The sequence below is a fragment of the Ambystoma mexicanum genome, chromosome 3q (genome assembly GCF_040938575.1).
Source record: "Ambystoma mexicanum isolate Mex_15411 chromosome 3q, UKY_AmexF1_1, whole genome shotgun sequence".
Lineage (NCBI taxonomy): Eukaryota > Metazoa > Chordata > Amphibia > Caudata > Ambystomatidae > Ambystoma > Ambystoma mexicanum.
In genome coordinates, this window is record NC_090926.1 from 1,260,049,186 (window position 1) to 1,260,121,274 (window position 72,089).

The window sequence follows — 72,089 nt, forward strand, 5'->3', positions numbered from 1 at the left end:
CTTACTCATCATGCCAGATGTTAACGTACCTAACACCTTGCCACCTTTGACGTCCGTAGTACACTTGAACGGTAACTCTCCCCACCAATATTTACATCCTAGCCTTGAGCCCCTTGAGACAGCCACCACGATATCACACCCATGTGATACACCTAGCAGAAACCTTAGACTCCGTGCAAGATTACCTAAACTGCATGAACCCCTCTGTAGATCTCTGCCCTCTACCAACATTAAAACAAACCTCCATCAGGTCTGTAAACCTCGCCATACTAGACGACCCTCACAACCTAATCCCTATGTTTGCCTAACTCAGAACAACAAGTCTAAAACACCCAATATGTCCACTATTCTACCCCCTCAAGCCACAGAGGTCACTAAGACCCCAACTATTGTTGGAGCACTCCTTAACGTGAGATCGCTTGTCGCCAATGCCCTAGACATTGCCGACATAATTACAGAAGGCAACCTCGACTTTCTCGCTATCACAGAGACCTGGCTACACAATGCAGCAGGACCCTCGCTCATGCTAGCCATCCCGGATGGCTACACGATGGTTAGACATGACTGGGAAGGTGCTAGAGGTGGCGGCATCGCTATACTCGCTAAAACAAGCCTTTCACTCAGATTAGTACCCACCCAATCGATTCAATCTTGTGAGACCCTATCTGCCAAACTCCAACTAAATAATAATCAAACACTTATCATTCACCTTCTATATAGACCCCCTGGCTCTCTAGGCACCTTTGAAGAGGATCTCCATAATTTACTCACAAATAACCTTAAGCCTTGCTCTCAATCAATCCTTCTTGGGGACTTTAATTTAGGTCTCCATGACACCACAGATACCAAGGCTACATTGGTAGCCAACACTATTCACGCACTAGGCCTAACTCAAAGAGTTGACAAGCCTACGCACCTGAAGGGAAGAACGTTAGATTGGATAGCTGACTGCAACTGCACAGCCACTATTTCATCTATAATGCCCTTACCCTGGACAGACCATTCCCTGGTGTCCTTTAACCTAGTTACTTCCAGACCTAATCCCACAACCTTTCCACTAGCGCCACCATGCTTAACCAGAAATAAAAAATGTATCACTTTTGAGAAAGTGATCCCAGCTATATTACCGACCCTTAACGCCCTATCAACTAATCTAAACCCTAGCATCCTAGTGCAAGTATTTAATACTATCCTGCTCACTACCCTAGATAAATTGGCACCTCTCAAACTTAGACCAAGCAAACCGAAAGCTCATCTAAACAAATGGTTTACTCCACAGCTAAGAGACTTACGTATTCTGAAAAGAAAGAGTGAAACCACCTGGAGGCTCTACCCATCAGCCGATAACAAAGCTAAACTATCCACTCTCTCCTCACTTTACAAAAAAGAAGTTTGCCAGGCAAAACGTAACTCATATGATGACCGTATAGCTAAATCTAATTCCAGCATGAAAGAGCTTTTTTCCATTCTAAAGGAACTCGAGTCTCCCATCGCCACTCAGGACACCTGTACCAAGGACAAACCTTGGTGCACAGATATCCAGCAAGCCTTAGCAAATACAATTATCACACTCCAAAATAAAATCCAGCAAAAAAAAGAAGTACTTAAAATTCAGGATTTGCCTAAAATGCCTTATACCAATAACCCACTGGCGTACAGTAATACCTTCCACTTCTCCAAAATGACCACCTTGGAAGTAAAAAAAGTTATCCTGTCGCTTAAACCATCAAATTGTAAAGGTGACATCTGCCCAGCACAGCTAATAAAAGACGCTGCCAGAGGATTATCTTCCTTTATCACTAAATTGATTAACACCTCCTTTGCCTCAGGCACCATCCCTGCCAACATTAAACAGTCCTGGGTACTCCCCCTCCTTAAAAAGCAGACATTAGATCCCCTCATCCCTACTAATTACCGCCCTATTACTACGGTACCGTTTCCTCTTAAGATTCTGGACAAAGCCGCATACAACCAAATTCAAAAGCACCTAGAATTACATAACCTATTAGGAGAAAGACAATCGGGCTTCCATCCCCTACATGGAACAGAAACTGCCCTCATTGACTTGATATCTCAAATTGATGAGCTGAGAGATGAAGGGAGAACAGTACTCCTACTACTCCTGGACCTCTCAGCTGCCTTTGATTTGGTGGATCACAAAGTCCTCTGTAGTCACCTGGACTCCGCCGCCCATTTCTCCTCGGAAGCCATTGGATGAATCAAGTCATTCTTGAGTGAGGGAAGTCTTCTCCCCTTCAGCAGCGGCAGATCCCACCCCTATCTCATGTGGTGTTCCCCAGGGCTCCTGTGTCTCCCCAACTCTATACAATATCTTCACCAAGCCCCTGTTTGATGATCTGGACCATCTTGGTATCACCTACACTAATTATGCAGATGATACACAGATCCTGCTCCCGCTTTCTGGGGATCATGCAAAAGACACGGAAAAAGACACGGAATTGGTGAACAAGGTATACCTTATCATCCAGGCATGGATGGCCACTCACGGCCTTTGTCTAAACGATGATAGGACAGAGTTGATTATCCTTGGTACCCAAGCCAATATCAAAAAACTAGGACAGGAATTCTCCTCATTCACCATAGATGAGAATATCATCCAAGTATCCAAGGATGTAAAAACCCTGGGATTCTATCTTGAGTCTACCCTATCACTTGATAAACAACTAAAATCCCTTGCCTCCTCCACGGCCTACACGTGCAAACTGATAAGAGCCGGTAAACCATTCCTTTCCAATAAGAGTTGCCTAATCCTGGCCAGAGCCTTAATACTCTCCAGAATTGATTATTGTAATGCTCTATATTCTGGAGCCAATAAAAGAATAACCCAAAGACTACAAACATTACAAAATAATGCCCTGAGAGCAGCACTAGGCATTAATAAAAGATCCCACATCTCTTCCGCCAGACGCCATCACAACTGGTTGACCACGGAGAACAAAATAAAACTCAAGATGCTATCCCTGACCCACAAAGCCCTTAATAACTCTGCCCCTAGTTACCTGACTGACAAATTCCACAGGAGAACATCTCTTAGTCCAACCAGAGTTGTCAATTCTAATTGCTTGACAATACCGAACTTTAGACTCACTACTATAGGAGGAAATAGCTTCCCAGTAAAGGCTGCTAAAACTTGGGACTCACTACCACAAGAACTTAGAGCGGACCTGCCCTACCTTTGTTTCAGGAAAAAGTCATTCAACTCCTTACCTCGACTGACCTCACTTGACCGATGTTACCTACCTCCTACTGGTATTATTCACACTAGACCTTCACTCTATACAGCTGTAATTCCGATTGACCTACTCGAACTTGTATATTTTGTAATTATTTGTGTGACCTGATTGTATTTTCTAATATACATTCTGCTATTATGTAACTTTGTAAGTTTTGCATTTTCTTGCCAATGCGCCCTGCTACCTCTGGGTCTGGCGCGCACAAAAAGGGAATAAAACAAACAAACAAACAAACAAACAATAAATAAACAAACAAACAAACTCTTACATAGAACACGTTCATCATAGCCAGCAGTAATGACACTTCCCTCACACACAGGACAGGCACAGGACAGGCACAGCCCAGGCAGCAGCCAGCAATAATGTACATATCCCTCACACACAGGACAAGTATAGCTCAGACAGCAGTAGAGCAAGCTTCACTCTTACACAGAACATGTTCATCATAGCCAGCAGTGATTCACACTTCCCTCACACACAGGACAGGTACAGCCCAGGCAGCAGCAGAACAAGCTTCACTCTTACACAGAATAGGTTCATCATAGCCAGCAGTGATGCACACTTCCCTCACACACAGGACAGGTACAGCCCAGGCAGCAGCAGAGCAAGCTTCACTCTTACACAGAATAGGTTCATCATAGCCAGCAGTGATGCACACTTCCTTCACACACAGGACAAGCATAGCCCAGACAGCAGTAGAGCAAGCATCACTCTTACACAGAACAGGTTCATCATAGCCAGCAGTAATGACACTTCTCTCGCACACAGGACAGGCAGAGGACAGGTACAGCCCAGACAGCAGGAGAGCAAGCTTCACTCTTACACAGAACAGGTTCATCAGAGACAGCAGTAAGGACACTTCCCTCACACGCAGAACAAGTACAGCCCAGACAGCAGTAGAGCAAGCTTCACTCTTACACAGAACAGGTTCATCATAGCCAGCAGTAAGGAGACTTCCCTCACACGCAGAACAAGTATAGCACAGACAGCAGTAGAGCAAGCTTCACTCTTACGCAGAACGGGTTCATCATAGCCAGCAGTAATACACACATCCCCCACACACAACACAGTCCAGGCAGCAGCAGAGCAAGCTTCACTCTTACACAGAACAGGTTCATCATAGCCAGCCATAATGCACACTTCTCTCACACACAGGACAAGTACAGCCCAGGCAGCAGCAGAGCAAGCTTCACTCTTACACAGAACATGTACATCATAGCCAGCAGTGATGCACACTTCCCTCACACACAGGACAGGTACAGCCCAGGCAGCAGCAGAGCAAGCTTCACTCTTACACAGAACAGGTTCATCATAGCCAGAAGTAATGTACATATCCCTCACACACAGGACAAGTATAGCCAAGACAGCAGTAGAGCAAGCTTTACTCTTACACAGAACAGGTTCATCATAGCCAGCAGTGATGCACACTTCCCTCACACAAAGGACAGGTACAGCCCAGGCAGCAGTAGAGCAAGCAACACTCTTACACAGAACAGGTTCATCATAGCCAGCAGTAATGACACTTCCCTCGCACACAGGACAGGCACAGGACAGGTACAGCCCAGGCAGCAGCAGAGCAAGCTTCACTCTTACACAGAACAGGTTCATCATAGCCAGCAGTAAGGACACTTCCCTCACACGCAGAACAAGTACAGCCCAGACAGCAGTAGAGCAAGCGTCACTCTTACACAGAACGGGTTCATCATAGCCAGCCATAATGCACACTTCTCTCACACACAGGACAAGTACAGCCCAGGCAGCAGCAGAGCAAGCTTCACTCTTACACAGAACAGGTTCATCATAGCCAGAAGTAATGTACATATCCCTCACACACAGGACAAGTATAGCCAAGACAGCAGTAGAGCAAGCTTTACTCTTACACAGAACAGGTTCATCATAGCCAGCAGTGTTGCACACTTCCCTCACACAAAGGACAGGTACAGCCCAGGCAGCAGTAGAGCAAGCAACACTCTTACACAGAACAGGTTCATCATAGCCAGCAGTAATGACACTTCCCTCGCACACAGGACAGGCACAGGACAGGTACAGCCCAGGCAGCAGCAGAGCAAGCTTCACTCTTACACAGAACAGGTTCATCATAGCCAGCAGTAAGGACACTTCCCTCACACGCAGAACAAGTACAGCCCAGACAGCAGTAGAGCAAGCGTCACTCTTACACAGAACGGGTTCATCATAGCCAGCCATAATGCACACTTCTCTCACACACAGGACAAGTACAGCCCAGGCAGCAGCAGAGCAAGCTTCACTCTTACACAGAACAGGTTCATCATAGCCAGCAGTAAGGACACTTCCCTCGCACGCATAACAAGTATAGCCCAGACAGCAGTAGAGCAAGCTTCACTCTTATACAGAACGGGTTCATCATAGCTAGCCATAATGCACACTTCTCTCACACACAGGACAAGTGCAGCCCAGGCAGCAGCAGAGCAAGCTTCACTCTTACACAGAACAGGTTCATCATAGCCAGCAGTAATGACACTTCCCTCGCACACAGGACAGGCACAGCCCAGGCAGCAGCAGAGCAAGCTTCACTCTTACAGAGAACAGGTTCATCATAGCCAGCAGTAAGGACACTTCCCTCACACGCAGAACAAGTACAGCCCAGACAGCAGTAGAGCAAGCTTCACTCTTACAGAGAACAGGTTCATCATAGCCAGCGGTAATGACACTTCCCTCGCACACAGGACAGGCACAGGACAGGCACAGCCCAGGCAGCAGCAGAGCAAGCTTCACTCTTACACAGAACAGGTTCATCATAGCCAGCAGTAAGGACACTTCCCTCGCACACAGGACAGGCACAGGACAGGCACAGCCCAGGCAGCAGCAGAGCAAGCTTCACTCTTACAGAGAACAGGTTCATCATAGCCAGCAATGATGCACACTTCCCTCACACACAGGAAAGGTACAGCCCAGGCAGCAGGAGAGCAAGCTTCACTCTTACAGAGAACAGGTTCATCATAGCCAGCAGTAATGACACTTCCCTCGCACACAGGACAGGCACCGGACAGGCACAGCCCAGGCAGCAGCAGAGCAAGCTTCACTCTTACACAGAACAGGTTCATCATAGCCAGCAGTAAGGACACTTCCCTCACACGCAGAACAAGTACAGCCCAGACAGCAGTAGAGCAAGCGTCACTCTTACAGAGAACAGGTTCATCATAGCCAGCAATGATGCACACTTCCCTCACACACAGGAAAGGTACAGCCCAGGCAGCAGGAGAGCAAGCTTCACTCTTACAGAGAACAGGTTCATCATAGCCAGCAGTAAGGACACTTCCCTCACACACAGGAAAGGTACAGCCCAGGCAGCAGAAGAGCAAGCTTCCTTACTGGTGCTTACATCCTGAACGTTTCTCTTCCTGCTCCTCAGTGCTGAGAGGTATTATTATTGTGGCATGAAGCGCTATACTAACGGACCACACGCTCTGCTTGTTTTACATGTAGGGCTAGAGGTAACATATTGGGCCTCATTCCGAGTATGGAGGTAGTCACGGCGCTGGAGGGACCGGTAAATCCCCATTGAAAAATCCATTCCCCATTCCCATTTGAGCCCCCATTGGGCTCAATGGGAGTGGGGAAGTAGCTAATAACGGTACCGCAAATTGCTCTGGTCCCTTAGCGGCTCCCGCTAAGAGTGCCTGGTAAAACCAGGCACCCATAGCGGGACCCGCTAAGTGACCTCGGACTAGGGCGCAAGGGGATTACCGGCACCGATGTCCTGAACGGTGCCGGGTCTCCCTTTGCACCCGCCTCAGAATGAGGCCCACTGACTTGGCTATTTCTGTCCGCCCCACCCTTGCCTTTTCCCCATGGCCTACTCTTGGATTAGGCTCCCTTCTGAGTTGCCTTGGCAGCAGCCCCAGAATTACAGTTTGGGAATGTACCTGTAGTACTATAAATAGACATGATAAGCCTACACACCTAGCAGGGTTTCTGATGGGCACTTTCAGCCCTTCCCGCAGCCATCACTTCGCAATCCGTAGGTTACAGCGCTGCTAAACCACCTTGAAACCGCGCTGCATATGTTAGTGAACACCTACTCCATTGTGGCACCTCCATCGAGTCCATATGTGATGGCGAGCACACATCCATACTAATACAGTCATCTAGCCCAGGTTATCTGTCTTCAAACTCCTTTCCCGCTTCACCTCCCTCTTACTTCGCTCCATTCTTCCCAGCAGACCAAGGTCGGGTGACCCCGGGGGGAACATAGCCCCACTGCGCAGCAGCCCTCCGGCAGCAGCTTAGTACAAGATCACACTGTTCTCTCCTCTTTCATGAGTGCCAGGCTTGCAACATATCCTAGAATGTCTGAGCAGAGCCATCGCAGCCATGCCTTCCCTTTCATTCTCCAAGTGCATCCCCTTTCCAGAGTCTATTGTAGATCGTGCCACACCTGGCCCCCTGGCTTCTGGAAAATGATTTTTAAAAGTTCACACTCTGGCCATAAAGCCACGTCCATATCACTGGGCGGCTGAAGCCCTCCCCGGCCTATCACGCAGCCAAACACAATGGGCCCCATTCATGGAATTTTTTGCACGGTTTCAAGTGACTTTGCACTGCTGAAAAGTGACTTTGCACTGCTGGAAAGTGACTTTGCACTGCCGACACAAACCCTGAGTGCATTTTCTGCAGTGAAAAGTCCATGCTGTCATTTTGTATTGCAAAAATGACTATGCACTGACTTTGCACGGACTTTCCACTGCCAAAATACACTTTGCACAGTGTCATGAATCAGGGTTTGTGTCAGCAGTGCAAGGTCACTTTTCAGCAGTGCAGAAAATTCCCCGCCCAGGAAGAAGGGCTATGCTATGGTGTTATTGGTCATGTTTTCAATAAGCGCCCTGTATATGCCGTTTGCTCAAGATCACACGGATGGCCTGCAAGATCGCACGTGCTCTCCCTCCAGTGCCACCTGCTGCCTTTCCTCTCTCAGATGCAACAGATGGGTGTGTGCATGCACTGTTTGCCGCACGCGGCTGCAGTGTAATCAGTGTCTGCTTGCTCCCTGTGGCTGAAGCACAAGGGCTCAGAATATTCTGTTCGCCAAAGATCAATGGGTTGCTCTGCATTGAATGCCTCCATCAGCATGTCAGGTTTCCATTGCTTTCCTTTACTTGCCTTTTCATTCCTCCTCATAGAAAACAAAATGTATTTCTTGACCATGACCACCAGGGGGCACACTAATAAATCATTCCATCTTCTGTATGAATAAAGCTGAATGTATGCATCTATGTATGTTTGTCCGGCTAAACAAATCCACACCGTTGAACCAGCGTCTACTAACTTTTGCATGGATTCCTCTTCTGTCTGGGGCAAGGTCGTAGTCTATGTTTGGATGCAAAAATCTTAAATGCAAAAAGAATGTGGAAAAAAAAACATTTAAAATTTTTTTATCGTATCACCCCAAATATGGGAAATGCAAAGTTACAGTTTACTTAAGTTCATTCACAAGAAGAGCGCAGAATCAATCAATCTTTCTAGGATATTTTCTCAAATGTGCTGAAGCCATTGAGTGACTGAAACATGGCACACCCTAAACGAACATCACTTGGAAAATCTCCATCTGATGCAAAGCGGAAATCAATATCAAGAGCTTCTGAAACACAACAACAAACAGCAGCACGACTTGCTGACCAGATGACAAGAGCAACCTCCTCCAGGGCACATGAGATGCCAGAGCAAACTGAAGCAATAATTGCCCACAAGAGGACATAAGCAACATCCTCCAGGGCAGATGAGACCCCAGAGCAAACTGAAGCAGGAATTGCCCACAAGAGGACATAAGCAACATCCTCCAGGGCAGATGAGACCCCAGAGCAAGCTGAAGCAAGACTTGCTGACCAGAGGACAAGAGCAACATCCTCCAGGGCACATGAGACACCAGAGCAAACTGAAGCAAGACTTGCTGACCAGAGGACAAGAGCAACATCCTCCAGGGCACATCAGATGCCAGAGCAAACTGAAGCAAGACTTGCTGACAACAGCAACCTCCTCCATTGCACATGAGACACCAGAGCAAACTGAAGCAAGAATTGCCCACAAGAGGACATAAGCAACATCCTCCAGGGCAGATGAGACCCCAGAGCAAGCTGAAGCAAGACTTGCTGACCAGAGGACAAGAGCAACATCCTCCAGGGCACATCAGATGCCAGAGCAGACAGAAGCAAGACCTGCCGACCAGAGGACAAGAGCAACTTTCTCCAGGGCACATGAGACACCAGAGCAAACTGAAGCAAGACTTGCCGACCAGAGGACAAGAGCAACTTTCTCCAGGGCACACGAGACACCAGAGCAGACTGAAGCAAGACCTGCCGACCAGAGGACAAGAGCAACCTCCTCCAGGGCACATGAGATGCCAGAGCAAACTGAAGCAAGACTTGCTGACCAGATGACAAGAGCAACATCCTCCAGGGCACATCAGATGCCAGAGCAGACTGAAGCAAGACCTGCCGACCAGAGGACAAGAGCAACTTTCTCCAGGGCACATGAGACACCAGAGCAAACTGAAGCAAGACTTGCCGACCAGAGGACAAGAGCAACTTTCCCCAGGGCACACGAGACACCAGAGCAGACTGAAGCAAGACCTGCCGACCAGAGGACAAGAGCAACCTCCTCCAGGGCACATGAGATGCCAGAGCAAACTGAAGCAAGACTTGCTGACCAGATGACAAGAGCAACATCCTCCAGGGCACACGAGACACCAGAGCAGACTGAAGCAAGACCTGCTGACCAGATGACAAGAGCAACCTCCTCCAGGGCACATGAGATGCCAGAGCAAACTGAAGCAAGACTTGCTGACAACAGCAACCTCCTCCATTGCACATGAGACACCAGAGCAAACTGAAGCAAGAATTGCCCACAAGAGGACATAAGCAACATCCTCCAGGGCAGATGAGACCCCAGAGCAAGCTGAAGCAAGACTTGCTGACCAGAGGACAAGAGCAACATCCTCCAGGGCACATCAGATGCCAGAGCAGACAGAAGCAAGACCTGCCGACCAGAGGACAAGAGCAACTTTCTCCAGGGCACATGAGACACCAGAGCAAACTGAAGCAAGACTTGCCGACCAGAGGACAAGAGCAACTTTCTCCAGGGCACACGAGACACCAGAGCAGACTGAAGCAAGACCTGCCGACCAGAGGACAAGAGCAACCTCCTCCAGGGCAGATGAGATGCCAGAGCAAACTGAAGCAAGAATTGCCCACAAGAGGACATAAGCAACATCCTCCAGGGCAGATGAGACCCCAGAGCAAGCTGAAGCAAGACTTGCTGACCAGAGGACAAGAGCAACATCCTCCAGGGCACATGAGACACCAGAGCAAACTGAAGCAAGACTTGCTGACCAGAGGACAAGAGCAACATCCTCCAGGGCACATCAGATGCCAGAGCAAACTGAAGCAAGACTTGCTGACAACAGCAACCTCCTCCATTGCACATGAGACACCAGAGCAAACTGAAGCAAGAATTGCCCACAAGAGGACATAAGCAACATCCTCCAGGGCAGATGAGACCCCAGAGCAAGCTGAAGCAAGACTTGCTGACCAGAGGACAAGAGCAACATCCTCCAGGGCACATCAGATGCCAGAGCAGACAGAAGCAAGACTTGCTGACCAGAGGACAAGAGCAACATCCTCCAGGGCACATGAGATGCCAGAGCAAACTGAAGCAAGACTTGCTGACCAGATGACAAGAGTAGCATACTCCAGGGCACATGAGACACCACTCGATCAGGACACGGGCAACCCCGTGTTTGCCCAGAATCAAAAGGCTTCACTGCAATTAATAAATCACAAAGGCTGATTATTTCCCTTTACTCCCCATGAGTGCAATATCCCTGGATATACTGGTTACCCAAGATCACAATGTGCACCATGCTATAGTTAAACACAAGGTTCTCTTTTCACCATGCACTTTTTCACTGCCAATTTTATTAGCTCCTAATTTTGAAACGTATTTTGCTGCAAAATGCAGTGGTGACCCCCACCCATGCCCACCCAATATATCATTACGCGTCCCCACCCACTGTTGTGTTATATCAAGACCACCCTTAACCTGGGGAGTTCCTTCCCACCCACAATCAAGGAGCCCTGAATACTCATGTCTTTTTTTTTTGCATTGGCCTTACTGAAGACTCATGTAGGGTTACACAACTCCCCCTCCCCCTCCGCCCCTGTGCCCAGAGTGAGCCAAGAACCAGGCCGGGTATTGAAAATATATTTGTGTTTATTTTAATGATAGGTAATAGAAATCACACTAAAGTACACAAGCCATCTTCTTTGTGGTTCAAAATTAACTTCTTGTTACACCAATGGGTTACGAGAAACACAAATTATAATACTTTTCCTTCTACAAATTTCACTTAAAGAAATAAATAAACTGATCACTAAACAAAAAGAAAACAATTTCGTATACAATGCTCAGCAATTTCAATTTTCCTGCGCGCTTAAAAGGCTAGCAGTTGGGTTAGAGATGTTTACCAATGCATAGAACAATTATGATTTCACCCACACCTTTGCTCAAAATAGGCACAGGGTGATTTGGAAGTGGGTTTTTCAGACCCCCCCCCCCACTTTGGTCTGTGTTGAATTTAGGATTTCAAACTAGCTTCCACTTAAAGGTCTGTGTTAGGGAAGCTGGAAAGAAGAAAATTGGATGTTTTAGTTTAGGGATAAAGACAGCCCTTTTCCTAAAGAGGTCAGTGTCAACTGGACAAATAGGATCACCAATTAAATGACAGCCTATAGTTTCAGCGCACACTAGGAATGAGCTTTGTTAACTTTTAATTTGAACAGAAATCAACCTGTGGTGTTCCGCTAAGGGGAATTCATTAAATTAATATTTTTTGTTAATTAGGCTAAGGATCTACACAGTTTTGCCCCCCCTCTACCCACTATAAAGGGAAAGGATTTAAGGAGAGCAGAGTTCCCCCACCTGTTGGTTTCCCAGTGCTCAGTTTTACTTACAGAGAAAGCCTCTGTTTAAAGTTCAGGAAATCCATCTGAATTTCCGGTCCCTCTTGGAGGATAGGGCAGGGGTCTGACCCCACCAGCCATAGGACCCCACCAGCTTTTAGGCCTTCCCAGAAATAGACAGCTCCACCCAGATGCAATCTCAGCAATCATCTTTGGTGATTCCTTGCAGCTGTCAGGTGGTAAGTTTCAGCAGCTCTTTTTCCTGCTCTTTGTGCATCCACTTAATATAGCAGTGATGACACTGTCAAGTTTACAGTCTTGGGGTGTACCCTACAAGAGTTCTCGCAAGTAGGATTGGACAGTTACCCTTCTCTCTCTTCTCAAATCCATCCCCTCTCTAAGCATTGGCTTAGGAGTCTGGAAGAGACATATGGCAGCTTCTATTTGCAATCCCATTAGTTCTCATTTAACATTGTTAGCAAACTTCATAATTCTACTAGTAACTGCCATAGTATATATATTTTCTGATTCAGCTAATCATGGGGAATTTAATAAAACAACAGCCAGGTCTGCACCATGTTGCGCAGCCATGTGGCAATTTTCTGGAGTTTTTACCAAAAGCATAACAGTTAGGAACATGTAATTTATTATCGATATTCCTAATTTTACCCTCCACCCGTTCACCAGCTCTCAAATTTGGAACATTTTCAGATCAGGCAGAAACCCATTTTAGATGGCCGTTACAATTCCCTGAGTCGTAGGTGGATGAATTTGATATCACCAAAATTGCCTGGAAATTACCTAACAAATGACATGTCAATCAAGAAAGCACAACTTATGGTTGCTGAAAAAAATTAAAAGTTATAATAGTCCTTTTAAACAAAGGGAATCTTCATATGTGCAAATATGAGCTTCCCTTCCTCCAAGCCATTTGTCTCTCTCAGACATTGTTTTATTAGTCTCTTTGAAGTTGGTTGCCTGAAGTTGTAAATACCTGGGATGCACTAGCCAGAGCATTTTGCCTCCACAGAACTGCCCTTTCAAAGACACCAAGTCTAGAGAAAGTCTGTTTTTAACACCTCTTAGCACCCACACTTTATTGCAGTTGTAAACAGCTGGGGATTTAAAAGCCAGGCTTGCAGTGGGGACGTTGTTTGTGAAGTTTTCCCAGAGCCCCACCATTTGTCCTTGGCTGAAATGGACTCCCACATTGCATTTTGTAACATCAGCCTTGATTCCTTGACATAAGGTGTGTTTCCCAGTGCACTTGCGTTTTGGCTGAAAGTACAGGGCTGCTTCTTTCCGCCAATAATAAAATACATTTTTAATTATCAGCTGTTTGTTTTCCTGCTGAAAGGTGAGTCTGAATTGTCACAGTGCAAAACCTTTTGATGGGTGGCAGTTTCCGTGAAAACGCTGCAGCTATTTCTCAGAACGCAATGTGATGTGCTTTTCCAATCTGCACTTGGATTACATTTTCGTTTTAGCCTTCTCTGGATTTCCCTTGCAGAAAGACACTCACATAGTCTGCCTAAATAGGCCTACAGGAACTTTTCATGACAACCTAGCAGGCTATTCTTTTCAAATGTGTTGCCGGCATTTTGTATGCAAAGCATAATCTACCTTACTTTTTGTCAACACATGCAATGTGTGTTTTCCCTGACATCTTCATGTTAGCAGGGGAACATTTTTCTCATGTCTTGCTTTAACTTGCAAACACATGTAAAGCCATTTTGCTGTCCGTGTTTAAAAATGCTGTTTTTCATGTTAAAGGGACCTTTGAATTTCTTCTTCCTTTGTGAATTAAAATGCAGTTTTTTTGGGTAATGCCAGGTAGGCATTTTTCACATGGCCCTTCATTTCCATTTGTTGGTGACCTTTGATTACACCCCACAACACCCCCACCCAATATTTCCTTATGCAAACACCCCCCTACATTTAGCAGTAAACACTTCAGTAGAAACATATCACAGTGAAACATATGTCATACAAACACTGGGTAGCGAGATTGGTACACCAGCAGTTGGGAGAGCAGGTTGCAGAGAGAGAGGAAAAAGAGGAACTGCCAGGAAGAGATGGAGGAAGAGGGCAAAGAAGGAACTGCCAAGGGAAGATAAAGAAATCAAAGAAAGTTGGATGAAAGGCTTGCCATTGCATGATTTTAATGTAATACCAAATGGCAATTGTGTTTGAATCAATCAGCTGTCATATATGTATTTTTCTCGTCTCATTCAACCTCTTCTATAATAAATTGTTTATTTCTGTGAGGAGATTCATCTTACTCTTTCGTCTCAACCAACTCCGAACCCGGTCGGTAATTGGCCCCAGAACTGGTACAGCGAAAGAAGATAGATGGCATCAACTATGTAGATATAAAAATCTTGTGGAAGCCCGCAGGCACGTCTTGTCCCAGTGCAAAAGTCTGGGATTGGTATACAAGAGGTATTGGGGGAATTTACACACAATGTGCGGAGATAAGATCCAACTCGTTCTGGCATATATGTTTGTTGGTGGGAAATAACTGTTTAAGATGTGGCGCAATATAAAGCAGAAATTAGAGGCAGTAGTGAGTGTATCTGAGTGTATTCTTTCAATATGTGTCGGTGAAGTGTTATTGTAATATATCATGCATGGTAATTACATATCGAAATGTGAAAAGTTCATTTGAACTGTAGCGCAATTAAAAGAAATCAAACAAGTCTGTAGATGGTATTATGAACCGAGTTTGCTTTGCATGGCAGTTCATCTTAACCATGTACCATGTTCCATGTCAATGCTGTGTCATGAGGTTTCACAATCTAAATATCAAAAATAATTTCAAATTTGTTGAATTATGTTGGTATATCATGAAATGGTTGATGCCCCGTGCTAAGGACGCGTATGCTCGTCCTTTTTGCACAGACTTGCATAATGGCCTGGCAGTTAAGGGGTTAAAGGATTCGATGTCATATTACCTCATTTTAAAGACCGAACACAAAAAAGAAAAGAAATGTTCGACCATTTTTCTGTCGGTTTTAAAATGCTGAAATATGACTTATTCTCCCTCCCCCTTCTCCACCCTTACCCTCTGCCACTTGTTTTTTTTCTAAATCATGGGGGTATAACCCCCCAAACCTCCCATTTTCCCACCCACCAAACCCTTCCCAGCACAACACACACTGACTACACACACGCACACACATACACACAAACAATCCCACATTCACTTACCTGACATTCCCGCGCCTGTCAACCTCTGCCAGCACTCGTGTGCAGCAGGAGCGTGACAGTTCGATTTAGAAAGACCGCTCTGTGCGGTCACAGAGTGGTCTTTCTAAATCGATCTTTTTTTCTTTTTTTTTTAAAAAGGCCTTTTGACCTAATACCCCTTAAAGTTACACACATGCACTGTTATTGAGTTTTTGTGGCACAATTGAAGCATGACCTACTTGTAAGGTAAGGTGTTGTATCTTTTCCTTTGATGACTTTGTCCCTCTTCTATGTATGAAAATAAAAACAAAGAATAACAACGTTTTATCCCGTTTCAAATCCAGTCTTGCTGCGTTCTCTCAAATTCAGCTAGTAAACTGGCAAACGTGGGCAGCGCTTCATTGTAAACCTTCTGGGGGGCCGTTAATCAGGCCCCAGACGGCCACGTCTTCCCTTCAGGCTGTTATTGAATCTTGCAAGAACACTCATTTGTAAGCAAACATGTTTTTCTACAATGAAAACAGCTGCTCGCTATAGAGCACTGTTACTTTTCAGGTCGCAGCTCAAAGTTTACACAAACACAGCAATAATGTTCTCCTCTAAGATAATGCAGGAACCCTTTCACTATAACGTGTGCAGCTCACAGTTGCCACACACAAGGAAAACTCGGACTCAGTGGAAACATGATCGCAGTGCTGACACAGACAGGTAACTCTAACATGGATGGTGAGGCGTGAACTACTATTCCAAGATGGCTTCCGCAAAGACACAGATCCAGTTAAGCTGCAATGGCCTGGTCAAAAGATGAATTGTTCTGAATTGGGAGTATCCTCATTATACTATTTAAGCACACACTAGTGTGTCACAAAAATGAAAAAAAATCAGTATGTCACGCAGCTTGGCTACAAAAGGTGCCCTTCAAAGCAACATTTAAAAGCTCTCTTCCATTTCAAACAGTTGCACTGGCTTCGACAAGATGTCCGACGCCATAACACAGATTTCACCAGGATGCACTTTCCTGCATCACAGAGCAGCTGACTGGCACCATGGCCCCTCGACATACTGTCGCAAGAGGTCTGTCGGGGAGCTAAAGTTCTCTTTCTCCAGACCTAAAAAAAGGACATGTAGCCAAAAGGGCCGGGACACTTTCTACCACCAGCAGGACTCTCAGAGCGGCACCGGATGCGCACAGAAAGTTTGATGCTGTTCCAAAAAGTAATTTTTATGGCCAGAAAATGTACCAAGACATGCAGAGCAACACAGGTTCGATCCCCGTGTCCGCGCTGAGAAACCTCTGGATATTAAGTGCGTTATAAATAACTAATTACAATTAACCAATTACAATTACCAGTGCTTGGGCGGTTTGGAATTGTGAGCACCTAGACACACTGAATTAAGTGGACTAAAACAAGTACAATGTCTTAAAACAACCTTTTTTCAAATCACAAATGCATCCCATGAGCAGTGAGACATACAGTTTGGCTAAAAGGTGTTGGGGTCTCATTTTTAAGGATGTGGATTGTGTCATCAATGCAGGCTACAAATAAACATGCTGTGAAAATGATGTTTAATAGGTTTTTTGACAAAGTAATGGTGCCCATTGTTTTGGGCGTATTTTTATACCACTGTTTTTTTTAACCTTTTTAGAGGCCATGGATTCACATAGGCTCAAAGCTTACAGTTGCTAAAAATAATCTTTGAGCATTGTTTTTTTTTCCTTCAAATAAAGGGCTCTTTGTGGCGACATTCTACAACTCTCTCCCCTCCCAGCCTCCACAGTAAACCTGCTTTCCAGAAAATTGCCAACCCTATCACAAAGCCTTCAAAAGTGTGTGCACTTGGGCGTGCATCACAGAGCAGCTGATTGCCACCTGGGCCCCTCTGCATAATGCTACAAAAGCTCTGACAGGGACTTCAACCTCTCTCCAGCCAGACCCAAAAACGCCTTCCAGTCAAACGGAACCACAGATTATAATAATATGTAGCCCATTTCATGGGTCAGGATGCATTACTACCACGAGATATTTTTCAATCGTGGTTCTCATGCTGACCCTACTTCCGCTTGTGAATGGGCCCGCGACGCTGCGAGGGCACGCGACACTGTGACAAATGAAAGCTCTGCAGTGGCACCTTCACAGGTGCCAGTAGAGCCTGACATTCAGAACATGTAAGAGTTGGCAATGTCCCCGTCTCGCCCCAGAACGCCACTCCTCCTTATGTCCTTGGAGTCTCTCCGCCGGATGCCTTTACACTGGTGCTCTCTGCGGGGTACTGGGAGGGGGCATGACGGGGCCCGGAGTGGGGCAAGCGGTGCAGTGGGAAGGGGCAGGGAGAGGGGCAAGCAGTGCTGTGGGAAGGGGCAGAGGGGAAGGCAAGCCGCCCTGGGTAGGCTGCTGGTGAAAGAGTGCAGGACAGCAAAGAGCAGTGGGCGTTTAGGGAGGCAGGGGGAAAGCAGACAGAGTGGGCACCTGAGTGAGATCCCAATGGGCCAATCAGGGCCCTCAAAAATGGGAGTGTTCCCACAGTCCTTGAGAACCCAGCAACCATACCGTTGCATTCATACCAGGAGCTTGAAGCGTCCCTGTTTACCAATGGCTGATAAGGTTGAACAGTCTTGGGAGTCATTTTATTTGTGGGGGGGACTGTCCCCCCCAACTTTCGTGGGAACACCATCTTGTCCCCCTCAATTGAGCATTTTACAGTACACTTTCTGTGATAAATTAGGTAAAAAGCCACACAGTTTACAATCGCTTTTGTAGGATAGCACATGACAAACCCAAGAGCTACAAGTCACCAACTGCGCAGGAATAACTCTCATGATGGCTTTTGTCCACACAATATGCCAGTGTGCTGCCAGTATTAAAAAAACATGAATGCTGGTTGTGCCCAAACATGTCCATGCTTGCTCAGCCAATACATACCAGAAGCCCCATGTAAGAACATACTCATTTTTGCACTACCCATAATGGCAGTAATGATACTATGATGTCTATGCTGGCTTTGCCAATATATATCAGCATCTCCACATAAGAACATACTCCATACTTTGCCCATAATGCCAGTAAAAATGCTATGCCACTGTAAGAAAGCATTGCCAAGCTAGATGCACCAATGTATCCCCCATGCAATAGCACTCATCATGCTTGCTTTTTCCATAATGTCAGTAGAAATGCCATGCCATGCCCACTGTAAAAACACATGTCCATGCTGGCTGCACCAATTTAGACTAGTATTCCCACATAAGAACACTAATTAGGTAGGTTTTGCCCATAAAACCAGCAAAAATGCTTTGCCCACATTGTGAAAAAAGATTCACCCTGAAAGGACGCAGGATTCCATTCTGCTTCCAGGTCGCCTATGGCAACCAACATGGACACATAGGTTTCAGGGTGCCTTGAGATGTCTGTCACCTTCCAACCCACAGAACCAATCAGAGCTGCTATCAGTGTACAGCATTGGTACTATTCCTCTAAGATGGCCGCCATGTTATCGGATAGGTTTGACATTCAATATGGGCGCTGAAAGGCCAAAGAGTAGCTGTAACGAGCTTTCTAGACTGGTTCAAGAAACCAAGGCGAGGAGACGTGTTGTTACACCGCGCTCCTGTAGCTTTTCTACATAAACCTGATCATTAGCAATGCACGTTGTCTCGCAACTGGGTGATGGCCCGATTAAGACCCTGGATCCGGTAAAAGGTATTTTTAGGTATTTAGATTGTACTGGGATGGGTTAGCGTGCCGCTCCCTTGTGGTTGTTTGGTGTGTTCTGAAAACAGCGAAAACAAGTGTTTATTTTGTAACGGGTTGGAGTTCCTAAACCGAGTATTCCTGTGAGTGGGAATTAGTGATGTTACCTCTGTTGTGAAAAAGGGGGGCCCGCAGAGAGAAAAGTTCAATTCCTTGAACCCTAATTATCCTGTGCAGTAACAGAATCCCACAGGAACACTGGATGGTTCGAGCGAGACATTTCAGGATAAAAGGTATTCCTTTCCCATGATCCTCTAGCACTGCTACATGTTGTTAATTTTGCAAATTGTAGCACAAAGCACTAAGCCTTGTTCCCGTGTCATCCCTGCAGCTCCTGAGTCGGTGGGCCAGAGTTCAGCAAGAAAGGGGGCACAGCCATTATGACGCCTCTGCCCTGTGTCATCCCTTGCTCCTTGTTTATCAATTCCAGGAATCCAGGGTTTTACAGAGGGGCACGGGTGCCCATTATTCATGATTGCTAAGGATCTCCACATCAACTCAAGACTGGCTCGACCAGATGCGGACACTATTGCCCCCACTTTAAGAAAACATGTCCATATTACCTGCACTAATATAGCCCACATCCACCTGCACCCTCTTATAAGGACACTGATTATTTTGGCTTTATGCCATAATGCCTGTAAAAATCCTATTGCAGAGTAAGAAAACACGTTTCGTACTGACTGCCCCAACCCCACGCATGAACACTCATGTTAGTTTTACAAATAATGCCAGTAAAAATGCTATGCCATAGTAAGAAAAGAGGTCTGTACTGGCTGACCCAATGTACCCGCTCCAAATCAGAGGCTCACCCCGACAGGCCACACACACGCACATTGATACAACATAAACATTTCTCTCTTAGTCACATGATCATCCATAAATTACACGATGTACACTAGATGCGCTATCGTAAGCATGAGCGCCCATTCACACATGCACGTATACAAACCTTCACATACACGCACGCATACATACCAACACAGGCATACACCCACACAAAGGCTTCTTTTCATACCTGATCCAACCACGAACACCGCACACTGCACCAGACGCTAATAGTGCTTTCCCTTGCACACCTCACATACAGGAACCAGGAAGCAGGGAGAGGTGTCAATGAAACAGCTCCCCCTTCCTGGTATGTGATTCCCGGGGGAGCTGGTACACTGCCATCGCACTGCCCGAGGAGACACTAATGTACAGGGAGGTGCAGGAGCGCCCCCTGGAGATATGCGGCCCTAGTGTAGGGAAACTATAGTAGAGTAGCCCAGCCAGCATTCCCTAGGGGCCAAACAAGCCTGGGGAAGTAAAGCAGCCCCACCCTTGCATGGCCCATTGCGAATGCGTGTCTGTGGTACTCTACTATAGTTTGTCTACAGTAGAAGGCCTTCCCGGGAGCGCGTTCTTGGCTGACCGCTGCAGCTGAAGGAGTGTTCATTGATTTCACTGGACTGATGTGCTTTGCTTTGCTGGTTCAGAATAGGTTCTGTGTTGGTGCCCTGTTGCCCATTATGGACGAGCCACCACTGATTAAGTCATCAGATCTTTCACCGTGAGTGCTACAAGGCTCACAATCCAGAGACTGGAGCAACCAGCATCCTGGGCATACTTTGGACGTGGCACTATGCACTTCTGCGGATCCCGGGGCTGCCCACATCCAGGGCGTCATCATAGCAAAGGCAACAAGAGTGCAACTGACCTTGCAAATGTCCCCACATGGAAGAGTAGGAGGCTTCAGTAACCAAGACCTCAAAAACACAAGAACACGGGCGCTACTCTCGACCATGGGGAGGAGTCCTTTGCATAGTCGATAGGTACCGTACCCAGGACAATGTCCAGGGACAGCACGGTACAGAAAGCTAGAGGTTACAGCAGCATGAGGAAGGCTGTAGGTCTGGGGTCAAAGGCTTCCATCATCTTCTGCAAGGAAAGCTTTGACAGCAGCTTCATGATAGCAGTGGCAGGCTCCTGGGGATATCCCGCCTAAAGGGAGCTTGGCACCAGACCCTGCAAGTACTGGCAGCAAAAGAGCCATGATATCCCTGTGGGGAATCCACAGTACTAGCCCAGAACCAGAGCCTGAGGACCTCTGGCAGAGGGGGCTTCCTGAGGGAGCCTGGACCCGGAACCAGAGGACTATATCCTGAAGCAGGAGGACCTCTGGCAGAGGGGCCTTCCTGAGGGGGCCTGGACCCAGAAGCAGAGTATTATATCCTTAAGCCTGAAGACCTCTGTCAGAAGGGACTTCCTCAGGGAGCCTGGACCCAGAACCAGCAGATTATATCCTCAAGCCCGAGGAACTCTGGCAGAGGGGACTTCCTGAGGGAGCCTGGACCCGGAACCAGAGGAATATATCTTCAAGCCTGAGGACCTCTGACAGAGGGGACTTCCTGATGAAGCCGGGGCCCAGAAGCAGGGCATGATATCCTCAAGCCTGAGGACCTCTGGCAGAGGGGACTTTCTGAGGAAGCCTGGACGAACCAGAGCATTATATCCTGAAGTCTGAGGACCTCTGGCAGAGGGAGCTTCCTGAGGGAGCCTGAACCACAGAATTATATCCTGAAGCCTGAGGACCTCTGGCAGAATGAGCTTCCTTAGGGAGTCTGGACCCAGAACCAGCAGATTATATCCTCAAGCCCGAGGGCCTTTGGCAGAGGGGACTTCCTGAGGAAACTGGGCCCAGAGCCAGGGCATTATATCCTCAAGCCTGAGGACCTCTGGCAGAGGGGGCTTCCTGAGGGAGCCTGGACCCGGAACCAGAGGACTATGTCCTGAAGCAGGAGGACCTCTGGCAGAGGGGCCTTCCTGAGCAAATGGGCCCAGATCCAGCAGATTATATCCTCAAGCCCGAGGACCTTTGGCAGAGGGGGCTTCCTGAGGAAACTGGGCCCAGAGCCAGGGCATTATATCCTCAAGCCTGAGGACCTCTGGCAGAGGGGGCTTCCTGAGGGAGCCTGGACCTGGAACCAGAGGAGTATGTCCTGAAGTAGGAGGACCTCTGGCTGAGGGGCCTTCCTGAGGAAACTGGGCCCAGGACCAGGGCATTATATCCTCAAGCCTGAGGACCTCTGGCAGAGGGGGCTTCCCGAGGGAGCCTGGGCCCAGAACCAGAGGAGTTTATCCTCAAGCAGGAGGACCTCTTGCATAGGAGGCTTCCCGAGGAAGCCTGGATCCAGAACCAGAGTATTATATCCTCAGTATGAGGACCTCTGGCAGAGGGGGCTTCCTTGGGAAGCCTGGGCCGTGAACCAGGGCATTATATCCTCAAGCATGAGTGCCTCTTGCAAAGGGGGCTTCCTGAGGAAGCCTGGACCCAGAACCAGAGGATTATATCCTTAAGCCTGAGGACCTCTGGCATAGGGGGCTTCCTGAGGGAGCCTGGACCCGGAACCAGACTATTATATCCTCAAGTCTGAGGCCCTCTGGCAGAGGGTGCTTCCTGAGGGAGCCTGAACCCAGAAACAGAGTATTATATCCTTATGCCTGAGGACCTCTGGCAGAGGGGGCTTTGTTAGGAAGCCTGGGACCCGAACCAGGGCATTATATCCTCGAGCCTGACTGCCTCTGGCAGAGGGGACTTTCTACGGAAGCCTGGATGAACCAGAGTATTATATCCTGAAGCCTGAGGACCTCTGGCAGAGGGAGCTTCCTGAGGGAGCCTGAACCCAGAACCACAGGATTGTATCCTGAAGCCTGAGGACCTCTGGCAGAGGGGGTTTCCTGAGGGAGCCTGGACTCAGAAACAGACTATTATATCCTCAAGCATGTGGACCTCTGGCAGAGGGGGCTTTATTAGGAATCCTGGGCCCCAAACCAGGGCATTATATCCTCAAGCCTGAGTGCCTCTGACATAGGAGACTTTCTGAGGAAGCCTGGATGAACCAGAGCATTATATCCTGAATTCTGAGGGCCTCTGGTAGAAGGAGCTTCCTTAGGGAGTCTGGACCCACAACCAGCAGATTATATCCTCAAGCCCGAGGACCTTTGGCAGAGGGGACTTCCTGAGGGAGCCTGGACCCAGAACCAGAGGAGTATATCCTTAAGCCTGGGGAGCTCTGGCAGAGGGGACTTCCTGATGAAGCATGGGCCCAGAACTAGGGCATTATATCCTCAAGCCTGAGGACCTCTGGCAGAGGGGGCTTCCTGAGGAAACAGGGCCCAGAGCCAGGGCATTATATCCTCATGCTTGAGGACCTCTGGCAGAGGGAGATTCCTGAGGGAGCCTGGAACCAGAACCAGAGGAGTATGTCCTGAAGCCGGAGGACCTCTGGCAGAAGTTGCTTACTGAGGAAACTGGGCCCAGAACCAGGGCATTATATCCTCAAGCCTAAGGACCTCTGGCAGAGGGGGTTTCATGAGGGAGCCTGGTCCCAGAACCAGAGGAGTTTATCCTCAAGCAGGAGGACCTCTTGCAGAGGGACTTCCTGAGGGAGCCTGGATCCAGAACCATAGTATTATATCCTCAAGTATGAGGACCTCTGGCAGAGGGGGCTTCCTTAGGAAGCCCGGGCCATCAACCAGGGCATTATATCTTCAAGCATGAGTGCCTCTGGCAAAGGGGACTTCCTGAGGAAGCCTGGACCCAGAACCAGAGGATTATATCCTTAAGCCTGAGGAACTCTGGCATAGGGGGCTTCCTGGGGTAGCCTGGACCCTGAACCAGACTATTATATCCTCAAGCCTGAGGCCCTCTGGCAGAGGGTGCTTCCTGAGGGAGCCTGGACCGGAAACAGAGTATTATATCCTCAAGCCTGAGGACCTCTGGCAGAGGGGGCTTCGTTAGGAAGCCTGGGCCCCACATCAGGGCATTATATCCTCGAGCCTGACTGCCTCTGGCAGAGGGGACTTACTAAGGAAGCCTGGACGAACCAGAGCATTATATCCTGAAGCCTGAGGACCTCTGGCAGAGGGAGCTTCCTGAGGGAGCCTGAATCCAGAACCACAGGATTATATCCTGAAGCCTAAAGACCTCTAGCAGAAGGAGCTTCCTGAGGGAGCCTGGACCCAGAACCAGAGGATTATATCCTGAAGCCTGAGGACCTCTAGCAGAGGGGGCTTCCTTAGGAATCCTGGGCCCCCAACCAGGGCATTATATCCTCAAGCCTGAGTGCCTCTGGCAGAGGGGACTTTCTGAGGAAGCCTGAAGAACCAGAGCATTATATCCTGAAGTCTGAGGACCTCTGGCAGAGGGAGCCGGAAACACAGGATTATATCCTGAAGCCTGAGGACCTCTGGCAGAAGGAGCTTCCTTAGGGAGCCTGGACCCAAAACCAGAGGATTATATCCAAAAGCCTGAGGACCTCTGGCAGAGGGGGCTTCCTCAGGGAGCCTGGACCTGGAACCAAAGGATTATATCCTCAAGTCTTAGGACCTCTGGCAGAGTTGGCTTCCTGAGGGAGCCTGGACCCGAAACCAGAGGAGTATATCTTCAAGCCTAAGGACGTCTGGCAGAGGGGACTTCCTGAGGGAGCCTGGACCCGGAATCCGGGCATTATATCCTCAAGCCTGAGGACCTCTGGCAGAGGGGGCCTCCTGAGGGAGCCTGGATAACACAGCAATGGGACACTGAACAAGGACACCAGGGGAAGTGTGTGAGCTGCCCAATCTTTCTCTCTGCATAGTCACACCACCCACCAACTCTTCCTGCTGTAGGCATCCTTTGTGAAGTGTCCTTTCTGCCATAACACCAAATGCAACGTCGAGTAATAAGGATGGCAGCCACTCCTTAGCCAGGGTGAACACTTTAGCCTGGTGTTGCTTGTGTTTCCGTGCAGAGGGGGGCATGGGCCAGCAGACCAGGCTAGACTGCTCTTGCTGGTGGCAGGACCCAAACCGATTCTTGTATGGCTGGCCCCCTCCTGCTATGGCGCAGATGGGCTAAAAGGGATGATGTGCAAGGTTGCCTAGTGCAATGCCAGTGTTTATGATTAATTCATGACCTTCCATCCACCCCCTGCTCTGGTTATAGAAACCTTCAGCACCTCATTATGATCTGGGTGGATTTCTCTAGCCCTGAGCTAACTACCCCTCCTACTGCTGGAAGTATTCCTGAAAATCCAACCTGTGCCCGGTTTAGCGACAGCCCGGTGGTGAAATTAGTTGGGATATTTCTGGGATACTCCAGGCTGCAATATCAGGGTGATGGATAAGTGGAAATGTGCAGTGGGGGCCATTACTTGGGTAAGGTGCTAAAAGAGTCAGCAAAGGGACCCCCTTTCCCTCCCCTTGCCTCTCCCCCTTCCCATGTCCCCCTATATAAAGAAAAAAACCTTTATAGGAGGGAAGAGCGCGTCCAATCCCTCTGCTCATGAATTAAAAAATAAATATTCTGCCGCTGAATCACATTTGTTACGTCATCTGGGCATCCTGCACCTCTAGATCGGGGTCTACAGGCTGCTGCTGCGCTAGAGATGTTTCGCACTACGATTCCCATGATCCATTTTCATTGACGATGCTGGCTAGGGCTGATGGGAGTTGTATTCCAAAACAACTGGAGAGCCAAAGGTTGCAGACCACTGATCTACATGGAAACGATAATGCCCAGATCTCAGGGTGGCGCACCCCAAGGCCCAATAAACTATTACACAAACTGGGGGACAGGCGCGGAGACCCCCGGCCCCCTGTTTGGTTCCTATGGCGCAGGTTCAAAAAGCAAAACAGGGGCGCCTGTTAGAGGCTCTTTTCAACCTCACAGCTGCTGAGGGGAAGGGGAAACTAGGAGAGGGTGGGCAGTAATGAGAGAGGAGTGGAAAAGGCAGGAAGTGCTCAGAGGAAATGGGAAAGAAGCGGGGAGAGTTGGGTGCTAGAGAAAAAGGGGACAACCAGGAACTGCCCAGGGGAGCAGGATGCTGAGAGAGACGGAAAACAGGAATTGCTGCATGAAGACGGAAAACAAGGGAGAGCAGGAACTACTGGGGGGAAATAGGGAAAAAGCAGGCACTATTGAGGTGACATGAGAAGCGGTTACCGTGCGATGCTCAGGCAAGAGGGACTAAACATGGAGAGAAGGATGCTGGGCAAGAGGCATAGTGGCCCATATGATCCATTCCAATCTGTAGGTGCTTATCCAGTCCAGGATTTTTCTTTGCATTCTGATACTTGTAGTTCTGCTTTTCCCATTAAACTACAAGTCCCAGAATTCTAAGAAAAACACTGCACTCGATAAGCTCCTACAGATTACAGTGGATCGTGTTGGAAACTATGAAGAGGGATCAATCAGGAACTGCTAAGGGGGCTGGAGAAAACGGGGAGAGTGGGAAATGAGTTGGGGAGATGGAGAAAGCAGAGAGAGAGGGACGCTGAGAAAGAAGAAAAACGGGTACTGCTGGGGGGCAAAAAAGTAGGGAGGGCAGGTTGCTGAGAGAGGAAAGCAGGAACTACTCAGGGGAGAGGAAAAACGTAGGGAAAGCTAGTTGCCGAGAGAGAAAGCAGGAACTGCTGAGAAAAGAGATAAGAACAGAGAAGATGAACTGCTGAGAACAGAGATAAGCACAGAGAAGAGGAACTGCTGAGGGGAGAGATAAGCACAGAGAAGAGGAACTGCTATGGAAGAGATAAGCACAGAGAAGAGGAACTGCTATGGAAGAGATAAGCACAGAGAAGAGGAACTGATATGGGGAGAGATACGCACAGAGAAGAGCAACTGCTGAGAAGAAAGAATCACAGAGAAGATGAACTGCTGAGAACAGGGGTAAGCACAAAGAAGGGGGGTTGCTGAGAACAGAGATAAGCAAGGAGAAGGGGACCTGCTGAGGGGAGAGAAAGAGAGCAGAGGGTGTTAACTGCTGAAAAGAGAGATAAGCACAGAGAAAGGGAACTGCCGAGGGAGGAGAGATAAGCACAGAGAAAAGCGATGGCTGAGCGGACAGATAAGCACAGGGAAGATGAACTGGTGAGAACAGAGATAAGCTGCTGAGAACATAGATAAGCACAGAGAAGAGGAACTGTTGAGAACAGAGAGAATCACAGACAAGAGGAACTGCTCAGAGAAGAGGAACTGTTGAGAAGAGAGATAAGCACGGAGAAGGGGAACTGCTGAGAAGAGAGATAAGCATATAGAAGATGAACTGCTGAGAACAGAGATAACCTGCTGAGAACATAGATAAGCACAGAGAAGAGGAACTGTTGAGAACAGAGAGAATCACAGACAAGAGGAACTTCTGAGAGAAGAGGAACTGCTGAGAAGAGAGATAAGTACAGAGAAGAAGAACGGAGGAGAAGAGTGATAAGCACAGAGAAGAGGAACAGCTGAGAAGAGAGATAAGTACAGAGAAGAACTCAGGAGAAGAGTGATAAGCACAGAGAAGAGGAACAGCTGAGAAGAGAGATAAATACAGAGAAGAAGAACTGAGAAGAGTGATAAGCACAGAGAAGAGGAACAGCTAAGAAGAGAGATAAGTACAGAGAAGAAGAACTGAGGAGAAGAGTGATAAGCACAGAGAAGAGGAACAGCTGAGGGGAGAGAAGACAGCCTAAAGAACAGGAACTGCTGATGGGAGAGGAAAGCACAGAGATCAATAACTGCCCTGGGGAGAAAGAACAACAGAGAGAAGAGGAACTGCTGAGAGTGGAACAGAGAGGACAGGGAACAAAAACTACGGAGGCAACAGGAACCGCTGAATAGAGAAATGACAGCAAAGAGAAGGAAAATCTGAGGGCAGAGGAGAAAGCACAGAGAAAAGGAACTGTAGCGAGAGAAAATACAGCACAGTGCACAGGAACTTTTGAGGGGAGACAGGACAGCACAAGAACAGGAACTCATGCGGGGAGAGAGAACAGCACGGATAATATGAACTGCTGAGGGGAGAGAGAACAACACATAGAAAAGGAACTGTTGATGATAGAGAAGACAGCTTAGAGAACAGGGACTGCTGAGGAGAGAGGGAACAGCACAGGGAGGAGGAACTGAGGAGGGGGGAGAGGACAGCACAGGGAGCAGGAACTGACGAGTGGAGTCAGGACAGCACAGGGAGCAGAAACTGAGGTGGGGAGAGAGGACAACACTGGGAGCAGGAACTGAGGTAGGGAGAGAGGACAACACTGGGAGCAGGAACTTCTGAGGGGAGAGAGGACAGCACGGGGAGCATGGACTGGGGATGGGAGGGGTGACAGCACAGGGAGCAGGAACTGACGAGGGGATAGGGGAGAAAGCGCAGCACAGGAAGCAGGCACTGAGGAGGGGGGAAAGGACAGCACAGGGAGCAGGAACTGAAGAGTGGAGACAGGACAGCACAGGGAGCAGGCACTGAGGAGGGGCTAGAGGACAGCACAGGGAGAAGGAACCGCTGTGCACAGGCAGGGTAACACAGGGAGCAGGCACTGAGGAGGGGGGAGAGGACAGCACAGGGAGCAGGCACTGAGGAGGGGGGAGAGGACAGCACAGGGAGCAGGCACTGCTGAGGGGTGACAGTGCAGCACAGAGGACGGGAACTGCTGAGGGGTGACAGGAGAGCACAGAGGATGGGAACTGCTGAGGGGTGACAGGGCAGCACAGAGGATGGGAACTGCTGAGGGGTGACAGGGCAGCACAGAGGACAGGAACTGCTGAGGGGTGACAGGGCAGCACAGAGGACGGGAACTGCTGAGGGGTGACAGGAGAGCACAGAGGATGGGAACTGCTGAGGGGTGACAGGGCAGCACAGAGGACGGGAACTGCTGAGGGGTGACATGGCAGCACAGAGGATGGGAACTGCTGAGGGGTGACAGGAGAGCACAGAGGATGGGAACTGCTGAGGGGTGACAGGGCAGCACAGAGGACGGGAACTGCTGAGGGGTGACAGGGCAGCACAGAGGATGGGAACTGCTGAGGGGTGACAGGGCAGCACAGAGGACGGGAACTGCTGAGGGGTGACAGGAGAGCAGAGGACGGGAACTGCTGAGGGGTGACAGGAGAGCACAGAGGATGGGAACTGCTGAGGGGTGACAGGAGAGCACAGAGGATGAGAACTGCTGAGGGGTGACAGGGCAGCACAGAGGATGGGAACTGCTGAGGGGTGACAGGAGAGCACAGAGGACGGGAACTGTTGAGGGGTGACAGGAGAGCACAGAGGACGGGAACTGCTGAGGGCTGACAGGAGAGTACAGAGGACAGGAAATGCTGAGGGGTGACAGTAGAGCACAGAGGACGGGAACTGCTGAGGGGTGACAGGAGAGCACAGAGGACGGGAACTGTTGAGGGCTGACAGGAGAGTACAGAGGACGGGAACTGCTGAGGGGTGACAGTAGAGCACAGAGGACGGGAACTGCTGAGGGGTGACAGGAGAGCAGAGGACGGGAACTGCTGAGGGGTGACAGGAGAGCACAGAGGATGGGAACTGCTGAGGGGTGACAGGGCAGCACAGAGGACGGGAACTGCTGAGGGGTGACAGGAGAGCAGAGGACAGGAACTGCTGAGGGGTGACAGGGCAGCACAGAGGACGGGAACTGCTGAGGGGTGACAGGGCAGCACAGAGGATCGGAACTGCTGAGAGGTGACAGGGCAGCACAGAGGATGGGATTTGCTGAGGGGTGACAGGAGAGCACAGAGGATGGGAACTGCTGAGGGGTGACAGGGCAGCACAGAGGACGGGAACTGCTGAGGGGTGACAGGAGAGCAGAGGACGGGAACTGCTGAGGGGTGACAGGGCAGCACAGAGGATGGGAACTGCTGAGGGGTGACGGGGCAGCGCAAAGGATGGGAACTGCTGAGGGGTGACAGGACAGCACAGAGGACGGGATCTGCTGAGAGGTGACAGGACAGCGCAGAGGACGGGAACTGCTGAGGGGTGACTGGAGAGCACAGAGGACGGGAACTGCTGAGGGGTGACAGGAGAGCACAGAGGACGGGAACTGTTGAGGGGTTACAGGAGAGTACAGAGGACAAGAACTGCTGAGGGGTGACAGGAGAGCACAGAGGACGGGAACTGCTGAGGGGTGACAGGAGAGTACAGAGGATGGGAACTGCTGAGGGATGACAGGAGAGCACAGAGGATGGGAACTGCTGAGGGGTGACAGGAGAGTACAGAGGACTGGAACTGCTGAGGGGTGACAGGAGAGCACAGAGGACGGGAACTGCTGAGGGGTGACAGGAGAGCACAGAGGACGGGAACTGCTGATGGGTGACAGGAGTGCACAGAGGATGGGAACTGCTGAGGGGTGACAGGGCAGCACAGAGGACGGGAACTGCTGAGGGGTGACAGGAGAGCAGAGGACGGGGACTGCTGAGGGGTGACAGGAGAGCACAGAGGACGGGAACTGTTGAGGGGTGACAGGAGAGCAGAGGACGGGGACTGCTGAGGGGTGACAGGAGAGTACAGAGGACGGGAAATGCTGAGGGGTGACAGGAGAGCAGAGGACGGGGACTGCTGAGGGGTGACAGGGCAGCACAGAGGACGGGAACTGCTGAGGGGTGACAGGAGAGCAGAGGACGGGAACTGCTGAGGGGTGACAGGAGAGCAGAGGACGGGGACTGCTGAGGGGTGACAGGAGAGTACAGAGGACGGGAAATGCTGAGGGGTGACAGGAGAGCAGAGGACGGGAACTGCTGAGGGGTGACAGGAGAGCAGAGGACGGGGACTGCTGAGCGGTGACAGGGCATCACAGAGGATGGGAACTGCTGAGGGGTGACAGGAGAGCAGAGGACGGGAACTGCTGAGGGGTGACAGGAGAGCAGAGGACGGGGACTGCTGAGGGGTGACAGGAGAGTACAGAGGACGGGAAATGCTGAGGGGTGACAGGAGAGCAGAGGACGGGAACTGCTGAGGGGTGACAGGAGAGCAGAGGACGGGGACTGCTGAGGGGTGACAGGAGAGCACAGAGGATGGGAACTGTTGAGGGGTGACAGGGCAGCACAGAGGATGGGAACTGCTGAGGGGTGACAGGTAAGCACAGAGGATGGAAACTGCTGAGGGGTGACAGGAGAGCACAGAGGACGGGAACTGTTGAGGGGTGACAGGAGAGCACAGAGGATGGGAACTGCTGAGGGGTGACAGGAGAGCACAGAGGACGGGAACTGTTGAGGGGTGACAGGAGAGCACAGAGGATGGGAACTGCTGAGCGTAAATAAAGTAGAGAGGGGGAGTAGCGGGAGGTTTAGATCGGTGAGACCCCCTTGCAAGGAATAAGAGGTTACTCCTTCCTCGAGGGGCAGCTGGTTCTCCTCCAGCTCAGCATAGAAAGCAAAGCTGAAGCTGTGACATTGGTGTGCACAGATCGCCTGGAAGATAGCGCCTGCAGCCGACCTTCTAACCGCTAAGATTCATTCTGTGGTTGGTTTATGTCACGCGGTGGGGTGGGGAGGCGGGGGAATGCCCAGCAAGGCTCGGCAACATGCCTGTGGTTACCGGGGATGGACGCCCCAACTCACTGTATCCCGTCTAAACAGGGCGACTTGCCTGTCCTTTAAAGCACCCCAAACTAGCTGACACTCCCGATCCAGACCATCCACCTCCCCTGCGTGTCCAAGCGTTTGGGGGAAAGGGATCCAGCCAGGCCTGCCGGCCCACTCCCAAATAGAAGCCCTGCACCTAAGCGGCCCAAGCTAGGCCACCATCCGCTGCGCCTGCCGACACCATGTGCGCGGATATACTATAGGGCGCCGGCGGTGAGTCGGGGTTACATAGGAAATCCAAAACATGAATCGCCAATGCATTTTGACCCCTGTTGACGGGTTTGGACGGAATTTTGCAGACAATTTAGTATGTCTGGTTACAAACTGCCCCTCCCCCCAGACTGGAAAGTTTGGGAAAGAGTCTTTAAAAAATAGAAAAAAGTTACCAAGAAAACAAAAAAAGCATTTTCGGGCCTAGTCCCCATTCTTTTTCTCACAGACATAAAAAGGCCAATGTTTGCCCGACTGCACAGCCAGAACCGCTGGGCAGATTTGGGACAGGTTTGAAACAACTTGGGCACGAAGCATTGGGTTGCTATCCGTTTGTGGTTTGGGTTATTCTGTCCAGTAATTCTTTAAATTTTTCGACGGAGAAGATATTGTCCTCTTCTCAAAAATAAATACTACCTGGGTGCATTGAGTAATGGGAGGATATTGAGTGTTTATGGTGTTAATAAATTTAACGGCCGCCATCTTTCTTTTTCTGGATGCAAGTGATAGCTGCCATTACACCCCCGGGGAGCGGAAAATAAAACACAGAAGAAAGCCATTTGCAGGTCAAAAAACATGCAAATGCCAACAGGCTATAGGTGAGGGTGGGGGGGTCTGGGGGGCAGCAGGCAAGAAGACACCAAGTGAAATGTGGGAGTTGGAGGGGGGCTAGGGACCAAGTCTGCAACACAAGGCTCAAACATTTTTTACATACCCTCGGGTATAACTGCGCTATGCGACATTTCAAATGAAACTGCGTCACAGAAACGACGAGTTTTTGTGGGGGCATCGGGAGAGGGCAGGGGGGGGTGAAGAGGCCATCAGTGGGGTGGGGGGAGCAGGCACAAATGAGTGGGGCACTTCGTGAGGGTCTGGGTGGGCAGGGAAGCATTTTTTCTCGCCAGTCTGCTTATTAACCAAGGGTATCTGTAGTTCATTGCAACGTACCCGCCGATGTAGAGTTCTTTTTTTCAATATTATATATTTTTTTACAGCTACAGTGACATCGGGGGTAGCATTTAAGCGGCTGCAGGCCTGGTAGTGCTGTCACATATGAAGTGGGCGTGAAAGAAAAAGAGAGTGGGCACCGCCAAGGGCCGTAGTGTTCAATGAGAGATGCAGTGGGAGCACGAGCGGCTTAAACCTGCAAAAGAAAGAAGTGTGTAACGCGGGAAAACCCGCCTTCCACACTTCTGTGTAAAACACTCTCCCTAAACTGAGCATGTGTCCTGAGGCTGGCAATTAGGGTCACCTCGATTTCGCTTAAATGGCCACTTCAGTGCCTATATAGTGCCTTTAACTGCAGGGTCTCCTCCGCAGATGCTGCACACAGTGATTGCTTGTGATGTGCCCACCCCAGGCTGACACAGGCCTCCTTCACTTGCTGAATTGCTCTGGAGCGCGCAAGCCACGATTCTGTCCTAAGAAAGGGAGATGGGTGCTGCACAGTACCTGGGGCATTTCCCTTTGCAGGAAGAAGGAGCCTGACAGGGCATTTTCTCTGCACCCCCCTCTCTCATTCTCTTGGGAATGGAGCAATGGCAGGCGACAGGTTTGAAACCCCGGTTGCACCCACTAGGCCCCTCTTCATCCTGAGGGCGATGAATTGAGTACTGGCAGTGGGCAATAACAGCGCGCATTGCTACAGAGCTTAGAAGCGGTCCACCTGCACGAGGCGCCATAAAATCGACAAGTTATAATTAGATGATGCCAGTTCAATGCAGTGCCCAACACATTGTGCCAGCTGCTGCTGTCGGGTGGCAAAAGATGGCAATGGTGTGAGTACCTGGCAAGGGAAAATAACAAAAAATAATCTCCTGTATTTGTGATGTATAATTTATGAAATCAAATGCCTTGCCACTGTTTATGGAGTTCATTATTCTTCAAACATAGGATGTCCGAGTCTTTCCCAAACTACTGGTGACACAAGGAACATGGTGTTGATACTTGAACCTTTTTAGGGTCGCCTCTTAGTTTTGGCATTTGTGTCCATCCACCGTTTGCATGGATCATCAGGAGGGTCTATGCCCACGTGATGAGGTTATCTGCTTACCCCGACCTAAGCCACGCCCACATCCTTATGTTTTCATGAGCGGTGCTTCTTCTTCTTCTTGCTGATAGATTTGTATCCATCAGCTGTGATTTTTGGATACCAAGGCTTGAGCCTCATTACTCCATCTTCTCGGGTTGAGGGTGTAGTCATGGGTTTGTGTTCTTCTTGGGAGATGAGCCGATGAGTTTCCAAGGTTCCTTTTATAGGGGAGAAGTGGGGGGGGGGGGACTGGATATGATAGTCCCTCCTCTCGGGCTCTCCAAATAAAAGCAGAACTTCCTCTGAAAGGGAGAACTCTTCACTGTCACGTGGAGGACTGAAGAGAATTAGCCCCTCCCCCTGCATCTGGCGCCATTTTCTTGATCACATCTCAGCCCATCACTCAGCTAAAAACCCCATGTGTTGAAGGACACACGGATAGTCCAGTTGATGCCAGACATGCTAGAGTTTATCTTTCTTCTTCAATCATGACCCATGGCCCCCCTCCCCCCATCACTGGAATTTGGTGCGCCTACGCTGCCACAATCCACGCCTTCCCCATCTGCATCCTCACTTCCATAGGTCTGGCAAAGGCATCCTCTCCCCCCATCCTCTCATCCTTCACTGCTCCTTCTTGTCTACAGACTATGGTCAGGATATCTCGGTCGAGGAACAAGTCACCAACCCCAAGACCACCGTAGGTGCTCCGAGACGACCCGGGTGGTGTTTTGGTGGAGGATCAACGCTTTGTAACATAGTTGAGTATCCGGGTGCATTGGTCCCCATCACCAGAGATCTATTGGTAGCCTATTACTGACACCATACAACGAATTCACGAATTAAAGATAAAAGAGGGACTTGCTCAATATTGAAAAGAATGACGGAAAGCAGCAACTCCTACGACACTACACAGGAAATCTTTGAAGCAGTGTGGGAGAAGAGTCGCAGCACAACTCTGGACAAGAAATTCGGGGTGAGTGGTGGCAGGTTGAATCATTTCCAGGTCAAGTAGGCCATGATCTACAACATCAAAGTTGGCCACAGGATCTAATGTTACCAGCATGTCCAACCTTCTGTTGTCAGAAAGGATGCCATGGCCGGTGTTCCAGGGTGAGGTCTGATGGTGGTGGATCAAGCAAACAAACAACTCTCACCGAGACTTTGGCAGGAACCGACAGCCACACAAGGAGAACCTCACGAGAAAGGGTCACACAAGACCAGATGTTGAGAGACTTGGGGACGCACTGGCTTCCAAGGATCATGGAATTTTAATTCCCGGGCAGAGATCGAATCTGCCAGAGAGTCGTAAGGTTTTAGGCTGGAAAGCAGAGCAGTCTCTTATGGAAAAAAGTGTCCTAGTACTGTTGAACAGTGCAAGGGTGGTATATAAGAGACGTCAGAGCCTTATCGCATACAAACGATGCACGCTGTTCAGGATCTAGCTCATCACCCACAGCGATCCAGTCCCATATTTCGTAAAGGGGATCCACAGAGAACTGTGCTACCTTGATGAAATCTTGGCATCGCCGCGTTGCCAACCGCCGCCGTGAGCGTCTCAACCGTCGGGGATAGAACACAGTGGGCCTCATTAGGACCCAGGCGGATTTCGCGGTGCTAAATGCACCGCGAAGCACGGCGGAAAGCCGTCGATAGCGCCATGGGGGTTGGCGGATTTACCGCCCCATTCCGACCTCGGCGGAGCGGTAAATCCCCAATCCCCATTCTGCCCTTCCCCATTCCCATTCTTGCCCCATAGGGTATAATGGGAGTGGGGAAGGAGTTAATTACGCCACCGTAAAATACGGTGGCGTAATTAACAACGAGGTCCCGTAGCGCCATGGTTTTCTCCGCCTGGTAAAACCAGGCGGAGAAAACCTCCATGGCGCTAAGGGAACTCGTAGTACGGCGGACGGGTCCGCCGCGATTAGCGCTGGCGGAAACCCACTCCGCCTGGGTCCTAATGAGGCCCAGTGTATGTTCTTGCCTGAGACAATCTTATCAAACAAGCCCTACTGTTCCTGGGACCCACCCGCCGGGGGATAGCCGTCGCCACACCGCGGTCTCTACATCGAGAAGAGCATAAGCGAGGTCGATCCTCTTGCAGCAGACCGCCTCTTATGGCTCCTGAGGGCCATGCGCCCTCGTGAGTTGGGGCTCCTTTTCTGATGAGGAGAGGGATTCGTCCATAGTGCCTGCAATAGGCTGCGCGGGGGTTAGTAGGTGCTCTTCGTTGAGCATCCAGGGCTATCAGGCCATTTCATGACCAGAAGTTCAAAACCAGGATTTGCACTTTGCACTTTTGAATTAAAAAGCTGTAAAAAGCCTCTAATAAGTTCTTAAAGTGATGCTGATTAGTTCTAGCGAAATCGGGAAATGTTCTCCATGTAATGGGCTTGCTTCCTCCTCGAGCAGGAGATTTGAATCGAGATTCAGTGGCTGCGAGGAAGAGCGATGCAGCCTTTGGCCATGTGCCACGTGGAACTTCCCAACAGGCAAAGGGAGGTTCTAAACCAGGAACCCCCGCTGCATCTCACAGAATGGAGCATGCCAGTCTCTCCGGCAGAGGAGGTTGAAGGAGCCAGCAGCTGGGCAGCAGGGCAGCTGGGAGCTCGCTCTCGGGCGGTCATGACTTTGGGAAGAGAGGTGCTGCTTTGGGGAGAGCCACGCCCTTGAGGCCTATCCTTGGCCACCCAGGCTGCTTCCATGTCCCTGCTGTGGGGGCTGCTGTGCATGAGAAGCAACCGGTGAGGCATGGGGTGTCTACAGGTGTTCCTTGTGGCACTGAGAGCGAGGCAGCAGCAGCAGCCTCTCCGCTTCAGAACAGGGTCTCTGGCCAGGGGTGGGCTGGCCCATAGGGAACTCTGGAGGGGGGGGCAGCCTGTAGGCCACTCTGGAGATTTCCCAGTAGGCCTCTGTACCCTGCGCAGGGGCGGGGCAGGCCTGTAGGCCACTCTGGAGATTTCCCAGTAGGACTCTGGACTCTGCGCGGGGGGGGGGCAGGCCTGTAGGGAACTCTGGAGGAAGGGGGGGGGCAGGCCTGTAGGAAACTCTGGAGATTTCCCGGTAGGCCTCTGCACCCTGCGAAGGGGGGGGGGGAGCAGGCCTGTAAGGAACTCTGGAGATTTCCCGGTAGGCCTCTGCACCCTGCGCAGGGGTGGACTGGTCCATAGGGAACTCTGGAGATTTCCCGGTAGGCCTCTGCACCCTGCGCAGGGGTGGGCTGGCCCATAGGGAACGCTGGAGATTACCCGGTAGGCCTCTGCACCCTGCGCTGGGGTGGGCTGGCCCATAGGGAACTCTGGAGGGTGGGCAAAGCTGTAGGCCACTCTGGAGATTTCCCGGTAGGACTCTGGACCCTGCGCGGGGGGGGGGGCAGGCCTGTAGGGAACTCTGGAGATTTCCCGGTAGGCCTCTGCACCCTGCGAAGGGGTGGGGGGCAGGCCTGTAGGGAACTCTGGAGATTTCCCGGGAGGCCTCTGCACCCTGCGCAGGGGTGGGCTGGCCCATAGGGAACTCTGCCTAATACTTAAACACAAGCCAAAACTGTTGGCTTTGCCAATGTTTGTTTTTAACAAGACTTCAGTGATGGGTGCACATAGTGCTTATAAATTGTGGCCAGAACTGGTTTAGACTTTTGTATTACACTAGTTGTGTTTTAACAACTTTTTTTATTTATTTAGCAAACGGTTTCCAATTGAAACCTTTCAGCTATGTTTACAGCTATGTTTACAGCTATGTTTACAGTAGCTAAACATTTCTAAAAGAATAAGAGGAAAAAGTAGGAGTAGGAATAAGAAATAAGACCAACTTTTACAACTCCATTTAAGGCATTAACTCTCAGAGGACTATTTTGAAAAAACTCTGACAGGCACTTAGAATGCAAAGTTTGATGATAAGGTTTGAAAAAAAAGGGAGCCCAAAGAGTTCCCCAGAGGAGGTGTTTTGGGGCGAGAAGGGGCAGGAACTGGGTGGGAATGGGCATAAAGATTAGCACGGCTATGGGCAGTCGATGGGTGGGCAAATAATCAAACACCACCTCCAAGCTTTGCGTCCCACCTCTGCCTCACTTTAGCTTATGAGTGTCACTAATGCTCCACATAAAAGACCAAACTAAAAAGGTGTCAGACGGCGACCTGGCCATCAAGCCACCTCCTGTGGAGCCAGTGGAGCCGCACAAAGGGCTATGCTGCCTGGCGACCTGGCCATCAAGCCACCTCCTGTGGAGCCAGTGGAGCCGCACAAAGGGCTATGCTGCCTGCCATAGAGTCACCTCCTATTTATGGAGAGACCCATCCCAATGGAATTGTGGGTAACTAAGAAAAGGAATACATCGGGGAATTACTACCAATTTCTCCATAGCAAATCCTATTCCCCCTGTTACTAAATAGCCTGCATTAATATGCAACACCCAACACGATTCCCATTGCATTCTTTTATTCCTTTGCATTCCTCTGCTTATTTCCATTCTAAAGCCACCTGGAACATTAGTTCTCCTCGGCTGGGGCCTCCCTCTGGAACAGCCTCCCGGCCTCTCTCAAACTTGAACAGACATACCTCTGGTTCCAGAAACAACTCCAGACCTTCCTTTTTGCTTCCACTTTCTCTCTTCCTCTCCCCTGCTGATGCACCGGACTGCTCCGTGCACTGGTCACCTGGTCACCCTCTGAACTCGGGCCCAGGCTCCTGCATGTCCAGTTTCCCTTGCATTGCCTCCGGGCTCCCCAGCACTTAAGGGCCTGTATCTGCAACCCTACAGTCCCTTCTCTCTGCACTTATGAGCCACCCGCTGGCTGCACTTGTGAGTTATTAGCACTTCCCCCTTCCCCTCCCCCCTGGCACTTCTCCCCTTCCCCGCACTTCCCCCTTCCGCTCCCCCCCTGGCACTTCTCCTGTTTTCCCCTGCACTTGCGCGATCTGAATGACACAAGGCCTTGTAAGATCGTTGTATTGTCCTCCTTCTGTGTCCCCCTCCTTGTCTCGTCGCGTCTAGAAACACTTATGTACAGGCGCGTTATACATACCACATCATATCATATCCTATACTGAGTTGAATTTGAGATCAGCACTCATCTGTAATATGCTCTGGTTTAGAACTAATGATCATACTGTCACATCCCAGATTGTTCTTGTAACTTCTATATCCTGATCGTTAAGCCTGACATGTTTCGACGCCACAATGGCTTTCCGAGGACTTCTTCAGGAGGTAGGCAGTATTTGCTTTTATATTTTACGTATAAAGTACTTAGGCCGCATACAATCCAAAACTTAACAGCAAGCATATTAAATACAACCAATGCACTCATATTCTACACAATTCAAAACAAAGGGCAGGAAACATGTACCTCAGGGATTTCCACCATTACGGCACCCGTTTTCAGGGTGCTAGCATATTTATGTACAAAATGAATACCCCATTAAAAACACCGGTTTGCTCTAGTCTCTTAAAAGGAACGCACATGTGGTCTCTGTCGGCGAGAATCCCGAACCCTTGCGCGCAGCACTTCTATTGAAGCGTAGCGCCTAGAAAGACACTGTGTGCTCGCACCTATAGCGCAAGGTACACAGCACTAGAGGCGTGTTATTCCCATGCAGCGTAACTGACTGGAACAGAGAAAGATCTGAGAGGGGCCTATTATTTGGGCCTACCCCTTTTTCTGGAACAGAGTGGACTTGGTTAAATGAGGAGTCGGGATTGGTGGTTAAGACCAGACACCTACGCGCCAGACACTAAGAGGCCTCAAGACAGTATTTCGCTCCTAATAGATTCCATAAAGGCTAGGCCTTGGGTTCTAGTACTGTGATATTTATTGCCATTTTGGTTAAATGAGGAACCCGGGTTGTACTCAGGATCCGGAGCTGCGACTGAGGGTGGTAGGACCACAATACGAAAAGGTGCAAACACCTTGACTGCACAATAAGCACCACTTAGGCTTGGTTATATCAAGTCTAGATGCCGTGTGTGCATAGCAGTGGTGGGGTGAAGATTGTACGACTTTTGGGGTGCTGGAGGGGGGGGGCAATATCTGCTTCCTGGTGGCAATATGGCCTCCTTGGACCCATCACCACTGCAGGGTTACTGGACTATTTGCCAACTTGGTTTGAGGTCTTTTCTCAGTGTCTTTAACTAATCGCAAGAACCTTTTTGGTGTGACGTCATTGTGTAAATTACACATGACATCACTCACGGCACTGCTTTGTTTACTTTTGGGCTGGATTATGGCCTCTCGTTGTTTCCACAAACTAAATGACTTCGATCTAATTTATTTCAGGGATATTACTTCAAAAATACTTCCAATTGTATATGTATTTGTGGGGTAAGGCGTAAAAGGGCGGTTGGGGGTGGAAGTGATAGGGAAGGGGACATGGGAGGGCTTCCCCCAAAGATACATTTTTGCAATATATTTTGGAAATCATTTAATTCATTATAAAGGTATGGCCTTCAATCTCTAATCTCCTACCGGTAAATCTTTTCGTTTACTTTTTTATAGTCCATTTTTTATTTTTTTCTGGCTTTTTTCATCTCTGTTGCCTTATATTTGCTCCCCAAAGCAGAGCCGGTGGGAGTTAAGGAATCCCCGCGCAGGCCTCATCCCGGTTCGGACATACCTCGGATGTCGATTTAAAATATCTTTGCCAGCTTTGCGGTCAAGAATCCTACAGACATATTCCGCCAACCCGCCTTCTTATAACCAACATGGGGGTAGGTGTCCTTGATTCGTGTGCATTACTTCAAATTTTACTACGATTTTTTTTCCTTTTTTTTGTCCCCCCATACCCTACTTCCCCTTCACTAGCACCCCCTTTTAACCCTTAACCCACAAATACCTACAAAAACGTGAAGTAATTCGAAGTAATGCACACTGACTAAATCACAGCGAAGCAATGTAGCCTTTGGGAGTGCTAGAAGGCGTGCCATCATCTCTTACCAGAGAATAGCAATACTGTCTGTTCCCAAACTTTCCTTGATATAGTCAAGATTCTTGCACCACAAGGAGATGTTTTAGGACCATGTGGGCGATGTGTAGGATGCAGTGGCCGAATAAAGTGTTGTGGCAGCGTGGGTGTGTGTCAGTCCTGTTAGGTGTACCACGGTGCTGGTGGGTCCTAACGTGTTGTGGTAACCGGGCTGCGGTTGCAGGGCAGATGTGGGGAGTTGTAAGTGAGTGCACAGTGAGTGCACAGTGTCACGTTGGATGCTTGAGGGGTTCAAGAGAAGGCTCGCTCCATGCTGGAAGTGGGGTGGCTTATTTGCCTGGGCGTCTCTGTACTTTGTGCAAGAGTTCCAACTCCAGAATGCGAATCCTGTGGGTGCCAAACCCGAGCCCAGGGTGCCCTGGCGGGGGCGGTGTGTTCCACGCCAGGGTCAAGTCTAGGCACTCCGCAACTCCTGTGCTGGAGATCTGGCACAGCCTAAAGGCACATTTACCCAACCTAACAAACAATGGGGGGATATCCGGGGGTCGTCGACTGGGGGGTCTTCCGGATCTGTGAGGCTGAGTAGAAGAAGGATATACAGTGTGCCCTTTAGTAAGGAATGTTAATTGGGCATGGTAGCATCGCCCCCGCACTCTGGGTAGACTACATGGGTACGGTACTGGCATAATTGACCTAAAACATTTCACCTACAACATTTGATCGAATTATTTTGACCTTTTTTCGGTTAAATTTAATTAAAGGGGTAGGTAAGGGTACAGATTAGGTTGAGGGAAATTGGGGGGGGGGTTTGAAGGGGGATCTCCTCAAGCATTTTAGACTGAAAAAAAGGTCAAACAAATTCGATCAAACGTGATTAGGGCAAACAGACCAAAACCCATGGGTACTTGTGCATGTCCAATTTGTTTCAGACATATTTCATATTTGGGGTTTTACAGGGAGGGTTGATGCAAATGTTTACAGGAATATTTTCCTCACTCGAAAATGTTGTCTATGTATCATATTTATTTATTTTTTATTTTTTTATTTTATACAGTTCATTACAAACCTTTAAAATATACTAATCATATTTATATGGTATATAAACTTTTAACAAATACAACTGAAAGTTGGTAAAGTCTCTTGGAAGGTAGGAGCTCAAAACCTCCATTCAAATACACCAATATGTGTGTGTCTGCTCTACAAATGTAGTGCCCTGCCAGATGGTGGTACGGCCACAAGGGCTGGGGGCCACCCCCCAAGCCACGTGATGCTGTGCCAGGGGGTAGCGTGGGGAGAATTCCCTGGATAGCCCACCCCGCCCCCCCATATGCAATGTGCAGGGTGCCATAGATGTGCCTTCCCCTTTAAGGGAGTTGGGGTACGGCAGAGTCGGCAGCGGCCTACGCGATCTGCTCCCCTCACACAGGTGTAGAAACCACTCCTAAATCGACACAGAGCAAGAGTGGAACCAGAGCGAGGCGCCCACATCCGAGAGGCGGTCATGCAGTGTTCACACAAGGCCCCCACTTTCAACCGCTGAGCCCCAGGAGCAGTACCCTATGAGGACAGTCAGAAAGAGGACAACATGCCCAACAGGAGGGCCTTGCCAGCCCCATGTCCAGTGCTTTAAGTGGGCCGGGGCCTGCCGGGGCCGGGCCCCGGCAGTCTCCAGAAAGTGGGGCTGAGCCGGGGCCCAGCCGGGGCCCCCCGTCCCACACAACATTGGCGGGATGCATTATCCCCCTCGGGCTCCGTGATCTAATATGCAGATTAAATCACGGGGCCCGCGGGTTCTCAGAGGGTGAAAGACGCCTCGGGCTCAGTGATCTATGTGCTCTGAGCAGAGATCACAGAGCCCAAGGCGCTTTTCTCGGTCGGCAAAGCTTTATAAAAGATGCCTTGAACTGTGTACGTTTCAAGCCATCTTTTATAAACGTAGAAATGTTTCTATGTTTATAAAAGACGGCTTGAAACGTGCACAATTCAAAGCATCTTTTATAAAGCTTTGTCGACGGACAAAGCCACCTTGCGGTTTGTTTTGTCCGTCATCAACGCTTTATAAAAGATGCCTTGAATTGTGTACGTGTCAAGCCATCTTTTAGAAACATAGAAACATGTTACAAATATCTATGTTTATAAAAGGTGGCTTGAAAAGTGCACAAACCATAGTAAGGTAAGCACACAAGTGTGCGTAACTTACTATGGTTTGTGCATTTTTCAAGCCACCTTTTATAAACATAGAAATATGTAACATTGCTATGTTTATAAAATATGGCTTGAAAAGTACACACACCATAGTAGTACGCATACAACCATAAATGCTCACATATATTTATATATTTGTTTGCGCACCTTACTATGATTTGTGCACTTTTAGGCCACGCCCACAATGAAAGCCACGCCCCCAAACAAGGCCCCCCCTCAAAGCACTGGGCGTGGTTATTACGGCGGGGGTCCTACTGGCCTGTCAGGCCACGCCCCCTTGACGAGCCCTGGCTCAATGGGCTAATGGCACCCCTGCCAGGCAGCCGTTTGTAGAGATCAGCACCCTCTCCCCATGGCTGAGAGGGTGCTGATCTCTGCATTTATGTTCAAACGGCTTGCCTGGCAGGGGGCAGCCCTCGCCTATTCAGCCTTAATGGTGGCGCCGGCCCTAGCCAGCTGGGCAGGGGCAGCGTCACCATTAAGGCTGAAAGGGTGAGGCCACTGGAAGCTGAGGCCGTTTTCCCGTGGACTGAAACTCCCGCGAATGCGCGGGAGTTTCAGAATTAGGAAAACAAGACCTCTGCTTCCAGTGGCCTCATGTTTTCTCCATAATGGTGGCGCCGGCCCACGGGCATCTCTTGCTTAAAGAGATGCCTCGCAGGTGCGGCGCCACCATTATGGCTAAAAGGCATTTTTTTCTTAAGTCTGAAGCTCTCGCACACGAGCGGGAGCTTCAGGCTGTAGAAAAAAAATGCCTTTTCGTGTAGTGGCCGGGGCTGGCAGGGGAGATTAGTGGGCCCCGTCAGGGCCCCGCCTCAAAACGAAATTTCTGAGCCTGCCGGGGCCCAGCCCCGGCTGGCCCCGGCTCACTTAAAGCCCTGACCACGCCCCCTTGATGAGCCCCGGCTCATTTTGTAGTGGCACTTAAGGCACTGCCCAAGGTGATGAAGAAGATGAGGGCGAAGAAAGGGGTAAATGGGGTGTAGCCGGTGTGGAGGGAAGGGCACGATGGCTGGTGTGAAAAGCACAGATGGGAGGAGGAGAAGAGAAGACAGGGATGCAGAGTTGATAGAGGAGGAGTGAAGAAACATTGGAAAGGGGAGGGAGGAGGCGAAAGAAATAACTGTGGAGGGGAAGTAGCGAAATATCAAAGGACTGGGGAGGAGGTTAGAGTGCAATAGAGGTGAGGAGAAAGAGAGAGGGGAGGCTGGCTGTGAAGAAGCAAGGGGCCTCATTCCGAGTATGGCGGTAAGGGATAGCGGCCACCGGTAACGAGACCGGTGGCGGTAATCCCTTACCGCCATACTCCGAGTTCCCTTTGCGCCCTCGCCCTTAACGCCTGCTTTGAGCAGGTGTTAAAGTCGAGGGCGCAAAGGGGCCTCCAAGCCAATAACGGTGACTGTAATGAACGGTCACCGTTATTTGCATCTTCCCCATTCCCATTGAGCCCTATGGGGGCTCATTTGGGAATGGGGAAGAGCCTTGGTGAATGGGGAATTACCGCCCCGCCAACCTTGGAATGGGGCGGTAATTCCGCCATCCACCAAGGCGCTGCCGGTCCGGCGTCAACCAAGGCGTTAATAGCACCATTGGTTAGCGCCGTACTCGGAATGAGGCCCAAGGTCATGGTGGACCAACATATACAAAGGGTACACGAAGCGGGAGGTGGGGGGTGCAGGACCAAGCACTGAGGCTGGACTCCCGGCAAGAAGGAGAGCGGAGCAGCAGGACCAAGCACTGAGGCTGGACTCCTGGCAAGAAGGGGAGCGGAGCAGTAGGACCAAGCATTGAGGCTGGCAAGAAGGAGAGCGGAGCAGCAGGACCAAGCACTGAGGCTGGACTCCTGGCAAGAAAGAGAGCGGAGCAGCAGGACCAAGCACTGAGGCTGGACTCCTGGCAAGAAAGAGAGCGGAGCAGCAGGACCAAGCACTGAGGCTGGACTCCCGGCAAGAAGGAGAGCGGAGCAGCAGGACCAAGCACTGAGGCTGGACTCCCGGCAAGAAGGAGAGCGGAGCAGCAGGACCAAGCACTGAGGCTGGACTCCTGGCAAGAAAGAGAGCGGAGCAGCAGGACCAAGCACTGAGGCTGGACTCCCGGCAAGAAGGAGAGCGGAGCAGCAGGACCAAGCACTGAGGCTGGACTCCCGGCAAGAAGGGGAGCGGAGCAGTAGGACCAAGCATTGAGGCTGGCAAGAAGGAGAGCGGAGCAGCAGGGCCAAGCATTGAGGCTGGACTCCCGGCAAGAAGGAGAGCGGAGCAGCAGGACCAAGCACTGAGGCTGGACTCCTGGCAAGAAGGGGAGCGGAGCAGTAGGACCAAGCATTGAGGCTGGCAAGAAGGAGAGCGGAGCAGCAGGACCAAGCACTGAGGCTGGACTCCTGGCAAGAAAGAGAGCGGAGCAGCAGGACCAAGCACTGAGGCTGGACTCCCGGCAAGAAGGAGAGCGGAGCAGCAGGACCAAGCACTGAGGCTGGACTCCCGGCAAGAAGGAGAGCGGAGCAGCAGGACCAAGCACTGAGGCTGGACTCCCGGCAAGAAAGAGAGCGGAGCAGCAGGACCAAGCACTGAGGCTGGACTCCCGGCAAGAAGGAGAGCGGAGCAGCAGGACCAAGCACTGAGGCTGGACTCCCGGCAAGAAAGAGAGCGGAGCAGCAGGACCAAGCACTGAGGCTGGACTCCCGGCAAGAAGGAGAGCGGAGCAGCAGGAACAAGCACTGAGGCTGGACTCCCGGCAAGAAGGAGAGCGGAGAAGCAGGAACAAGCACTGAGGCTGGACTCCCGGCAAGAAAGAGAGCGGAGCAGCAGGACCAAGCACTGAGGCTGGACTCCCGGCAAGAAGGAGAGCGGAGCAGCAGGACCAAGCACTGAGGCTGGACTCCCGGCAAGAAAGAGAGCGGAGCAGCAGGACCAAGCACTGAGGCTGGACTCCCGGCAAGAAGGAGAGCGGAGCAGCAGGAACAAGCACTGAGGCTGGACTCCCGGCAAGAAGGAGAGCGGAGAAGCAGGAACAAGCACTGAGGCTGGACTCCCGGCAAGAAAGAGAGCGGAGCAGCAGGACCAAGCACTGAGGCTGGACTCCCGGCAAGAAGGAGAGCGGAGCAGCAGGAACAAGCACTGAGGCTGGACTCCCGGCAAGAAGGAGAGCGGAGCAGCAGGACCAAGCACTGAGGCTGGACTCCCGGCAAGAAAGAGAGCGGAGCAGCAGGACCAAGCACTGAGGCTGGACTCCCGGCAAGAAAGAGAGCGGAGCAGCAGGACCAATCACTGAGGCTGGACTCCCGGCAAGAAGGAGAGCGGAGCAGCAGGAACAAGCACTGAGGCTGGACTCCCGGCAAGAAGGAGAGCGGAGCAGCAGGAACAAGCACTGAGGCTGGACTCCCGGCAAGAAGGAGAGCGGAGAAGCAGGAACAAGCACTGAGGCTGGACTCCCGGCAAGAAAGAGAGCGGAGCAGCAGGACCAAGCACTGAGGCTGGACTCCCGGCAAGAAGGAGAGCGGAGCAGCAGGACCAAGCACTGAGGCTGGACTCCCGGCAAGAAAGAGAGCGGAGCAGCAGGACCAAGCACTGAGGCTGGACTCCCGGCAAGAAGGAGAGCGGAGCAGCAGGAACAAGCACTGAGGCTGGACTCCCGGCAAGAAGGAGAGCGGAGAAGCAGGAACAAGCACTGAGGCTGGACTCCCGGCAAGAAAGAGAGCGGAGCAGCAGGACCAAGCACTGAGGCTGGACTCCCGGCAAGAAGGAGAGCGGAGCAGCAGGAACAAGCACTGAGGCTGGACTCCCGGCAAGAAGGAGAGCGGAGCAGCAGGACCAAGCACTGAGGCTGGACTCCCGGCAAGAAAGAGAGCGGAGCAGCAGGACCAAGCACTGAGGCTGGACTCCCGGCAAGAAAGAGAGCGGAGCAGCAGGACCAATCACTGAGGCTGGACTCCCGGCAAGAAGGAGAGCGGAGCAGCAGGAACAAGCACTGAGGCTGGACTCCCGGCAAGAAGGAGAGCGGAGCAGCAGGACCAAGCACTGAGGCTGGACTCCCGGCAAGAAAGAGAGCGGAGCAGCAGGACCAAGCACTGAGGCTGGACTCCCGGCAAGAAGGAGAGCGGAGCAGCAGGAACAAGCACTGAGGCTGGACTCCCGGCAAGAAGGAGAGCGGAGAAGCAGGACCAAGCACTGAGGCTGGACTCCCGGCAAGAAGGAGAGCGGAGCAGCAGGACCAAGCACTGAGGCTGGACTCCTGGCAAGAAGGAGAGCGGCTGGACTCCTGGCAAGAAGGAGAGTGGAGCAGCAGGACCAAGCACTGAGGCTGGACTCCCGGCAAGAAAGAGAGCGGAGCAGCAGGACCAAGCACTGAGGCTGGACTCCCGGCAAGAAAGAGAGCGGAGCAGTAGGACCAAGCACTGAGGCTGGACTCCCGGCAAGAAGGAGAGCGGAGCAAGTGGCTGGAACCAGAATCCAGGGAGAGGGAGCTATGGAGGGGCATAGTGGGAGCCCAGCCGAGACCCTGGAGTAGCCCCAGTAATCCTGGGACTCCAATCCTTGATTGAGGGGGGGCATCACTCACAACCTCACTTACCTAGTGCACCTGGCAATCACATCTGAAACGGAGAACCAAGGAGAGCTGTAGCCCAGGGCTGGAAGCACGGGGCGAGAAGATCTAGAGGAAGGGTGTGGAAATGCCTTGAGGGTTTGTGACCCCGTCAGAAATCCAACAAAAAGAGAACATGGGAAGAGCAGGAGGAGCCCTTGAACTAGAAAGAAACCTGCAGTGAGAGGGACCACAGAAGGGTTTGGACCCCCCAAAGAAGCCGGCAATTAGATGGCAAGGAGGTGGGTTCAGGAGCCCCCTGGAGTCCTCAGAAACCCGCCGGGAAGAAGGGTGGGAGAGCCGGATGCCCGAGACCCTCCCCTTTCTGGTCATGGTTTTAAGCCGCTGGGAAGACCTGGGGTTACGCTTACTTGGGACTGGGGGAACTTTTGTTTGAACCCTATTTACCTCCCCTAGAGCACTTTGTTTGTAATGTTGTCCAGAAACACTTTGCACATCCTGGAGACTAGGCATCAGGACAGCTTTTAGTTTAATTCAGATCCTCCCCGTTTGTGATGTTGGCCCAAGCTGTGCACACTAACCCTCTGGGTGTAGCACCCTGGCAGACATCTATTTCTCCTCCCAGAGATAGTGTACAGGGGGTGGAGGGGTGGGCCCCAAACAGGGGGCTGCAAGAATCCTGAGCACCTCCAGCCCTGCTCTCTGTGTCCTCAGGGCTATATATGTTCCCATGGCCAGGAGTCTTTTCATTAGAACCCAAGCCCCCCCCCCCCCCAAATCCCCCCCGGGACACCTTAAGTAGACTATGGAAAGGTGCTGGGCCTGTGGGGCCAAGCAGGGGGCTTTACCAGGATATGGAGGAAGGTTTGATAGACTGTGGAAAGGTGCTGGGCCTGCGGGGCCAAGCAGGAGCCTTTACCAGGATATGGAGGAAGGTTTGATAGACTGTGGAAAGGTGCTGGGCCTGCGGGGCCAAGCAGGAGCCTTTACCAGGATATGGAGGAAGGTTTGATAGACTGTGGAAAGGTGCTGGACCTGTGGGGCCCTGGGCCTGTGGGGCCAAGCAGGGGCCTTTACCAGGATATGGAGGAAGGTTTGATAGACTGTGGAAAGGTGCTGGGCCTGTGGGGCCCTGGGCCTGTGGGGCCAAGCAGGGGCCTTTACCAGGATATGAAGGAAGGTTTGATAGACTGTGGAAAGCTGCCGGGCCTGTGGGGCCAAGCAGGAGCCTTTACCAGGATATGAAGGAAGGTTTGATAGACTGTGGAAAGCTGCCGGGCCTGTGGGGCCAAGCAGGAGCCTTTACCAGGATATGGAGGAAAGTTTGATAGACTGTGGAAAGGTGCTGGGCCTGCGGGGCCCCGGGCCTGTGGGGCCAAGCAGGGGCCTTTACCAGGATATGAAGGAAGGTTTGATAGACTGTGGAAAGGTGCTGGGCCTGCGGGGCCAAGCAGGAGCCTTTACCAGGATATGGAGGAAGGTTTGATAGACTGTGGAAAGGTGCTGGGCCTGTGGGGCCAAGCAGGGGCCTTTACCAGGATATGGAGGAAGGTTTGATAGACTGTGGAAAGGTGCTGGGCCTGTGGGGCCAAGCAGGAGCCTTTACCAGGATATGGAGGAAGGTTTGATAGACTGTGGAAAGGTGCTGGGCCTGTGGGGCCCTGGGCCTGTGGGGCCAAGCAGGGGGCTTTACCAGGATATGGAGGAAGGTTTGATAGACTGTGGAAAGGTGCTGGGCCTGCGGGGCCAAGCAGGGGCCTTTACCAGGATATGGAGGAAGGTTTGATAGACTGTGGAAAGGTGCTGGGCCTGCGGGGCCAAGCAGGGGCCTTTACCAGGATATAGAGGAAGGTTTGATAGACTGTGGAAATGTGCTGGGCCTGCGGGGCCAAGCAGGAGCCTTTACCAGGATATGAAGGAAGGTTTGATAGACTGTGGAAAGGTGCTGGGCTTGCGGGGCCAAGCAGGGGCCTTTACCAGGATATGGAGGAAGGTTTGATAGACTGTGGAAAGGTGCTGGGCCTGCGGGGCCAAGCAGGAGCCTTTACCACGATATGGAGGAAGGTTTGATAGACTGTGGAAAGGTGCTGGGCTTGCGGGGCCAAGCAGGGGCCTTTACCAGGATATGGAGGAAGGTTTGATAGACTGTGGAAAGGTGCTGGGCCTGCGGGGCCAAGCAGGAGCCTTTACCAGGATATGGAGGAAGGTTTGATAGACTGTGGAAAGGTGCTGGGCCTGCGGGGCCAAGCAGGAGCCTTTACCAGGATATGGAGGAAGGTTTGATAGACTGTGGAAAGGTGCTGGACCTGTGGGGCCCTGGGCCTGTGGGGCCAAGCAGGGGCCTTTACCAGGATATGGAGGAAGGTTTGATAGACTGTGGAAAGGTGCTGGGCCTGTGGGGCCCTGGGCCTGTGGGGCCAAGCAGGGGCCTTTACCAGGATATGAAGGAAGGTTTGATAGACTGTGGAAAGCTGCCGGGCCTGTGGGGCCAAGCAGGAGCCTTTACCAGGATATGAAGGAAGGTTTGATAGACTGTGGAAAGCTGCCGGGCCTGTGGGGCCAAGCAGGAACCTTTACCAGGATATGGAGGAAGGTTTGATAGACTGTGGAAAGGTGCTGGGCCTGCGGGGCCCCGGGCCTGTGGGGCCAAGCAGGGGCCTTTACCAGGATATGAAGGAAGGTTTGATAGACTGTGGAAAGGTGCTGGGCCTGCGGGGCCAAGCAGGAGCCTTTACCAGGATATGGAGGAAGGTTTGATAGACTGTGGAAAGGTGCTGGGCCTGTGGGGCCAGGCAGGGGCCTTTACCAGGATATGGAGGAAGGTTTGATAGACTGTGGAAAGGTGCTGGGCCTGTGGGGCCAAGCAGGAGCCTTTACCAGGATATGGAGGAAGTTTTGATAGACTGTGGAAAGGTGCTGGGCCTGTGGGGCCCTGGGCCTGTGGGGCCAAGCAGGGGGCTTTACCAGGATATGGAGGAAGGTTTGATAGACTGTGGAAAGGTGCTGGGCCTGCGGGGCCAAGCAGGGGCCTTTACCAGGATATGGAGGAAGGTTTGATAGACTGTGGAAAGGTGCTGGGCTTGCGGGGCCAAGCAGGGGCCTTTACCAGGATATAGAGGAAGGTTTGATAGACTGTGGAAATGTGCTGGGCCTGCGGGGCCAAGCAGGAGCCTTTACCAGGATATGAAGGAAGGTTTGATAGACTGTGGAAAGGTGCTGGGCTTGCGGGGCCAAGCAGGGGCCTTTACCAGGATATGGAGGAAGGTTTGATAGACTGTGGAAAGGTGCTGGGCCTGCGGGGCCAAGCAGGAGCCTTTACCAGGATATGGAGGAAGGTTTGATAGACTGTGGAAAGGTGCTGGGCTTGCGGGGCCAAGCAGGAGCCTTTACCAGGATATGGAGGAAGGTTTGATAGACTGTGGAAAGGTGCTGGGCCTGCGGGGCCAAGCAGGAGCCTTTACCAGGATATGGAGGAAGGTTTGATAGACTGTGGAAAGGTGCTGGGCCTGCGGGGCCAAGCAGGAGCCTTTACCAGGATATGGAGGAAGGTTTGATAGACTGTGGAAAGGTGCTGGACCTGTGGGGCCCTGGGCCTGTGGGGCCAAGCAGGGGCCTTTACCAGGATATGGAGGAAGGTTTGATAGACTGTGGAAAGGTGCTGGGCCTGTGGGGCCAAGCAGGGGCCTTTACCAGGATATGGAGGAAGGTTTGATAGACTGTGGAAAGGTGCTGGGCCTGTGGGGCCCTGGGCCTGTGGGGCCAAGCAGGGGCATTTACCAGGATATGAAGGAAGGTTTGACAAGTAACAAGACAACTTATTTTATGGGATTCTGCTACAGCTATGAACTAGTTGTGAGAATTGCAATGTCTCAGTACCTGTTACTCTTGAGGATGAGCTGTGAATGGAATTCGGCTCAATGTATGAAGTTTAATGGAAATATTTGATATGTAATTCCAACCTGAAACATAGAACTTTATCACCGCCCCCCCTTAACCATTGTGGTATATATTTAGGCCTGAGGCCTGAAATGTATTTTGAAAGTAGGAAAACAAGAATTGCTAAATGTATTTGGTTTTTGTTGACTGTTCAGTTTTGAAATTGAACACCGGGTCCCCGAGTGACTCCGAGAGATGAAATGTCGCTGCCCCTTTCACAGCCTGGATTCAGATGGTTGGTTAAGGAGAAACAAGCAGGGTATGCTAATAGCACCCCACAAAGTGACCCCCGGCTAGTGCGCCCATCGGGTGGTAAAGTAGGCACTGGGCACGACCGCAGGCTTTGCACTTTGGGCCCATTGGGTGGTAAGGTAGGTAGTGGGCATGACCACAGGCCTTGCACTTTGGGCCCATTGGGCGGGAGGCACTGGGCAGTCCTCAGGCCTTGCACAGTGGGCCCATCGGGTGGCTCAGTGCCAAGCAAAGTTTCCACTTGGTGCCATGCACAGTGGAACCCCCACCCCCGTACAGTAATGTATATCAATGAATTGGTAAAATGGCGAAGCAAGTGTCCTTCCATATCTCATGGTTGAGGTTCTCGAGACCGCCACGCGCTGCTCATGACGCCACATGTGCCATGGCATGACCAGCCCCACACTCGGTACACAACAGGGGCAACACAATCAGCTGAGCTAAAATATTGTGAATTAAATGTGAGCCCCCACACTTAAAATAATGTTTACAAGAACTGCGACGATTTACCAAGTCAGTCATCTCAGCCACAGGTGTCATGTGCGGCGCGTGATTGGTCCGTGCATGGTCACATGACACGGGAGATTTTCCGGGATAGTTAGTCACCAATGCACGCGGGAGCTGTGTGAGGGATTCTCGCGAGAGCCAGACACGCTGGACTCTCTAGAACTCCCCTCGGGTGCTTCTGCGGGCAATATATTAACCACACTCTTCTCGGCGCTACAACGAATGCCCTGTGATTGTCGGTCACTGTGTTATCAACCCTGAAAGGATGGAAGCATGAGTCAACAATGCCAAGATGTGACCCCGTGACCTGCAGGCGTCACAGGATTTTGGCTATCGCTCACTGCAATTATCTTCCCGGGATTCCAACCTGCAGCCTGCAAATAGGCAGAGGCAACGGAAGCAGGTGCATTAACTTTCTGAGCTATCTCTCCAGCACTGGCTCGTGTGGCCTACAGTCTGATTATGCACACGTCTCTGAAGCCGTTGCGTACATATGCTGAGCTATCGCGCCTGCATGCTGGGGTCTACGAAATGCAAGTCACGCACATATCTGCCGGAGGTGCTTTCACGCCAGAGCTGTCAATGAGATCAACACCTGCAGGTTACATAGCTCAGTAGGTCAAAGCATCTGCCGCAGGTATGACACCTGTGTGCATGAGAGTGGGGGCAGGAGGGACACGACTGCCCCTGCTGCAGACCTCGGGGTGCAAGTCCAGCCAACCCTGCTATAATAGCTCAGGGGCTAATGCACCTGCTGCCGAGATGCGTCCAAGCTGCCAAGGTGCATCCTGGCAGAAGTGAGTCAGCCGTTCGTCCTCCTTTGGTTGATACAATGAGGGCCCCTGACGTGCATTTTAACCCGCTCTGTATGGCAGCACCCCCTCCCCCCGCCACCCACAGCTGTGGCATGAGCATCATAGAAGCCATTTCTCCCCCCCCCCCATGAGAATGTGCTCCGTCATTTGCAGAAGAGAAACTTTTCTTTGTTCGTGCAGAACTGCAGGGGAAGGCGTAGGAGGACCCTTACCTGTCGTCCGGCTGCCATTCGCCCAGGAGCAGGTCCCTGAAGCGGTATCTTGGAGGGAGGGGCAGCACGTCCTTCTCCAGCTCCGCCATCTTGTCCTGGGGCGGGTGGGGGGGGCACTTTGGGGGGTCCAGGTTTCACATGGGGTGGAGGCTGTTGTGACAGGGGGACGGGGAGGGGGTGGGCGGGAAGCAGGCAGTATTGTGAGTGTGAATCCACTGTTGTGATTCACGTGAGTGTAATGTGTATGTTTGTGTGGGGGGGATTTGGGGGGGGGGGGGGGGTTACTGCCGGTGGCGGATCTGATTTTGTAAGGCAGGCGCTGGCATGCCAGTGATGGGGGCGGGGTCTTCTGGGTAGCACTGAACGGCAGAGGGGCAACTGGTTGCAAGCGGATAAAGTACCTTGTATTGTGAAGTGGGAGGTGGGTTAAGGGGGGCTGTATCAGGCGGGGGTTTGGGGACACACCAGTGCCTGCCACTGGTGTTTGCTCCCGTATGCGGGTGTCGCTGGCTGCAGGATGGGCGTGGCGGGGGTATTGGGGAGCTGCCAGCCGGAAAGCGGAGGGAGGAGGCGGCTGCGACTGGTTGTGTTTGCAGAGGTCTGCAGCCGGTGCGCGCTCATGTAACGGGGGTTGCTACAGGTGGCTCCGTGTAGCAGGAGCTTGGGTTGCTGAGGAATGGGGGTAACGTGTGTGGGGGGAGAGGGAGGGGTCGCTAATACGAGTAGTGGGAATGACAGCGGTGGCAGCCTCTTGTGTTGTTGGCTGTAGAAGAGAGTGGGGGGGGGGGTAATGGAGTGGGGGCAGAGAAAGAAAGAAGCCCTTTTACAGAATAAGTATGTCGGGGGAGCGGGGGGGGGGGGGCTGAAGCTAAGAGGGATTGGGTACAAATAGCGCAAGGTGTTCTGTGTGCTGGGTGGGGGTGACAGGCTTCCCTAGAGAGGGGGGTGTCCGTTTCAGGGATAACAGGGTGTTCACAACAGCCGCCCCTTGTATAACGCAGAGTTACAATCTCGGGTCCTCACGGATGACGAAGGCCGTATTTACAGTTCCTCGTGCAAGGTGGAGCCCCTGTCCCAGATCCTCGTGCAAGACGTAGTGTCTCTTCCAGGTCCTAGTGCAACACGTAGTGTCTCTTCCAGGTCCTCGTGCAACAAGCAGCGCCTCTTCCAGGTTTTCGTGCACGATGTAGCGCCTCTTCCAGATCCTCGTGCAAGACGTAGCGTCTCTTCCAGGTCCTCGTCCCAGATTAAGCCCCTCTCCCAGGTTCTTGTGCAATAGGCAGCCCCCCCTTCTAGGTCCTTGTGCAAGATGTACCCTCCTCTTTAGGTCCACGTGCAAGATGTAGCCCGTCCGTTGCGCGTGTAAATGTAGCCAGTTTTTTGAGCCTCGTGCAAGGTGTAGTGTCTGTTCACCAGTTCCGGTTTCAGACCTCTTCCCCGCTCCCAGAGGTGTGGCACTTCTCTCCGATCCTTGTGAAAAATGTAGCTCCTTCCCCTCGTGAGTAGCTCGTGTTCCTTGTACAAGAAGCGCCTCGCTCTGGTGCGAGCTGTTGCACTATTTCCAAATCAATGTGCAAAATGCCTCTCCCTTCCCAGGTGGGGGTCGTGGCGGGTGCACGCCCCAGTGTGAAATGCGGGTCGCAGCGGGTGTTCGCCCACGTGTGAGATGCAGGGAGTCCTGGTACAAGGTGCAGGTCCTCGTGCGAGATGCTCCCCCCGCCCCTGGCCGCCGTGTGACACGACGCCCCTCTTCCTGGTCCTTGTGTGATGCTCAGGCAGTCTTTGCTGGGTGCACCGCCAGGCACCTTGTATTGGGCAACTGACCCCGGGGAGGGCACATGCCCAATGCAGCAGCAACCAGCCGGTGGGGATATACCCTCCCCCGGGGCCTGGGAGGATCGGAACCCCCGAACCCTCAGACGTGGCCCTCTAGGGCCCCTCTGGAGCAGGTGGCTCTGAATACAAGGACAGCGCAGGCGGCCGGGGATTCAACCCAAATGCACACGACTACTGCACCGTGTCTAGGGCCACATGTCCCCTGGAGGGGGGCCCACACCCGCGCCGCCACAAGTCACATGTGCCGCCCAGAACCCATCTCCTGCTTGCCCTTCTCTTGCCGGGCTCTCCAGATTTAGGGGCACGTTGTTTTATTCCTATGCGTTCCCCCAAAGAAGAAAAGCAGCTCAGTAAGTCAGCACAGGTTGCAGTCCAGAGCGAGGTCTTACTCAGCAGACCCTGCAACAGTTCACGATCTCGGTAGCGTGGTAGAGGTCGTCAGCCTCCCTCCCTCCCCCTGGGGTGGGGTTGCCCCCCTCTGTGCGGTTTCTCTGATCCTTGAGTGCCCCAGGTGCCCGAGGGCTCGGTAAGTGGGTGTGGCAGCGATGCTCGACGCTGCAGTCAGGTTCTGTGTGGAGCTGCGGGGATGGGTTCCTCGCTGCTTCCCCTGCTGACAGGCTTCCCCTTCCACCGTTGAAGGTAGTCTGAGAGCAGGCAGCGAGGAGCCGTGGCGGCGCGGCGGCCGCCTCTCTGGCGCAGAGCGGATTGGAGAGGCTCGGGGAGGAGGAGGGGGTGGGGAGTGGAGGCCAGATCATAGTGGAAGACACGGCTCCTGGGCAACCCGTATGAGGGGGCGGCAGCAGCACACGAGCAGCGCGTCCTCCCGTGAGGGGGGCTCTGATGCCCTCACCTCCAGCTGTCCCAGGGCCGGTGTCTTGACCCCCACTCCTCAACCTGTCCCATGACAGCTCTCAGTGCCTTGTCGTCAGGTCCCAGGTGTGATCGCCAGCTGAGCTACAACAGGTGTGATCACCTCTCCCACTCCAGACACCGCCAGCTGAGCTACAACAGGTGTGATCACCTCTCCCACTCCAGACACCGCCAGCTGAGCTACAAAAGGTGTGATCGACTCTCCCACTCCAGACACAGCCAGCTGAGCTACAACAGGTGTGATCACCTCTCCCACTCCAGACACTGCCAGCTGAGCTACAACAGGTGTGATCACCTCTCCCACTCCAGACACCGCCAGCAGAGCTACAACAGGTGTGATCACCTCTCCCACTCCAGACACCGCCAGCTGAGCTACAACAGGAGTGATCACCTCTCCCACTCCAGACACTGCCAGCTGAGCTACAACAGGTGTGATCACCTCTTCCACTCCAGACACCGCCAGCTGAGCTACAACAAGTGTGATCACCTCTCCCAGTCCAGACACCGCCAGCTGAGCTACAACAGGTGTGATCACCTCTCCCACTCCAGACACCGCCAGCTGAGCTACAACAGGTGTGACACCGCCAGCTGAGCTACAACAGGAGTGATCACCTCTCCCAGTCCAGACATCGCCAGCTGAGCTACAACAGGTGTGATCACCTCTCCCACTCCAGACACCGCCAGCTGAGCTACAACAGGAGTGATCACCTCTCCCACTCCAGACACTGCCAGCTGAGCTACAACAGGTGTGATCACCTCTTCCACTCCAGACACCGCCAGCTGAGCTACAAGTGTGATCACCTCTCCCAGTCCAGACACCGCCAGCTGAGCTACAACAGGTGTGATCACCTCTCCCACTCCAGACACCGCCAGCTGAGCTACAACAGGTGTGACACCGCCAGCTGAGCTACAACAGGAGTGATCACCTCTCCCAGTCCAGACATCGCCAGCTGAGCTACAACAGGTGTGATCATCTCTCCCACTCCAGATATGTAAAGCTGTCCCATTTTGCGTGTGAGTACTTCTCCCACTCATGCAATCTCAATCTCGCTCAGCTCCGAAACCTGAAGCTGTCCCTTATCAGGTGGTAGTAGCTCTCCAATTTCAGAGATATCAAACTACCCCCATATCAAACTACCCCCATATCAAGCGACCCCCATATCAAGCGACCCCCATATCAAACTACCCCCATATCACACTACCCCCATATCAAACTACCCCCATATCAAGCGACCCCCATATCAAGCGACCCCCATATCAAGCGACCCCCATATCAAGCGACCCTCATATCAAACTACCCCCATATCAAACTACCCCCATATCAAGCGACCCCCATATCAAGCGACCCCCATATCAAACTACCCCCATATCAAGCGACCCCCATATCAAGCGACCCCCATATCAAGCGACCCCCATATCACACTACCCCCATATCAAACTACCCCCATATCAAGCGACCCCCATATCAAGCGACCCCCATATCAAACTACCCCCATATCAAACTACCCCCATATCAAACTACCCCCATATCAAGCGACCCCATATCAAGCGACCCCCATATCAAACTACCCCATATCACACTACCCCCATAACAAACTACCCCCATATCAAGCGACCCCCATATCAAACTACCCCCATATCACACTACCCCCATATCAAACTACCCCCATATCAAACTACCCCCATATCAAACTACCCCCAAATCAAGCGACCCCGGCACAGAGACCTCAAGCTACACCAATGTCAGTGAGAGAAGACCACCAGCTCCACCACACCAAGAGAGAGTACCTCACCCAGCCCAGAGACCCCAAGCTACCCCATATCAAGTGAGAGAAGACCTCCCGCTCCCCCACACCAAGAGAGAGTACCTCACCCAGCCCAGAGACCCCAAGCTACCCCATATCAAGTGAGAGAAAACCTCCTGCTCCCCCACACCAAGAGAGAGTACCTCACCCAGCCCAGAGACCCCAAGCTACCCTATATCAAGTGAGAGAAGACCTCCCGCTCCCCCACACCAAGAGAGAGTACCTCACCCAGCCCAGAGACCCCAAGCTACCCTATATCAAGTGAGAGAAGACCTCCCGCTCCCCCACACCAAGAGAGAGTACCTCACCCAGCCCAGAGACCCCAAGCTACCCTATATCAAGTGAGAGAAGACCTCCCGCTCCCCCACACCAAGAGAGAGTACCTCACCCAGCCCAGAGACCCCAAGCTACCCTATATCAAGTGAGAGAAGACCTCCCGCTCCCCCACACCAAGAGAGAGTACCTCACCCAGCCCAGAGACCCCAAGCTACCCTATATCAAGTGAGAGAAGACCTCCCGCTCCCCCACACCAAGAGAGAGTACCTCACCTAGCCCAGAGACCCCAAGCTACCCCATATCAAGTGAGAGTTGACCTCCCGCTCCCCCACACCAAGAGAGAGTACCTCACCCAGCCCAGAGACCCCAAGCTACCCCAATGTCAGTGAGAGAAGACCACCAGCTCCACCACACCAAGATAGAGCACCTCATCCAGCCCAGAGACCTCAAGATACCCTATATCAAGTGAGAGAAGACCTCCCGATCCCCCACACCAAGAGAGAGTACCTCACCCAGCCCAGAGACCTCAAGATACCCTATATCAAGTGAGAGAAGACCTCCCGCTCCCCCACACCAAGAGAGAGTACCTCACCCAGCCCAGAGACCCCAAGCTACCCTATATCAAGTGAGAGAAGACCTCCCGCTCCCCCACACCAAGAGAGAGTACCTCACCCAGCCCAGAGACCCCAAGCTACCCCATATCAAGTGAGAGAAGACCTCCCGCTCCCCCACACCAAGAGAGAGTACCTCACCCAGCCCAGAGACCCCAAGCTACCCTATATCAAGTGAGAGAAGACCTCCTGCTCCCCCACACCAAGAGAGAGTACCTCACCCAGCCCAGAGACCCCAAGCTACCCTATATCAAGTGAGAGAAGACCTCCCGCTCCCCCACACCAAGAGAGAGTACCTCACCCAGCCCAGAGACCCCAAGCTACCCCATATCAAGTGAGAGAAGACCTCCCGCTCCCCCACACCAAGAGAGAGTACCTCACCCAGCCCAGAGACCCCAAGCTACCCTATATCAAGTGAGAGAAGACCTCCCGCTCCCCCACACCAAGACAGAGTACCTCACCCAGCCCAGAGACCCCAAGCTACCCTATATCAAGTGAGAGAAGACCTCCCGCTCCCCCACACCAAGACAGAGTACCTCACCCAGCCCAGAGACCCCAAGCTACCCTATATCAAGTGAGAGAAGACCTCCCGCTCCCCCACACCAAGAGAGAGTACCTCACCCAGCCCAGAGACCCCAAGCTACCCTATATCAAGTGAGAGAAGACCTCCCGCTCCCCCACACCAAGAGAGAGTACCTCACCCAGCCCAGAGACCCCAAGCTACCCTATATCAAGTGAGAGAAGACCTCCCGCTCCCCCACACCAAGAGAGAGTACCTCACCCAGCCCAGAGACCCCAAGCTACCCTATATCAAGTGAGAGAAGACCTCCCGCTCCCCCACACCAAGAGAGAGTACCTCACCTAGCCCAGAGACCCCAAGCTACCCCATATCAAGTGAGAGAAGACCTCCCGCTCCCCCACACCAAGAGAGAGTACCTCACCCAGCCCAGAGACCCCAAGCTACCCCAATGTCAGTGAGAGAAGACCACCAGCTCCACCACACCAAGATAGAGCACCTCATCCAGCCCAGAGACCTCAAGATACCCTATATCAAGTGAGAGAAGACCTCCCGCTCCCCCACACCAAGAGAGAGTACCTCACCCAGCCCAGAGACCTCAAGATACCCTATATCAAGTGAGAGAAGACCTCCCGCTCCCCCACACCAAGAGAGAGTACCTCACCCAGCCCAGAGACCCCAAGCTACCCTATATCAAGTGAGAGAAGACCTCCCGCTCCCCCACACCAAGAGAGAGTACCTCACCCAGCCCAGAGACCCCAAGCTACCCCATATCAAGTGAGAGAAGACCTCCCGCTCCCCCACACCAAGAGAGAGTACCTCACCCAGCCCAGAGACCCCAAGCTACCCTATATCAAGTGAGAGAAGACCTCCTGCTCCCCCACACCAAGAGAGAGTACCTCACCCAGCCCAGAGACCCCAAGCTACCCTATATCAAGTGAGAGAAGACCTCCCGCTCCCCCACACCAAGAGAGAGTACCTCACCCAGCCCAGAGACCCCAAGCTACCCCATATCAAGTGAGAGAAGACCTCCCGCTCCCCCACACCAAGAGAGAGTACCTCACCCAGCCCAGAGACCCCAAGCTACCCTATATCAAGTGAGAGAAGACCTCCCGCTCCCCCACACCAAGACAGAGTACCTCACCCAGCCCAGAGACCCCAAGCTACCCTATATCAAGTGAGAGAAGACCTCCCGCTCCCCCACACCAAGACAGAGTACCTCACCCAGCCCAGAGACCCCAAGCTACCCTATATCAAGTGAGAGAAGACCTCCCGCTCCCCCACACCAAGACAGAGTACCTCACCCAGCCCAGAGACCCCAAGCTACCCTATATCAAGTGAGAGAAGACCTCCCGCTCCCCCACACCAAGACAGAGTACCTCACCCAGCCCAGAGACCTCAAGATACCCCATATCAAGTGAGAGAAGACCTCCCGCTCCCCCACACCAAGAGAGAGTACCTCACCCAGCCCAGAGACCCCAAGCTACCCTATATCAAGTGAGAGAAGACCTCCCGCTCCCCCACACCAAGACAGAGTACCTCACCCAGCCCAGAGACCCCAAGCTACCCTATATCAAGTGAGAGAAGACCTCCCGCTCCCCCACACCAAGACAGAGTACCTCACCCAGCCCAGAGACCCCAAGCTACCCCATATCAAGTGAGAGAAGACCTCTAGCTCCACCACACCAAGAGAGAGTACCTCACCCAGCCCAGAGACCCCAAGCTACCCTATATCAAGTGAGAGTTGGCATCCAGCTCCCCCACATCAAGAGACAGTACCTCACCCACACTAGAGACCCCAAGCTACCCTATATCAAGGGAGAGAAGACCTCCCGCTCCCCCACACCAAGAGAGAGTACCTCACCCAGCCCAGAGACCTCAAGATACCCTATATCAAGTGAGAGAAGACCTCCAGCTCCCCCACACCAAGAGAGAGTACCTCACCCAGCCCAGAGACCCCAAGCTACCCCATATCAAGTGAGAGAAGACCATTAGCTCCACCACACCAAGAGAGAGTACCTCACCCAGCCCAGAGACCCCAAGCTACCCTATATCAAGTGAGAGTTGGCATCCAGCTCCCCCACATCAAGAGACAGTACCTCACCCACACTAGAGACCCCAAGCTACCCTATATCAAGGGAGAGAAGACCTCCCGCTCCCCCACACCAAGAGAGAGTACCTCACCCAGCCCAGAGACCTCAAGATACCCTATATCAAGTGAAAGAAGACCTCCAGCTCCCCCACACCAAGAGAGAGTACCTCACCCAGCCCAGAGACCCCAAGCTACCCCATATCAAGTGAGAGAAGACCTCTAGCTCCACCACACCAAGAGAGAGTACCTCACCCAGCCCAGAGACCCCAAGCTACCCTATATCAAGTGAGAGTTGGCCTCCAGCTCCCCCACATCAAGAGACAGTACCTCACCCACACTAGAGACCTCAAGCTACCCCATATCAAGTGAGAGTTTACCTTCAGCTCCCCCACATCAAGAGACAGTACCTCACCCACACTAGAGACCTCAAGCTACCCCAAACCAAGTGAGAGAAGACCTCTAGCTCCACCACACCAAGAGAGAGTACCTCACCCAGCCCAGAGACCCCAAGATACCCTATAACAAGTGAGAGAAGACCTCCAGCTCCCCAACACCAAGAGAGAGTACCTCACCCAGCCCAGAGACCCCAAGCTACCCTATATCAAGTGAGAGAAGACCTCTAGCTCCACCACACCAAGAGAGAGTACCTCATCCAGCCCAGAGACCTCAAGATACCCTATATCAAGTGAGAGAAGACCTCCAGCTCCCCAACACCAAGAGAGAGTACCTCACCCAGCCCAGAGACCCCAAGCTACCCTATATCAAGTGAGAGTTGGCCTCCAGCTCCCCCACATCAAGAGACAGTACCTCACCCATACTAGAGACCTCAAGCTACCCCATATCAAGTGAGAGAAGACCTCTAGCTCCACCACACCAAGAGAGAGTACCTCATCCAGCCCAGAGACCTCAAGCTACCCTATATCAAGTGAGAGAAGACCTCCAGCTCCCCAACACCAAGAGAGAGTACCTCACCCAGCCCAGAGACCCCAAGCTACCCTATATCAAGTGAGAGAAGACCTCCAGCTCCCCAACACCAAGAGAGAGTACCTCACCCAGCCCAGAGACCCCAAGCTACCCTATATCAAGTGAGAGTTGGCCTCCAGCTCCCCCACATCAAGAGACAGTACCTCACCCACACTAGAGACCTCAAGCTACCCCATATCAAGTGAGAGTTTACCTTCAGCTCCCCCACATCAAGAGACAGTACCTCACCCACACTAGAGACATCAAGCTACCCCAAACCAAGTGAGAGAAGACCTACAGCTCCACCACACCAAGAGAGAGTACCTCTCCCAGACACCTCAAGCTACCCCATACCAAATGAGAGAAGACCTCCAGCTCCCCCAAACCAAGAGAGAGTACCTCACCCGCCCAGAGACCCCAAGCTACCCCATATCAAGTGAGAGTTGACCTCCAGCTCCCCCACATCAAGAGAGAGTACCTCACCCACACCAGAGACCTCAAGCTACCCCATATCAAGTGAGAGTTGACCTCCAGCTCCCCCACATCAAGAGAGAGTACCTCACCCACACCAGAGACCTCAAGCTACCCCATATCAAGTGAGAGTTGACCTCCAGCACCCCCACATCAAGAGAGAGTACCTCACCCACACCAGAGATCTCAAGCTACCCCATATCAAGTGAGAGTTTACCCCCAGCTCTCCCACATCAAGAGAGAGTACCTCACCCAGACCAGAGACCCCAAGCTACCCGATATCAAGTGAGAGTTGACCTCCAGCTCCCCACATCAAGAGAGAGTACCTCACCCACACCAGAGACCTCAAGCTACCCCATATCAAGTGAGAGAAGACCTCCAGCTCCCCCACACCAAGAGAGAGTACCTCACCCACACTAGAGACCTCAAGCTACCCCATATCAAGTGAGAGTTTACCTCCAGCTCTCCCACATCAAGAGCGAGTACCTCACCCAGACCAGAGACCCCAAGCTACCCCATATCAAGTGATTTTAGACCTCCAGATGTCCCATACCAAGGTAAAACCTCAAGCTACCCCATGTTCATTGAGAGTAGCTCCCCCAGCCCAGCGACCTCATGCTACCCCGTATCAAGTGATAAGAAACCTCCAGCTACTACCTCACCCAGCCAGAGACCTCAATCTACCCCATATTAAGTGAGAGTTGACCTCCAGCTCCCCCACATCAAGAGAGAGTACCTCAACCAGACAAGAGACCTCAAGCTATCCCATGTTCAGTGAGAGTAGCACCCCCATCCCAAAGACCTTGTGCTACCCCGTGTCAAGTGATAAGAGACCTCCAGCTACTACCTCACCCAGCCCAGAGAACTCAAGCTACCCCATATCAAGTGAGAGTAGACCTCCAGATGGCCCATACTAAGGGAAGACCTCAAGCTACCCCATGTTCAGTGAGCGTAGCTCACCCAGCCCAGAGAGCTCAAGCTACCCCATATCAAGTCATAGAAGACCTCCAGCTACCACACATTAAATGAGAGTACCTCACCCAGCCCAGAGACCTCAAGATACCCCATATCAAGTGAGAGTAATGCCTCTGCCTTAATGCCAGTAAGACTGAGATTCTACTCATCAGCACACCCACTCCCTCCTTCCCTGCAGCTCTCTGGCCAGCCTCTCTTGGCCCTCTTCCTGCTCCTACCTGCAAGGCAAAAAACCTTGGGGTCATCTTTGACTCCACACTCTCCTTCTCTCCTCATATATCTGACGTCTCTAAGAAGTCACACTACCAGCTGCACCTCCTCAGAGGTATTCTTCCCTTCCTCTCCTTCCCCCAGAAGCTCACTGTCTCCCGAGCCCTGGTTCTCTCGAAGCTGGACTACTGTAACAGCCTCTATCTTAATCTGCCTGCCTCCACTCTCTGCCCTCTGCAACTCATCCAGAACAGGACTGCGAGACTTATCCTTGGTCTCAAGCCCAGGGACCGTATCTCTCCAGGACTGACATCTCTACACTGGCTCCCAGTGGCTGCGAGGATTAAGTTCAAAACCCTCTGCATTGTCCACAAGGCCTTCTGGGGCCTGGGGCCTAAATACCTTCAACTCTCTCTTCCTAAATATCTTCCTTCCCGAGCCCTTCGCTCATCCGTCTCCAACTCCCTCAGGGTCAGCCGCTTCTCGAAGCAACGAGCTGGGGGTAGATCTCTCTCCGCGGCAGGGGCCTCCCTCTGGAACAGCCTTCCTGCCTCCCTGAAACTTGAGGAGAACCATCTCCGGTTCCGGAAGCACCTCAAAACCTTCCTCTTTGCTTCTGCTTTCTCTCTCCCTCTCCCCTGCTAAATTCTTCACTGAAACTGCACTGAATCTGCAACTGGGCCACTCTCTCCGACCTCGGTCCTTGGCCCAGCCACTCTCCACTTGCACTGCCTCCCTGGCAACCCCTGCACTGTGGGACTGTCTCTGTATCCCTACAGCCCCCCTCCCCAGCACTTGTCTGCACTTACCTTGCACTTGCCACCAGCTGGCCCTATTATTTATTTTTTATTCTACTTACCCTGTACTCCCCCCTACCCCTGCACTTGCGCAATCTAAATGACACCTGGCTTAGTAGGATCGTTGTCTGTCTTCCCCTTGTTTTCCCCTCCCTGCCTCGTCGCGCCTTGAAACACGTGTATAGGCGCGTTACAAATGCCATATCATATCATTTCAGTAGACCTCCAGATGGCCGATACCAAGGTAAGACCGGAAGCTACCCCATGTTGAGTGAGCATAGCTCACCCAGCCCAGAGACATCACTCTACCCTGTATCGAGTGGGAATCACCCAGCCCAAAGGCATCATGCAACCCTGTGTCAAGTGAGAGTAGACCCCCAGCTACCCCACATCAAGTGAGAGTACCTCACCCAGCACATAGACATCAGGCTACTGCATATCAACTGAGAGTAGACCTTCAGATGCCCCATACCAAGGTACCCCAGTCCAAAGACCTCAAGCTATCCTATGTTCAGTGAAAGTAGCTAACCCAGCACACGGACATCAAGGTACCCAGCGTCAAGTGGGAGTAGTTTACGCAGCCTAGATACACCATTTTACCCTGTATCAAGCCAGATTCACTCACCCAGCCCAGGCACCTCAAGCTACCCCATATCTAGTGAAACTATCTCACCCAACCCAGAAACCTCAAGATACCCTCTGTCATGTGGGAGTACCTCACTCAGCCCAGAAACATCAATCTACCCTGTAGCAACTGGGGGTAGCTCACCCAGCCTAGAGACTTCAAGGTACTGCATATCAAGTGATAGTTTACCTCCAGCTCTCCCACATCAAGAGAGAGTACCTCACCCAGATCAGAGACCTCAAACTAAATGGAAGTAGACCACCCAGTACAGAGACACCAATCTACCCAGTATCAAGTGAAAGTGGCTCATTCAGCCCACGGACATCAAGGTACCCAGTGTCAAGTGAGAACAGCTCACCCAGCTCAGAAGCCTTAAGCTACCCTGTGTCAAGAGAGAGCGTCCACCAAACCCAGAGACCACAAGTAACCCGTAGCAAATACAAGTAGCTCACCAAGCCCTGAGCTCTCTAGCTACCCAATGCCAAGAGAGAGTAGCTCACAGAGCCCAGATAATTCAAGCTACCCCTTGTCAGGTGGGAGTAGCTCTCCCACCCAAAGACTTCAAGCTACCCCTTGTCAAGTGGGAGTATCTCACCTAGTCCAAAGACCTCAAGCTACCACATGACAAGTGGAATTAGCTCACCCACCCCAGAGATATCAAGTTACCCCACGTCAAGTGGGAGTATCTCATCCAGTCCAAAACTATCAAGCTACCCCATGACAATTGGAAGTAGCTCATAGAGCCCAGAGACATCAAGCTACCCCATGTCAAGTGAGTGTAGCTCACAGAGCCAGAAAAATCAATCTACCACATGTCAGGTGGGAGTAGCTGTCTCACACAGAGACCTCAAGCTACCCCATGTCAAGTAGGAGTATCTCACCCAGTCCAAAGACACTCAATCTACACATGTCAAGTGGGAGTATATCACCCAGTCTAAAGACCTCAAGCTACCACATGACAAGTCGAAGTAGCTCACCCACCACAGAGACATCAAGCTACCCTATGTCAAGTGGGGTAATCCCCCCAGTCCAAAGAAATCAAGCTACCCATGTCATGTGAGAGTATCTCACCCAGTCCAGAGACCTCAGGCTACCCTATGTCATGTGAGAGTAGCTCACGCAGCCAGAGACATCAAGCTACTCCATATCAAGTGAGAGTAGCTCACGCAGCCAGAGACATCAAGCTACCCCACATCAAGGGAGAGTAGCTCATGTAGCCAGATACCTCCAGCTACCCCACATCAAGGGAGAGTAGCTCATGTAGCCCAGAGACCTCAAGCTACCTTGTGTCAAGTGCGAGCATCTCACACAGCCCTCGAGTATTGTACAACCCACTGTTGAGCCTCCCTTCTAGATTGTATACACACAACACTGGAACGAGTGCCTGTGTTGATGTATGCTATCATTATTCTGTCCAAGTATGAACAATACCTAGAACTGTTTCTATAAACCAAAGGAAGGTTTTAACCTCCAAACCAATCGGACAACTGCGCTATTGATTTGCTCCCTGCTGCTATCGTCCCCTTTGGAGGTATGTGCATGTTATCTGAGCTGGAAACGAAGGCCTTGAATAAATATTTGGACTCTAATCTGTGGCATGGTCTCACCACCTATCGGGGTCTTGCTTGTTTTTTTATTCCTAAGAAGGGCACTAAAGAGCTACTACTCTGCTTGGACTTCAGAGGCCTCAACAAGATACTGGTCCAAGAGAAGAACCCTTGATAGCCTTGATATCAGATATCCTCTTTTCTAAGCTTGACGTAAGGGGTGCTTATCATTTGATGTGTAGACGTCCAGGTGATAAATAAAAAATAGCTTTCAGGACTCCATGAGGTCACTTTGAATACCAGGTCACGTCCTTTAGTGTGGCCAATGCACCGGCAGCTATTCAGCGATACATAGACCATGTTTTCACTGACTTACTTTGCCATACCACCATCATATACATAGACGATGTCCTGTTTTTTCCCCCCAAATCCCCAAAAGAGCACACTAAAGATGTCAAGGAGGTCATACAGAGATCTGCCATCTCCTGGTCAAGCAGAGAAGTGCCAGCTTGATGTTCCTTCCGTTCTGTACTTGGTCTTTCGGGTATCACGAGAAGGAATAAACATAGAATCCTGCACAGTAGATGCTCTTCTTCATTGGCCAGCCCCCTCATCTCTTAAAGATATCCAGCAGACCCTTCCAAGCCAGCCATTGTGGAACCTGACGCCTCGGATACGGCTGCCGGGGCAGCGCTAAGACAAGTACGAGAAGATGTGTAAGGACATCCGATCGCATGGTATTCGCACGGTATTCGCACAAATTGACCAAATCGAGACGGAAAGACACGATACTGTTATTGAAAAGGAATTGTAAACGTTAAAAATGCTTGCAAAGAACAGAGACAATGCTTAGTTGATGCCAGGTCTGTCCGAAGACCAGATACCTACATTTCATACATCATGCCGCCGTCTAGGAGTTTACTTTCACTGTGTTCTTTTTCCTCCAGTTCCATGCCATCTGCCCAGTCTTCCCACTTGTCTTTCAGTGATGAGTACTAACCTTCAGCCACACTAGACGGCCGGTGGACGGGCCTTATCTTCACCGCTCACCCAGGCCCGCAAGACGTCAGGTAAAGCCGCTTGGCGAGACACGGTCCGGGGCATGTTGGTTGCCACTTACAACTTGGAGGATTAAAGAGTGTGGTAGGAGCTATTGAGAGTTGGGTAGTTCAGAGTTTGGGATTACAGAAGCCGGGTGTCATTAGCGCGGCTTGGAACCCCACAACGGTTCATGTGGCTCCGAGTCCATATGTACGGCTGTTCGGTACGACGTCCTTTCATCACAGGAAGAACTGGTTCTTGTTTGTTGACATTTGATTTGGTGCATTGGTTGGATGAGGCGTTCGTCTAACTGTACTTTGGGAAATGCGTGTTGTATTCCTTCGTCAGCAAAAGATAAATATTTTGTTTTTTTTCTGTCTATAGCCTTAAGGGTCTCATTTCCTTTCCTTTGGGTAATACATCTTGGTGTTTCCATATTTTAATTGGCTGGTTGGCCTATGTTGGAGCAAGATGTTTCTTCTGGATGCCTCGTCCATTAAGGGCTGTGAAGAGAGAGATGTCTGAGGTGGGCGGAGGGCTTCATGTCCTACTAAAGGGATGTTGAGGGGCCTTGGTCAGTGATGTCCCTTTTAGATCCATTCGGTTTGAGGCTGGTTGAGCTCATGTCACATAGGCTTCAATCACCCTCAGGCGAGACTTTGGAGAATTGGTCGTCAAATTGGTTGTCTATCCTGGAGACACTGCGGCAGATTGGCCTGTCATCGGCATCAGTGTGGTGCTTCGGGCAGTGGGGTCTGAGAAGGGAAATTGGAGGGTTCAAGTAAAAGCGGCAGCAGTATCCGGAGGCCCCGAGGACACTGCAGATTACTGCTGTGGAGGGTGGACGGGGTGGGGTCTAAAGGCCAATGCCCAGATACCCGGGTGACCATTCACCTTTTATCTGGTGAAAGGCCACTCTTTGGCTGTAGCCAGGCAGCTCTATCTACTGTCAATGCAGAGATTAGATGAAAGGCCTGCAGGAACGGGTATTCACCGAGTGGGCTTAAGGGGGAGGTGGAAGCGCCAGAGGTAGGGAAACATCTCAGAATCCCGGCATGAGTTCCATCAGGAACAAGCATCTCCGCAGGAACCACGAGAGCTCTGAAGAGCTGCAATGCCCCTCTATGCTATGCAACAAAGCAGACCAAGATCAAGAAAAAGCGATTGGTTGATTAATGCTAGTTCCATGTTTGGGCTAAAACAGGAAGAGCTACAACACAGACCTTCAAAGGTAACGAATGGAGTGTTTCTCCTGGATTGTGACAGTACAAGTTGTAAATCACAATCCTTGGGCCACCTCCATACACCAAGGATAACCAGGGAATATAAAGAGCGTGTACAGCTCTCACCACCCCACCCCAAAACCCCAGGTAAAAACACTTTCCTGAGGAGATGGCGCTGATGTGCCACCTGCCTAACCAGACCCGCTTGGATGACTCCCTGATGGAGATAACTAAAGAACATGTTCTTCCTGACCTCATTGCTTGTCCTAACTTTTAATAGTCTTAGATTTACCAGTTTTGACATCCATGCTTTTATCTATAGGGTGTCTTCTAAAGAGGTGTCTTGTGAAAAACATACCTTTATTCAAAATATGCCCATTCACACCCAAAAATCTGTAAAAGCCTAATTTCCTGAATGAGTTGTGTTCTGAGTTAGTACTGACATTTTACTGAACACAAGGGTCCTTTGCTTTGGGTCTCAACGTGCATGTTTTCTTTTTGTGGGATTTCTGGGGGCTATATGTATGTTTTCCTGTCATTTCACTGTCCTGTCCTTACTTTCCTCCTCGACGGGTCACTACGTTCTGGTCCCTAGGGGGATCCCCTGCACTTCATATCCTTTCCTCTTCAGCAAGTCTCTCCTTACCCACCTGTTCAATGCACCACAACATGCTCCCACTACCACCCTTCCCAGGGTCACCCTTTATACGGATTGAGTGAGCCTGCGCTTGATCTACAACCAACCCTCTGTCAGTGGTTCTTCCACCCACCCTCCTTCATATTTTCAATTTCTGCTTTGCCCTTCTCCACATGTCTGCTCCAAAATGCCTTCCTCTCTTTAACATCTCCTCTAAACACCAGCTGCTATTTGCTCCTGTCTCTCTCTCTATTCATTATCTATGTATATATATATATAGACATATATATTATTACACCAAGATGGTGTTTGCTACCATCCTTCTTCTCCACCTCAGCCTCTGTTCAGGCTCCACTTTTATCCTTCTGCTCCTCTAGGCTTCCTCTCTGCTTTTAACCCCAACCTCCTGCTTCTGCTGGTCCTCCGCCTCCTCTCTCCTTTTCCATCCTACATCCCCATTCTGTTCCACCTTAGCCGTCATTCTGCTTTCCTCGAGAACCTCTTCTTTCTGCTCCACCTAATCCTCATACCTACTCCTCCCTCCAACCTCCTCCTTCTGATCCACCTAATCCTCATACCTACTCCTCCCTCCAACCTCTTCTTTCTGCTCCACCTAATCCTCATACCTACTCCTCCCTCCAACCTCTTCTTTCTGATCCACCTAATCCTCATACCTACTCCTCCCTCCAACCTCCTCCTTCTGATCCACCTAATCCTCATACCTACTCCTCCCTCCAACCTCTTCTTTCTGCTCCACCTAATCCTCATACCTACTCCTCCCTCCAACCTCTTCTTTCTGCTCCACCTAATCCTCATACCTACTCCTCCCTACAACCTCTTCTTTCTGCTCCACCTAATCCTCATACCTACTCCTCCCTCCAACCTCCTCCTTCTGATCCACCTAATCCTCATACCTACTCCTCCCTCCAACCTCTTCTTTCTGATCCACCTAATCCTCATACCTACTCCTCCCTCCAACCTCTTCTTTCTGATCCACCTAATCCTCATACCTACTCCTCCCTCCAACCTCTTCTTTCTGATCCACCTAATCCTCATACCTACTCCTCCCTCCAACCTCTTCTTTCTGATCCACCTAATCCTCATACCTACTCCTCCCTCCAACCTCTTCTTTCTGCTCCACCTAATCCTCATACCTACTCCTCCCTCCAACCTCCTCCTTCTGATCCACCTAATCCTCATACCTACTCCTCCCTCCAACCTCTTCTTTCTGCTCCACCTAATCCTCATACCTACTCCTCCCTACAACCTCTTCTTTCTGCTCCACCTAATCCTCATACCTACTCCTCCCTCCAACCTCTTCTTTCTGATCCACCTAATCCTCATACCTACTCCTCCCTCCAACCTCTTCTTTCTGATCCACCTAATCCTCATACCTACTCCTCCCTCCAACCTCTTCTTTCTGATCCACCTAATCCTCATACCTACTCCTCCCTCCAACCTCTTCTTTCTGATCCACCTAATCCTCATACCTACTCCTCCCTCCAACCTCTTCTTTCTGCTCCACCTAATCCTCATACCTACTCCTCCCTCCAACCTCCTCCTTCTGATCCACCTAATCCTCATACCTACTCCTCCCTCCAACCTCTTCTTTCTGCTCCACCTAATCCTCATACCTACTCCTCCCTACAACCTCTTCTTTCTGCTCCACCTAATCCTCATACCTACTCCTCCCTCCAACCTCTTCTTTCTGATCCACCTAATCCTCATACCTACTCCTCCCTCCAACCTCTTCTTTCTGATCCACCTAATCCTCATACCTACTCCTCCCTCCCACCTCTTCTTTCTGCTCCATCTAATCCTCATACCTACTCCTCCCTCCAACCTCCTCCTTCTGATCCACCTAATCCTGATACCTACTCCTCCCTCCAACCTCTTCTTTCTGCTCCACCTAATCCTCATACCTACTCCTCCCTCCAACCTCCTCCTTCTGATCCACCTAATCCTCATACCTACTCCTCCCTCCAACCTCTTCTTTCTGCTCCACCTAATCCTCATACCTACTCCTCCCTCCAACCTCTTCTTTCTGATCCACCTAATCCTCATACCTACTCCTCCCTCCAACCTCTTCTTTCTGATCCACCTAATCCTCATACCTACTCCTCCCTCCAACCTCTTCTTTCTGATCCACCTAATCCTCATACCTACTCCTCCCTCCAACCTCTTCTTTCCGATCCACCTAATACTCATACCTACTCCTCCCTCCAACCTCTTCTATCTGATCCACCTAATCCTCATACCTACTCCTCCCTCCAACCTCTTCTTTCCGATCCACCTAATCCTCATACCTACTCCTCCCTCCAACCTCTTCTTTCTGATCCACCTAATCCTCATACCTACTCCTCCCTCCAACCTCTTCTTTCTGATCCACCTAATCCTCATACCTACTCCTCCCTCCAACCTCTTCTTTCCGATCCACCTAATACTCATACCTACTCCTCCCTCCAACCTCTTCTATCT